The sequence below is a fragment of the Coffea eugenioides genome, chromosome 4 (assembly GCF_003713205.1).
Source record: "Coffea eugenioides isolate CCC68of chromosome 4, Ceug_1.0, whole genome shotgun sequence".
In the NCBI taxonomy this organism is placed as follows: Eukaryota; Viridiplantae; Streptophyta; class Magnoliopsida; order Gentianales; family Rubiaceae; genus Coffea; species Coffea eugenioides.
The window spans coordinates 5,086,805-5,137,944 of record NC_040038.1 but is presented as its reverse complement, the minus strand read 5'-3'; the positions used below and the strand labels follow the sequence as shown (position 1 = coordinate 5,137,944).

Genomic DNA, 51,140 nt, shown 5'->3' with positions numbered 1-51,140 from the left:
GGCCTCCTGTTAGGGTTTTATTGTCTTTAACTATGGTTTCATATGCAAGCTTTGCGACATCTTGCTCAGCTGCTCTTCGATCTGGAAAGGTAAACTTAGATGTGAACTTGGTTTCATCTATGAAGATAGATGATCTGAACTTAGGCGCATGTGGGAACCCTTCATTCTCAATTTTATAAACTGGAAATGGTAATCCAGATTTTTGGGCATACTGATGCAACAGCTTCTTGTACATACCATAATCTGCCAACAGTAAAAACTCTGTCAAACTATAAAGTCTTGCTATGACGTTGAAGCTCACAGTTCATGATGTTAGGTTGATTTACATCCTTCTACAAAGATCATACAGAAATGAATATGAGCTAAATGCGCAAGCAATACAAATGCCATTTTCCATGGCTAGCTGTATTTTTGCAAGCCCTGTATGCAACAATCATGGTTACAAAAATATGTTCGTGAAAACTTATCTAAAATCTTCAGAAGTCAATGGAAAGGAGAAGGAAATGGTAGTAGAGATTAAATAAATGAAGGAGTAATGAGGAAAGCACATGCATAGTGGAGGAGATTAATAGTGGGAACGTGAGAATGCGTACCATGTTCAGGTTTGGATGGTTCCAATGGCAACCCAAGATGATCCTCAGGTTTTGGCTCCTGCACCCAAGAAGTGCAGACAGAACAGCTGGGGAATTTGTTAGCCATTTTGCTCCAAGGAAAGAACATGGTTGCGGATGAGAGGCAGAAATGGCGCTTTATGCTAATGTGTGTCAAGTGCTTTGGTTCTTTTATTCCTTGCTTATCAGGCTAAGATGCTTTTTTGTTCTTTCATGCTTTTTATTTCTTTTATTTTTCTCCTTTTCTTTGCTTCTTTTCCTATTCTTTCAAAGTACATTGTTCAATATATCTTGGTTTCTTTCTAGGAGAATTTTGTGCGTTCTGTTATGTTTCTAGGACATTCACAAGGACGTATCACAAATTGATTTGGGTGGAATGGAATAGGAAGTTCTTGTAAAATTACGCCACCTGGTGATCATTTCCTGTAGCATTGGTAGGGTGAATTTTTGCACAAAGTTCAATTCCTTCATTAAAGCATCAAATTGGACGAAGCATCTTAATCGATTCTAAAAAATAAAAGTAAGACAGGACATCATATTTAGCAATGACCTTCCAATTTCAAAAGGTGTCGGCATCTCATATCCTCAAATAATGACTAAGAATTTTTCAATGGCATAAACCGATCGAGTATTCTAAGAAAGAGTACGTTTATTCTTATTCTTTGTAGTTAAAAGTTGTGTCAAATATTCTTGTTTTGCTCTTGCTTGCACTTCAAATTCGTGCTAAGTTCCTTTTGAAGTTTAATTTAAGGGAAGGAAAAAAGAAAAACCAATAGAAAAAACATGTAATTTTTTTTTTTTACTAATCAACTGCTAACTATCTTTTTCAAGAACAAATCTTTATTGGGGAAAAACATAAAAACAATACTTGTTGAATAGTTACAACAGAACTATTTTAATTAGACACAGTCATATTTGAGTTTAGAAAACTACTGGCTATTACTAGACAGGCTATTACACTCTACAAACTCTATCCAGTAAAAGCAATAGCATCAAGGGAAAAGGATCAAAGAAAAGCAGTAGCCTAATACGTAGACCTGCTCCAATTGACGGCAAGACTTATTCCCACCAGCATTGTTGCCAGTGTGAGTTAACTTTTTCTTCCCTCAATAAAACCGTGGAATCTTTGGTAGAGTAGAGTGTTGTGAAGATCTCATGACCATTAAAATTGGACTCGTGACTGAGATTTCAAGCCATTGGCTGCATTTGACTAAGTTGGGGCTGAAAAAGAAGAAGAAGGGGGAAAAATAACGAAAGTAGTAGAGAAGTCCATTTCCAGGAGATCGACTTCTGCTGCATTCAGTTTTAAAAACTGAGTATAATTAGCATCGTGCGAATTAAATTTTCTAAAAATCGACGTTGGTTTAAAACAGAGAAAAAAAACAGCAATATTCTTGTAATCATGCCAATTATCACCTCTCAATGGATTTATACTCCAATTTCATACTTGAAATCAGGTGATATATTTAGCAGCGTGTACATCTAACAGTCATTTGATCCTTGATATCCCAGAAGGCATCATTCATAGCTCCTTCGACAGCAGATCAAAATGTTTTGATCAAGTTGGACAAATTTAGAAATAGAAAATTGACGACAGATTAAAAGACAAGGGCTTGTTTCTGACACCCCCCCCCCCCCCCCCACACAGACACACAGGGGTCCACGGACTTGTAAAGATGAAGTGGGGTTAGGGGTGGACCTCAATTCAATCTGAAGGTCAATCAAGAAACTTTTAGACACCCATTTTGCCCATAGTTAATTGTTCAGACTTTGCCACAATGTGAATCATATATTCATACGAGGAATGTCTTCTAGCAGTCGAAGATCTATTAATTTCAGACAGGATAAAGCCCATGATTTCTTGCAAATAGTGAAATTTAAGAATTAAGACGTAATCAACAATCATCAAAACACATGCCAAAGAACTTTTGCTTTAAAACACTATCCATCGAAATTACGTCTTGTTAATGTTAGGCATTTTACAGTTGCAAACGCGGCAAATACCAACCAAAAAGAGCATGCAGGAGCAGTATTCTGCATAAACTATTTTCAATAGACCTCTCCTTCACATAAGCCAATGTCTCTGAAGGAGAAGCCTCACCACTACCAAGAGAAAATTATATTCTGTTTTAGGCACAATTGTTGGCTGAAGAGCAGTGTTCAAGGCCTGAAGTTATATCCAGGTCGTTTGACAGCTACTCCCACACGGCCTTTTTTCTTTTTCTGCTCCCAGTTGTTCTCAACCTTGCGCTTTGTCCAACCTTTCGCACAAGTAACTGTGCAACTATCAGGGTTATAACTGATAATCCCAGTCTGCAACAAAGAATAAAGTGAGCGGTCCACTCAAATAGGTGTAAGAAAGGACTGGAGAACATATGAAATATAATGGCTTAAAATATGAGCTGCCTTTTTTATACAACCTCTTCCCTGTGTTTATGTGAGCATATTAACTTGATATATGTTCACTTATTCCTTTATCGTTGAAGGGTATGATTTTTATTAGAGACACAAGGTGAATTGTTACCTGAATGCTAGCTTGCTGTTGTGACAAATTTCCTGACATTGAGAATATAATACAAACTTTAGTACCATAATTATTAGTTTCTAAATTAAGTTTTATGTCACATGTATGATTAATGGATAACAGACCTGCATTACTCGACTGATGAACAGAGAGAGTTTTAGTTCCTTGACTTCCAGAGTTCTTTTTAGCACTTAGAGTAGCGAAAAGTCTCTCCTTGCTCTTGATAATTTCAGTGAGCTTCCCTGAATCCGATCCTTGAGAGACAGTTTCTAAGTAGGATAAATTGAAGGAGCATTACTGGTAGAAACTTAATTCGACAAAGCAGAATAGAAGTTTATGACTGTACCAAGGAGCGATTGGATCGCCAGTCGTGCCACCAGCTGTTCCGCCTCTTTCTTGCTTCGACCTACTTGACCACTATAACTTTTGCCACCAAGAACAAAAGAAGAGATGAATACTGGGCGTGGTGGCCCTTCTGCTAAGGTGGTGTTGTATTCGGGAACTCCAAGGCCAGTCTTGGTTGCATATTCATACAGTATTAACTTGCAAAACCTCAGGTTCTTAAGAAAAAACAGGTGAGAGAAGGAAAGCACAAGGTATCATCTGAAAATGATATATTGCACAATTTCCATAGACATGACATAAACATAAATTGGTATTTCGAAAAGTGAACGTTCTACAAAAGGTGAATGAAATGCAGCCATGTGAATATTTGATGTACCTGATAAATATGAGGGCCTCCTGTTAGGGTTTTATTGTCTTTAACTATGGTTTCATATGCAAGCTTTGCAACATCTTGCTCAGCTGCTCTTCGATCTGGAAAGGTAAACTTAGATTGGAACGTCGTTTCATCTATGATGACAGATGACCTGAACTTAGGCGCATGTGGGAACCCTTCATTCTCAATGTTATATACCGGAAGTGGTAATCCAGATTTTTGGGCATACTCTTGCAACAGGTTCTTGTACACACCATAATCTGCCAGCAGTAAAAACTCTGTCAAACTATAAAGTCTTGCTATGACGTTGAAGCTCACAGTTCATGATGTTAGGTTGATTTACATCCTTCTACAAAGATCATACAGAAATGAATATGAGCTAAATGCGCAAGCAATAGAAATGTCATTTTCCATGGCTAGCTGTATTTTTGTAAGGCCTGTATGCAACAATCATGGTTGCAAAAATATGTTCGTGGAAACTTTTCTAAAATCTTGAGAAGACAACGGAAAGGAGAAGGAAATGACAGTAGAGATTAAATAAATGAAGGAGTAATGAGGCAAGCACATGCATGACGGAGGAGATTAATAGTGGGAACGTGAGAATGCGTACCATGTTCAGGTTTGGATTGTTCCAATGGCAATCCAAGATGATCCTCAGGTTTTGGCTCCTGCACCCTAGAAGTGAAGACAGAACAGCTGGGGAATTTGTTAGCCATTTTGCTCCAAGGAAAGGAGAGATGGTTGGGGATGAGAGGCAGAAATGGTGCTTATGCTAATGTGTGTGTCAAGTGCTTTGGTTCTTTTATTCCTTGCTTATCATACTAAGATGTTTTTTTGTTCTTTGATGTTTTTTGTTTCCTTTATTTTTCTCCTTTTCTTTGCTTCTTTTCTTATTCTTTCAAAGTACATTGTTCAATATATCTAGGTTTCTTTGTAGGAGAATTTTGTGAGTTCTGTTATGTTTCTAGGACATTCACAAGGAGGTATGACAGACTGATTTGGGTGGAATGGAATAGGAAGTTCTTGTAAAATTACGCCACTTGGTGATCATTTCCTGTAGCATTGATGGGGTGAGTTTTTGCACAAAGCTCAATTCCTTCATTAAAGTATCACATTGGATGAGGCATCTTAATTGTTTCTAAAAAATAAAAGCAAGACAGGACATCATATTTACCAATGACCTTCCAATTTCAAAAGGTGTCGGCATCTCATATCCTCAAATAATGACCAAGAATTTTTCAATGGCATAAACTAAGTACATCTAAGAAAGAGTACGTTTATTCTAATTCTTTATAGTTAAAAGTTGTGTCAGTTATTCTTGTTTTGCTCTTGCACTTCAAACTCATGCTAAGTTCCTTTTGAAGTTTAATTTAAGGGAAGGAAAAAAGAAAATGGAAAAACCAATAGAAAAGGAGCGTACTTTTTTTTTTTAACTAATCAACTGCTAACTATCTTTTTCAAGAACAAATCTTTATTGGTGTTTATTGGGGAAAAACATAAAAACAATACTTGTTGAATAGTTACAACATAACTATTTTAATTAGACACAGTCATATTTGAGTTTCTAACATGCAAAAAAAAAAAGATACTTTGTCGGACTATTAAAACGAGTGAAACCGTAAAATTATAGAAACTCCCTATTTTTTTTTGTACGAAGAAACTCCGAGTCTCATCCCTTGCCGTGCAAAGCTCTCCATTGATTTGCTATTTTCAGAGGAATCTACTTATTTTTTGCCAAACATTCTACTATATTTTTGAGACCAACAATACAATCCGAGTTATTTGCAAAAACAAACCTACAAGCTACAAGAAAATAAGCAAAGGTTTTTGTATTGCAATCTAAGATAGAGTCTTGCAAAACTTCTTGTATGGAATCTTTTCACAAGAATGAGCTGGCTTGACTGGACGTTGGTTACACATTAGGCAGAGAGACCATAAGAGAATTAATCAAAGGATTACTGTTGCACATCAAGACCACCAATTTGGCAGAATAAACTAGGGACATCAAGTAAAAGCAGAACGCTATATTTTCCTTTCCTTGAGAAAGTTTGCATTCAACAATATATGAACAAGACCGAGATGCATCTGCATCTCCAGTAAGTAGAAGTAGGAATGTTGACAAACATTTTCTCTTCCTAATACTGACAATAACATCTGTTAGCCTCTACCTCAATAAAACAGTAGATCTTCAACAACGGTTAATGTGAAACTCTGTTGATCCACGCAGTTTGTGGGGGAGGGGGGGTGTGTGTAAAATGGCAGAATATATCTAGAATCATCTAATTTCACATAATTGTGGGACTTGTACATCAGGCACGAAGAGCAGCAACTTTTTCAGATAATTCTTCAACCTCTTCATTTTGCTCAGCAATTGCCTCTCCCTGAATAAAATCATGTACACGATAAGATATGTTGACATCAGTAGGTGGTAAATACAGCAATTCAGCAGATGCATGTTTTATATTTGGGGTACTTTCATAAATCAAGAAGCATTAATGCATCAAATATAATACTTGAAAACAGCATAATTGCTCTAGAAAGCACCATCTATCCTCAAGATCTGCAGTATACAAGTGAGAAACTATTTGGTATGCTAAAGATTCTTACATTTTTGGCCACTTTTCTATCCCCAGTACTGTTAAAATTGCAATGACTTAAAATACATTTCAATTAACTTGAAACGTTTATGTTTTGGAAAGAGAAGCTTGTTATAAATCTCCCTTACCAATAAAATCCTCCGAAGATGATAAGAGAGTGAATTAGAAAACTACTGTTTATCAGAAAAGAGATTAGAAACAAGAATTCAAATTTACCTCTATATCTTTTTTCCCTTTAACTCCTATACATTTAGACGCACTGATGCTAGCACTCTTTAACAAGCTTCGACCAACAGTATTTGACCCATTTTGCACATTTCCGTTTGGATTTACCGAGCCTTCAGACTGCCTTGGAGGACTCTGAAGTGTCGTAGCAACAGAAGCTGCTGATCTCTTTTCCAAATCATCATTCTCCTTATTTGTGTCATCTTTGGCCACGGGGACCCGCTCTCTGACACGAAGAAATAGCATAATGTAAGACAAAATACAGGTATTCATAATTAAGAATTCAGGTATTCATGATTGAGACAAAATACTTTCAAATGCCCATCCAATACAGGTATTCATGATTAAGAATTCCTCCACCCCCTTAATCTTGTAGGACTTTCTATATTAGACATGTGCCTTAAACAATATCAGTCTTGAAAAACTCATTTGCTATTTTGCTTTTCAGTTTTACCTTCACCAAATATTTAAAAGAGCATGCACCCACTAACTGAAGATATCTTTAGATCATCAACTTTAATGAACTACTGCTGTTATACAAACTTTTGAATCCAACATGAGCAAGGTTCATATGTACACATTCAGACAAAAAACTTTTTGCAGTAGCAGTAATGCATTAGAACATTGTCGATTTAAATTTGATTGAAAAACTATTTCAGTTTAATAGCAATTATCAAGTATGTAGTCATCAAACAATTATTTATTTATTCCACCAGTCCAAGTGGTCTAAAGCAGAAGCATTTGAGAAAAAATGATAAGAAATGATACCTCTAGCATTTGACAAAGATATTTAAGAACCAAGGATGGTTACTATTTTCATCTAAAATTTCTGTTAAGCAGGAAGACACATGAAGCAGGAAATATATAAAATCAGCAAAGCGAACACATGTTGGTTTTAATCACCATATCAAGATTAATAATGGCGTTAACACTCAGACATTACAGCATGTGCAAACTTATTTGCCCAAGATATTCAACATATAGAAACAACAGCAAAAGTGACTAAAGGATAAATGGAAAAAATAATGTCTAGACTGCTCTAAACATAATTTATCAGCACAGCCTATTGTGCAGCTACTAGCCAACAAATCTATCTACCGCATACCTGGGTAAAGAAGCATGTTGCCTTTGCAGTGGAGTACTTCTTTCACCTTTACCATAATGTTCTTCTAGATGGGCAAACTGTCTCTTGAATCGATCAACACCGCTAAATTAACAGTGAATGAGAGGATATATGAGAACTCATGAATATCAAAAGAAAGTATATCGAGCTGAGTACATAGTAACAATTTATATTTCAACATAATTGAGAGAAAAAGGTCTTTGCAATAGTTTTGTAGAGTGCATTTGTACACTGTATATGCAGAGGGTCAGCACTAATAAGATCTCAACAAACTAAGCAACTATTCAAACAGACACGATAGTAACAAAACTTCGCATGAGGATTTAATTAACTGAAATTACATATCAAGAACTTCAATTTACTTCAAAAGTGCGTCAACAAATTACAGATTGATCAAAACTACATATATTCCTATGACAATTCACCATGTCACAGGCTTACCACATTAAGAAAGTTAAAAAAAAATGACACGTGTGCTAATTTATAGGCTAAATGTGACAGAAATTGTGACTATGCTTTGTTTTTTACTGCAGAAATAATACTTCAAAAGCAAGGGAAAAAGGTTCAATGACTTCAATGGGAGTGAAAGGATGTTTTTGGTTTTCCTGGTTCCATTTCCAGGGAAATTAGAAGGAAATAAGTCTCAAATGTAACCATGCATAGACAGCAAAAAGAGGGCAAAATACCGAATATAATTAGAAAAGGCTCTAACCTTGGATACATGAAGCCGCTAGTTTGCTCTCCACCTCGAAGATACTCTTGAAGCATTTGTGGGTGGTACTCTAATATCTGTTCGCTCAAGACAACAACGAGAAAGATGGTTATAGTTGGCATATGTTGTAAAATACATCACAAATGCAAATGGTATTGTGCTGAAAAGACCCACCTCTCTGTAGATTAGCTCCCTAACATCATCTTTTGCCAGCTTTCTCCTCTCAAACTCAAATTCAAGCTTAGATATGGGTTGAGTGGATGGTTCACGGTCCACATTTGCTAAACCATGGAAGTATGGATCAGCCAATGCCTGTACTAGTAAAGCATCGAAAGCTTAATAGTTTGTACTTAATGTTCTTCTCATGACACCTTAAAAATGATACTTTAATTACAAAGGATTTTTTGTTATAAGCATCACCTCTTCAGCTGTTGGTCTATCTTTAGGGTCAAATGCAAGCAACCGTTCTAATAGGTGAAGAGCCAACGGATCTGCATGGGGAAATTTGTGTGTAAACGGAACTGGCTGTTTTCTGCGCATGCTACTGAGATATCTTCTTGCCTTTTCATTTCTAATCTGTCATTCCATGAGAGCACAATATCAGATGGGGAAAAAAGTCCACACATTTATAAAACATGACATAAGTTTAGCAAGTAAAGAATGATTGCAAAATAAAAAAGAAAAGTGTGAAAATTACATCAGATCAAGGCAACAATACGGGCATTCACTGTGGGATGAAAAACAGTGTGACATCTTGCAAGATAAAAACTTACCCTGGCTATTGATTCAGGTGGGGGAGTGCCGAGCAGATCCGTCATTAGGTCTAATTGATGTACCACATTTTTCCCAGGAAATAGTGGCTTCCCACTAAGCATCTCAGCAAATATGCATCCGATGCTCCAAATATCAATTGCAGGAGTATACTGCAAACAGTAAACTGTTAGCCATAGAACATAGCAGGTTGGAAACTTATGTGATGAAAACTAAAGCCAACTTTTCCAAGCACCTAAGGCTAAGACACCTTAACATTCTTTACAGTTTCATGTTCAAACAAGCTTCCAGAATATCTCAACTCCTATGCATCTCATGGATCAATCTAACCCAACTTTAAATATCTTGCCTTAAAACCAACTGATTAAGGTCTTCAATTATCGTACCGAATGAGCAAAAGGTAAGTCAACTCACATCCTTGAATGTCTCAACTAAAACAATAAACATTCATCAAATTCTTCAGACATATTACAGGTTGACAAATAAATCAACCCATCATGAAAATTTATCATTGACTGCCCACCATATAAATAGGAAAGCTCGATTCAATGAGTATCTGAATGCCATTCTTATCATCTCATTGAACAATTATGTAACATGTGAAAGATCCAAAAGCAAGTACTTTCCTTTCCAAGTAGAAGAACATAATGTGCAGAATTGTGTGCAGAAGATGAACCAGCAAAGGGAGGGGAAAGATAGAGAGGAAGAAACCCTATGACCAGCGTGAATAAATGTATCAACATGAGCATGTCAAACTAGTTAGAATAACGATTATCGGCTAAGGAACGAGACATCAACTACTACAGGCTTACTTTTGAAAAGAAGGAACCACATAATTCAGGAGCTCGATACCATCGAGTTGCAACGTAATCCTTCACAAGATAAAATTAAGAAAAGATTATTAGAAATAATTGATATGTCAAAGAACAGCCTCGGACAGGAGCAGAAACAAATTCAAAGGTTGTATCAGACATACAGTCCAGAAAATAGCAGATGGAGCATCATTGAATGATACGCGGGCAAGACCAAAATCACAAATCTTCAACTTACAGTCAGCATTAGCAAGAATATTCTTTGGCTTTAAATCTCGGTGAAAGACATTAGCTGCAAGAAATATGAAACTGTTTGTATAAAGCTGAAGAACACTTGAACTAAATACAAAGGGGAAAAGTCATTGCATGCAACTAACCGGTGTGGATGTATTTTAGGCCACGAAGAAGCTGGTACAAGAAAAATTGATAATGCTCAGGAGTAAGATCATCATTTGCCTTGATTACTTGATGAAGGTCAGATTCCATCAATTCAAAAACAACATAAATATCTTGAAACTCTCTACGAGATGGAGGCAGCATAATGTGCTTTATTTCTACAATGTCTGGGTGGCGCAACAAGCGAAGGAGCTTTATTTCTCTTAGAATCCTAGTGGCATCAGAGACATGCTCAAAGACATCATTAATCTTCTTGATTGCAACTCTTTCACCAGTGTGGGTATCAATTGCAGAGCCCACAACACCATAACTACCTTTTCCTATTACTTCTTGAACTTCGTATCTGCTTGCTTCTCCATATTCTGTGAAGAATTCCGTTTCCAGATTATTCTGAAAGACAAAAGTCACGTCAGAAGCCAGTGAATATGTCGTCACAGAAGAGACTACTGTTGCAAGACATAATTCGACAAAGCAATCAAATATGGGACATAGCAATGGACATGGCACATGCAAATTCCTACTTGTTGTAGGTAGGTGTCACCATTTCAGAAATGAAAAGGAACAGACCCATAAAACTGATAGTTCCTGATTAATAATATAAGTTCCATGCTGAAAGCAAAAGATTTATCTTTTCCTGCAGATACTGCTTCCCAACTAAGGATTGCCACCCATTTCCACATCCTACCCTATTCAAAATTTTAAAAATTGTATTTTGGCTATGCAGCAATGATAACAGCAAGCCCCTGTTCGATTATCGCCAACTAAACACCAACCTAGCTCAAAGTTCTAAACTTCTTATTTGCAATACTGCAAGGCATGTAACAAATAGCAGAATGGATAACTTTAAACAAACTTTATTGCAGGAAAAACATGCATTTGAAAATGTAATCAAGCTTTGGCATGTTCCAACAATGCGTGGAGTCAAATAGTTCTGTCAAAGAACGGAAGGAATCTCCGGGCAGCATCAAGCTTGAAACTTGGAGTGCAGATATTCCACAAAAATCCAATCTTGAACCTTCAAAAGAGAGGTAAACTCTCGAAGGGTAAAAAAAAAAGGCATGCATACCCCAAATAGTGTAGAAACAAGCATTAATCTTGAAATAAAGCTTCCAGCGAATGCTGGTGCATTTAAGGCCTCTAACAAGCTAGATCATAAGAAAATGCTGCTACGCGTTCTAAAACCACAAACATGATTTCGGCTTATTAAAATCCAGCTTGATTGCTTTAAAAAACCAAACAATAACAAAGCATAAATGCAGACAGATAAAGCTCACTTCCAAAAAGAATATATTAACCATCCATATCCGATTATAGACAATATACCCAAAAAGCAACAAGTATTCAACTTTTAATCAGACCCCACGTATTCTTTAAATCCAGAATCAACAAACAGATCTACAAAAACCCAAAACGAATAAGAGATTAGGAAAAGATAAAAAAGGAGGGACCTTTTTTTGGTGATCCATTGAGGAAGAGGAAGAGGAGACAGCAAAATTAATCCGCTTAGGGACCTTAATAAGCTTAAGCCCAGATAAATCAAAATCTTCTTCAATCCTAAGCTTCTGTTCTCTTTCTTTTTTATTTTGTTCAAAAGGGGTCAAATGATTCTCATGGGTATTACTACTAGTGGAGGTTACTGATAGAGAAGGTCCTCTTCGTTGAAACAACCTTCTAACCCCATCCACAAACGTTCCTCCCCCCATATAACTCAACTTACACCCCTTTTTTTCGTTTCTCTGTCCCCCTAAACTCTCGATGCTATTCTTGATTCTTACCAATCGATCTCAGCATTTCATGCTCTCTCTCCTACAATACCACCAACAAAGCAGTAATTATATCCCCCTAATACACTTGATAAAAATAATGTGTTGTTTAAAATAATGTGTTGTTTCTGTCAATGGGATGTTTCTTCACGCTGTGAAATTGGTGTGGACTGCTCAGAGGGACGATTGGGCAGATGGGTTCTTATGTAGAGATTCTACGATGTAGGAAAATAAATAGGAAAATTGGAGCCGCGTCTATTAATGGCGCGTGTTCACTGCTTTTGTCAAGGATGTTTCGTTTTGAATTAAATGTTTTCTTTTGGGCGCTGCCAATTGCTAACCAGTAAAGTAAATGCCACAATTGCCATGTCCGGTCTGTACTCTAGCTGTTGACTTCTTTGTTTCGGGTTGTACATGGGCTGTTGTTGCACATATCAGAGCATCGCCTGAATTAGAGAATTAACAGAAAAAGAATCTTTGTTTGTTTTTACTACCATTTTCTGTTTGATTGATGGAGATTTGGTTAGGCATTTTGTTACATGAGCGGTGACGTATGCTGAATTTTGCTGGGCTACAGCTGATTGAGTTTGCGTTCAGATTTCTGCGGATAAATTTCTATAAAATAGCACTAGGTCGGAAAAAAATTATAAAAGTTGGGTGCTTTATGGAGTTTTTCTCCACTTAAGGTCGACGTATTTATCAAATGCCGCAGTCCAACAAAATTTTTTTATTTTTCTAATGTGTCAGATGCAATATTTTTTTTACCTATTTACCTATAACAAAAAAATTTTACGTAGTCAGTTGCCACATATGGGAAATTTTTTTTTTAAATGTCACGGACAGAAAACAAAAAAATTTTAAATAGTCAAACACCGGCTCACCGCATCTACCAAATGCAGTGATTAACACTTTTTTTTCGAATGTGCTATCCTAGCCATTGATCACTGGGTGATCAATGGTTAGGACCTCTTCGATGTTGCTGATCAACGATTTTCAATACTCACGAGGTGTCGGTGATCAACGGTTTTTTCTTATTTTTTTATTTTTTTCTACCATTCATCAACATCTTTCTCTCTCTTCTTCTTCCTCTTTTTTTCAAACAGCATCTCGTGATTATTGAAAAGTTCATAGCCGAGTGATCAACGGCTTGGATAGTAGATTTTAAAAAAAAAAGGCAAAAAAGTGTCGATCACTGCATGACACATTTAATACGATGATTGACTACTTTAAAAAAATTATGTATGTATATGTTTATATATATAAATATATATGTGTGTGTGTGTGTATGTACGTATGTATACATATGCATATTTAACAAATGTGGCGATCCAACAAATTTTTTATTTTTTTAATGTGTCAAATGTAATATTTTTTAAACTATAACCAAAAAAATTTAAGTAATCAATTGCCGCATGTGTGAAATTTTTTTAAAATGTCACTGGCACAAACCAAAAAAATATTTAAATTGTCTATCGCCAACTCACCGCATCTACCAAATGCCATAACTGATGCTTTTTTTTTTCTCCAATCTTCTACCGCAACCATTAATCACCCAGTGATCAATGGTTAGGACCTTTTCGATATTCACAAGGTATCATTAATCAACGGCTCTCTCTCTCTCTCTCTCTCTCTCAAATGGCACCTTGTGAGTATCAAAAGCACCTAGCTAAGTGATTGGCAGTTTGGATAACAGATTCTTTTGAAAAAAAAAGAGGTGTCAATCGCTGCATAACACATTTAATAAGATGACTGACAACTTAAAAAAAAAAAAATTTGTTGGTGTTGTGGCATGCAATAGTTAAAACATGTGTGAGTTTATTGCATCTAACATATTAGAAAAGAAATTAAAAAATTTTGTTGGATTGCCACATTTAAGTGGAGAAAAACTCCCAAAATGTTAAATCCATAAATTTAAATAATTTTTTCAAAGAAATCTTAATAAATAATGGATACCTTAGATGTTCCGGTTAAAAATAGCATTTTTTATTTTTAGGACAATTGAATCAAAAGATGAAAAATATGATAATATTAAATTATGGTGTTAAAAATAAAATATCACAAAAATATTTTATATATAAAAAATATTATATTTTATGATCCTATAAAGCACGTGACTTATTATTGGTCCTTAAAAAAAATTAATAGCCTTAACACTATTACATGACTTATTTTTAGTCCTTAAAAGAACTAACATCCTTAACACTGTTACACATTGGGTGATTAATGGTTGAGACCTTTTCCATACTGATGAGGTGTCACTGATCAAAGACTTTCTCTCTCTTTTATTTTTATTTTTTTTTACTGTTGATCAATGGCTCTCTCTCCTTTTTTTTTAAATGATTAGGGGGGAGTGCCCGCGCATCACGAGATGCCTGTGGGAAAGGAGGTTTGTTTGTTGAACAAACAATAGCACATTGTGAAAAGAGATAAAACTTAGTATTAAAAGATAAACGATATAATCAATCAATTCACATAGCGTTACAATAAAACTGTGTCAAATTGAAGGTCGTTGATAATGCAAAAAGGCAGAGCAACACAAAAAGCTAACCTTATTCCAGAATCTCCACCGAGAGCTCTTACTTGTTGTTGCTCCAAACCTATAAGATTATAACCAATTCAGACCAATTGGGACTAGGCAACGCAATAAGAGTCGTCAATTGTAGGTACTAAGAACACACTGACAAAATTAAGGGAGAAACTGAAAAATTAGGGGAGTGAAATCTAATCTCACACTGAACCACCAGGAGTAGCTGGGACTGAAGAGCATTCTAAGCTGATTAGTATGAAGTCATGTAGAATTATCCCAATTCTAGAATGCAAATAGGGAGAAACTGATAATCAACTGTTTAAGCATTAACATACCAACGGTTCGATAATTGAATTGAGTGTAATTAATGACGAAATAATAGGTAATTTCAGAGTTGAGTTCGAAATGGAAGAGAAAACGATGAGGCAAATCGTTGTAGACAAAGGCAAAAAGGAAAAACTTAACTCCTGAAGTTGAAAGGGGATAAACTGACCAACGTTTGTGGCTCATAAATGCAGATTATAAATGATAGAGAAATGGGTTCCTACCATTGATAGAGAAATCGTTGGCTCATTTCCTAAATTCGATTGTCATTCAAATGTTTCAGACAAAACAACATCTCAAACGGTTATCGGTGGCTGAAAAGGGGAATTATTAGTAGTTAAGAGATATTCCGGTAATTACACCAACACACAAGCATATATGGGTTGTACAAAATGTAAAAACGGTTGCACACTAATTACACATTCCATCAATACCCAGATGGCTTATCAATGACAACTTAAATGTATTAAAATGGGGTCATTTCAGTAAACATACCCAAATACATGTTTCCTTAACTTGTACCTAAAACTTTTAAACTAATACACAACATTTCACATTCCCAAAAAGCCCCCACCTATGCGGTTGAAATTCAACCTATTCTTTGACTAAAACTCAATCTTATATAGTATAAGGATACATTGTGAGTATCAAAAAACTCATAGTCAAGTGATCAATAGTTAGGATAATAGATTTGTTTTAAAAAAAATGTGTTAACTACAGCTCGACACATTTAATACAATGACTGACTACTTAAAAAAAAATTGTGTTATGGCATGCAATAGTTAAAATATAAATATAAATATATAAATACATACATACACACACACATATATATATATATAGTATTTACCAAATGCAAAGATCCAACAGATTTTTTTTAATGTGTCAGATGTAATTTTTAGACTATAACCAAAAAAATTTAAGTAATCAGTCGCCGCATATAGGAAATCTTTTTTTAAATGTCACTGGCACAAACCAAAAAAAGAGTTTAAATTATCAGTCGCCAACTCACTGTATCTACCAAATGCGATGATTGACACTTTATTTTTCCTAATCTTCTATCCCAATCATTAATCACTCGATGATCAATGTTTAGGACTTTTTCGATACTCACAAGATGTCGTTGATCAATGGCTCTCTCTCTGTTTTTCAAACAGCACACCTGTGAGTATCGAAAAGTTCCTAGAAGAGTGATTATTGACGGCTAAGATAGCAGATTCATTTTTTTTTTAAAAAAAAGGTGTCAATCGCTGCATGACGCATTTAATACGATGACTGACTACTTCAAAAAAGGAAATTTTTATTTGTGTTGTGGCATGCAATAGTTAAAACATATGTGTGTGTATTGCATCTAACACATTAGAAAAGAAATAAAATTTTTTTGTTGGGTCACCACATTTAAGTGGAGAAAAACTCCCAAAATGTTAAATTCATAAATTCAAATAAATTTTTCAAAGAAATCTTAATAAATAAAGGATACCTTAGGTGTTCCATTTAAAAATAACGTTTTTTAGGACAATTGATTCAAAAGATGAAAAATATGATAACATTAAATTATGATGTTACCAATAGAGTATCATAAAAATATTTTTATACATAAAAGATATTATATTTTATGATCCTATAATCACGTGCAAAGCACGTGACTTATTACTAGCCCTTAAAAAAACTAATAATTAACATTGTTACATGACTTATTTTTAGTCATTAAAAGAACTAACATCCTTAACACTATTACATACTGAGTGATCAATGGTTGGGACCTTTTCGATACTCACGAGGTGTCGCTGATCAAAGGTTTTCTCTCTCTTTTTTTTTTTTTTTTTTACTGTTGATCAATGGCTCTCTCTCTCCCCTTTTTTTTCAAGCGATACCTTATGAGTATCGAAAAGCTCATCTCCGAGTCATCAACAATTAGGATAGTAGATTTGTTTGAAAAAAAAAGTGTCAATTGCTGCGGGACACATTTAATATAATGACTAACTACTTAATTTTTTTTTGTGTTGTGGCATGCAATAGTTAAAATATAAATATAAATACGTACATACATACATATATATACACTAATATACCAAATGCGGAGATCCAACAAAAAATTTTTTAATGTGTTAGATGTAATTGTTTTTAACTATAACCAAAAAGATGTAAGTAATGAGTTGCCGCATATAGGAAATCTTTTCTTAAATGTCATTGGCACCTCTAACTAACCTTTCCAAATGCACCAATGATTCGTTAACACTTCTAACTAACCTTTCCAAATGCACCAATGATTCACTAACACCTATAATCTTACATGTAAGGTCTCTACTACTAATATAAAGACACTTGGTAAAATGCAAGTGGTGCATTAATAAAAATCAACTCAAGAAAAATGTTTTACTTCAAGTAAAAAGAAATAAAGTGTAATGCATGAAAATTATTGTAACACCTAGAAAAGCTAATGTAAGGACATATAAGATATGATTTAAACCCTAGAATAAGGCAATTAACCTGGGGTAATTGTGCTTTAAAAAATTGAGGGTTCTCACAGTTAGTCACCAACTCATTGCATCTACCAAATGTGATGAATGACACTTTATTTTTTCGAATCATCTATCCCAACCATTAATTACCCGATGATCAATGTTTAGGACCTTTTCGATACTCATAAGGTGTCGTTGATCAACAGCTCTCGCTCTCTCTCAAATGGCATACTTGTGAGATCAAAAAGCTCCTAGTCGAGTGATTAACGGTTAGGATAGCAGATTCATTTTTTTTTTTAAAAAAAAGATGTCAACCACTGCATGACGCATTTTTTTGTGTGTTGTGGCATGCAATAGTTGGAACATGTATGTATGTGTGTGTATGTATATATATATTGCATTTGACACATTAGAAAAGAAATAAAAAATTTTGTTGGGTCGTTGCACTTAAGTGAAGAAAAACTCCCAAAATGTTAAATCCATAAATTCAAATAAATTTTTCAAAGAAATGTTAATAAATAAAGGATAATTTCGGTGTTCCAGTTAAAAATAACATTTTTTAGGACAATTGATTCGGAAGATGAAAAATATGATAATATCAAATTATGATGTTACCAATAGAGTTTCACAAAAATATTCATACATATAAATGATATTATATTTTATGATTCTATAATCACGTGCAAAACACGTAACAAGCTTATTACTAGTCTTTAAAAAAAAAAAAAAATCTAATTACATGACTTATTTCTAGTCCTTAAAAGAACTAACATCCTTAACACTGTTAACACATGTTCATTAGTAATTATCGGCTTGAATTTCGTTTGCTCATAAAAAACTTTGACTGTTGAACCATACGAGAAATATGAACAAAATTGCAAGAGGCACAATATGGACGGGGAACCTTCTCTTTATATTGTAGGCTAGGAATGGAGATTGACGTAACATTGGAAAAAGAACTGGACATGGACACCTTGGGGAACCTGCTTCTTTCTTTACAGTTCACATCACACGATCAAATCACCAAATTGTCCGCCACATCCTGCAGTGACGATAGTGATACTTTTCTTTTTCTTCTTCTAGTTTATCCACAAGAAAAACAAATTCACCTCGCTCATCTGGGCAGGACTTCTTGCCAAAAAATGTGAACACTAACCAATGTTACAATGCCATGTTAAAGCTTCCTACTTCTAAAATCAAATTTCGGCTAGATTGTTATCATATGTTATTACGTTATTCACCAGCAACTTGGATTATTAGGGCCCATAAGATTAAAAAAAAAAGGGGTCCTTTTCCATCTTTTTGTAGTTTAATTGCTTCTGTTGTGTGGCGGTGATTAACTGGTTTGACCAAGAAAATCTACGTCGGATTAATTACAATTCTTCCCCTAATATGTATGAAATATCATAATTAAACCCCAAGACTCGTGTGTGTGTGTACGCGCATCGCTTGTGCGCGTACATAATTCTAGAATACGACTGACAATTGGTTGTGTCAGCCGTGAATAGTGGTTGAGCCACACAAGTGTGTTGATTTTTTTTATGTGGACTGGAGGCAATCTAGTACTGGACTAGCCCAAGCAGAAAGTCAATTTGGTTCTGTTGCCAGTATGGGCTCGCAGTTAATTGTCCCGTTGAGTAGTGATTGTTTATTAGGACTTTATCGTTTATTGCGTCTTCAGTAGTATGTTGCGGAGTCTACTTATAATAGCATTCACAAGGCACCTTGGTCAAAGTCTACGACGGATTAAGTAGTTGTTTGTTTTGCATTGACGTTGAGATCTCTGCAATTTCTTATTGAGAGCAATGGCCCATAAGCACACCATTTGTACGCAAAAAATAATAGAATTTTTTTTTTTTAAAAAAAACCAAAGAAAGAAAAGAAAAATGAAAACCAAATGCCTAATACAAGTAACAATTAATCAGTCTTCTAATCTAGAGTTCTATTCCTTTCAATTATTTTCATAAGAAAATGTTATTTGCACTTTATTTTTTTTATTATTTGTACTGCTACTATCATTCTAATCATATAGTTCTTGTTTATTAAATTATATGATAAAACAAATGATAGGAGTGCAAATACTGAAAAATCCTATGCAAATAACATTTCCCTTTTTCATATATTCTAGTGTTATGTTTTTTTTTTTTTTTTTAAACATGATTCCAATTAGCATCTTAGCCCTACATATTTAGTTTAAAATTTCTGTGATTGGTTTGTAGCAGGCTGCGGGAAGGTTTGTAACTCCATGGGGAAGCATTTAGAAAATGCTATCCAATCGAGGTTATTTTGTTTTCTTAACACTCCACCATTTTGTTGAGTTAAAATTTCTGTGATTGGTTTTTTTTTTTTTTTTTTTTTTTGCATATTGTAGCTTACAACTTTACATCTGCGCTTTGGTAGGCACGAAATAGATAGGAAAAATAATTGAGTAGTGGTCTTCTCTCAAATATGATATACTGTCCTTTTACCGTCTTCTTGTCATCTCGAGTGTAAGTATTAGAATAGCTTGCAAAATGCAAAACCATTTATTTAACGGGCGGCATGGACAGACTAATGGCTGTCATTTGTCTTTCTAATATTATGATCACCTTGAATACCCATATACTTTTATTCATGGATTCATTTAAAAACACATATCTTAAGGGTTCGTTTGGTCCAGTGTGAATGGTTTTCTATAGGAAAATCTTTTCTAGGAAATTATTTTCTGGGAAATTATTTGCTCTGGTCCTATTTTTCTGGTGTTTTCATGACATCTTTCTAAATGGAACCAAAATCATAATGATCTAAAACAACGATATCACACCAGTTTGGTCAATAACATGAGTTCAGAATGAGATGGAACGGAATCTTGCCACTTGAAGCCCGACTCTCATTTGATATAAAATTCAGTTCATGCAAGAAAAAACTTGAAAAAGGAACCGAATTCCAACTCATTACTCTGTAATTGAAAGTGAAAATGAGTTGGAGTGTGTATCTGAAAAGATTGCCGAAGACCAGCAAGACGGTCGGCATCATGTTGCAGCGATTTCTCCTATAGTATTTTGTTTTCTAATGATCATCAGCATTGACAAGTAGTTTATGCTCTCTTCCTTTGCCATGAAGATAGTGAAGAATTAGTCAGAATTCTTGAGCCATGTTAAAGGAAGAGCGATAGACGCGTGTTGAAAGGAAATTAACTTCTATAACTCCTCCGGTAAGTTGTTTTCAACCCGCTACCCTAAAACATTTTGGGTGGAAAAACCTCTTCCATCATCTTAAGGCAACCAAACAACCGAAATTAGGGAAAATATTTTCCATTGAAACAAACAGACCCTCATTGTATCAAATAGTATCTAACGCATAGGCTGTTGCTTTTTGTTCATTTATAGGTGAAGCTTAAGGTGTTATATATCATACTGCCTGTATAATTTGCATGGCATAGTTACTAGTGGATCTCTTGACACCTGTGTTATTATATACGAAAAATAAAGAAGCTAGCAACGGGCAGAGTAAACCATAAAGGGCTTATTTTGATAATGTACACGGATTGGCTTTCACTGATGCATACAGTATTCAGCTCTGGAAAGATTCATGTGTTCGGTTTTGGAGGATAATTCCACCATAATTGATGCTTGCAACTCTGATGTAAAAGAAAGTTGAAACTGGGAAAAACCAACTGCAGGTTAATGGTTTTTATAGCACACTATTTCCAGTTATATATTTCATGCTCTGCTAATTAACTACCTGAATAGTGATACAATTTGCTGGAGGTCCTCCTACCAAGTTTGCTGCTGAAGATGGTGGTGTTCCTTTCAGAGTACGTGGGAAGAGTTTGGACACAAATTAAGAATATTGCAGAGATGGTGGAGGCTCTTTTTTTTTTTTTTTTTTTTTAAGATGGTAGAGCTTGTGGAATGGAACGAAGCCAGTTGCATGATGCCTTGGAGGACATGGCTTCAAATGTAGAATAGTTTGATGATGGAATTTGTATTTCCACATTTGCTTTTGGGTTTCTCTCTCCAAATTTCTAGGTTTTCTAAGTTGACATGGAGATTCACCAAGTAGATACAAAATGTTATGTTCAGAACACAGAACTTTTAGATGTAAAGCTAATTTAATTCACGTTCATGCATGCTAAATCCACACCTCATGTACTCATTGGACAACAATACCCTCATCTATTAAGTTTATTTGATTCTTCTTATACTTCCAAGTTACATATGTTAACAAAGCAAATAAAAGGGTAAAAAATGTTATCATTTAGAAGAGAATATTGTCAAACATTTTTACAAGTGCTTAAGAACATTAATTTTTAATCTTAAAGTTTAATTTAATAGTCAAGATTTTTCAATTACAAATAAGCATTCAAATAACAATGTCTACATATTTCAAGTTTTTAAAATTAAAATCTCAAAAGTTTTCAAGATGGAACATGCAATCTTAATAACTTTTTCATGCATATATCTCTCATTTGATTATGTGTAAATTACTATAAAAAATGGTTGAACAAAATAAAGGTGGTGGGCTCATAAAAGGAAAGAAAAAATAATTTTAAAGCAATTTCAAAGAAACATAAATATTTAACATAAAAACTAGGATATATAATTTTTTTCTTTAAAAAAGATATTATTGTTCCTATCTTCATTATGTAGAAAGATAATTTACATTCTAGAAAAATTTTTGGTTTAATTTATAAAAACTAAGGGCACTAATGTCTAATAAATGTATAAGATATGGATTTAGTATGGAGGAGTGTGGATTTAACCCATCCTTATAAATTATTTTATCAAAATTTTGCATTTCCATGTAGTTTTCTTGCATTTCACCAAAATTTTGCACAGTTATTGCACTAATATTGCACCAACCTAAAAAATTGTCATTTAAGTGAGCACAGAAAATAATGTGGAGTAAGTAATGGATTTTTCATTTTCATAGCATGTGTAGAACGATAGTGTCATAAGAAAAGTGTTTTGTTGCATATGATATTAACCATCATAACAGTGTTAATATTTTATATAAGATTATAACCAATCCGCAATAATAGGCTCAGCATAAACAACTTATAATTCAACAATTCCTACCATCGTAACTAATTCATCAAGATAATTAGTTGCAAATACGAACTGAATACTTCGTTGTATTTTCTTTTAATGCTTTAGCAAAAATGGCTATAATTTTGAGCATTCCTTTACTAACACTTAAAACAATTACTTTTATTTGACAAGTCTAATGCAAATTTATCGCTACTTCACATGGCTCAACATATAAAATTAAACCCTATTTTTTATATTTCTTTTTCTTAGAGAAAAATTACTACTCAAATGTAAAAGTGTAGTTTCATATTATTAAAATCATGCCATTCTAATATATCAAATTAGCCATTATAACCAAAGCATAAATAGCTACTCAACTAATAATTGATGTTAATCATTAACTTGGTTGGTACGATGTTTGTGGGTGGTTATAGGTGAAAAAGGGTAGTTATGGGTGAAAATTAGTTATAGTTACATTGGTTAGCGATATGTGCAACATGTAATTAGATGCTAAAGGTATAATTAAGTGATTGCGAGGATACAGTTGAAAATCTAAAACGTGATAAGAAAAATTTACGCCAAACCAAATGCTCTCCCTTTGTATATAGTATATAATATAGATAATTACGTGATTGTGAGAATAGAGTTGGAAATCTAAGAAGTGACAAAGAAAAAAAAAAGTTTACACCAAACTCTATGTTCTTCCTTTATATATAGTATAAATAGATATGTTATAGATAACGCAACACATTTTTGTATGTATATATTTGTGTAAATATATCCACGTGGGATTACATATTTTTAAGACAATTTTAAACTCATAAACAATATTTTAATTATATCATAATAAAGCATTTTCTCAAGGATTGCACGAGTACATATTATTACTAGTAGTAGAAAATATATGAGGTATACAATACAATTGACAAAAACATTAAACATGTATGCATATGATTACATAGTCTTTGGAAAAAAAATTAACTTATTAACAAGAGTTTAGTAGTAAAGTATTTGTTCATAGATTGCATGGGTATATAATATCACGTGTCAATTCTGTGGAACCACTCAAAGTACTTTTAGAATACATGTGTCGATTTGTATTGATCTTAAGAAATTCTGAAGTGAAATAAATATGGTTGATGCATTTTATAATTAACATAATGAAAACCACCGCCATAAATTAAGAAAAAAAAAACAAGATATAACTTATTTCCCATACAAGCAGCGTAATATTTCATCATCAACGAAATTTGTTTCCATTATAAAAATATTATCAATTTCCTTTTGTTTTCGCTAGAAATAGCATATGAAATCCACTAAAGAGATTGAAATTTCATATACTAACAAACAAAAGTTTAGTCAAATTTATTTGATGAAAATTTCATGCACATTAACCAAGCCTTATATTGATAAAGTTTTTCTAACAAGTGCTAGAAAGCACTTTAATTGTTTCCAAAAGTGAAGTTGAATATGATAAATTTTAAAATGTAATCGGAATGACTACTTTCAACATGTGCATGGACATGATAATTAGATATCAATTGGATGCATTATCAACTGTCAAGTTGACATTGGATGTAGATTATAAAAAACTATCTTAATAATTGCTGGTATGGATGTGATTATAACGGTTTTTGTGAATGTGTGCAGGGATATAATTACAATTAATCCCCTTAAGGTGTACCTCATTTCTCACTTTACCCCTTAACCTTTAATTTTGCTCAGTTAACTCTTTATAGGACAAAATTACCCTTCCATTATTTTGACTTTTCATTTACCTTTTTCCTCTCTTTTATTTTTTTTGTTCTTTTTCTTCTCTCTTTTATCCTGCCCAATAGAAAACTCCATCTCAACGGAAATTTGTATTTTGAGTTTGTAATTGTATTTTTGGGTGAAAGTCTAAAAGGTATCAAAAACTAATTTTGATTTTTTGTATGATGTCACGTGTCACAAATTTCAATTGATAATTATTAATCAGATCATAGTTTCATCTTATGATATTTTCTTGATAATAAAATGAGAAACTAGAAAGGAAAGATGAAAAACCAAAATTAAAAGAATTGAAAGGCTAAAAAATTGTATTTTAGGAAAGTGATTTGAATATTTTTTAATCATTTAAGGAGAAGATAGATCTCTGCAATTCCTCTTTTTTAATTTCAATCATTAAGATGAAGATTTTTATGAGAAAGAGGAAGAATTAAAAAAAGAAGAAAGAGGCAAAGAAAATAAAAGAGCACAAAAGGGGAAGGGAAAAAAATAAAAGAGAAAAATAAGAGTTTAGAATAATAGAGGGATAATTTTGTCCAATGGGGGATAAAGTGAGACAAAAAAATGATTAGGGGGTAAAGTGAGAAATGAGGTATACTTTAAGGAAATTAATTGTGATTAACCCTAATTTTTTTGTGAATTGGATTTATTGTTGATTCGTTTTTTTGGAAGTTGAATTTAAATTAGTTGATTCGTTTTATATCTTAATTCATATACTGTATTCTAAAAAAAAAAATCACTTGGCTAATAATATTACTTTTTGTCGCATTGCACACGCATCAAGTATGCCGGATAGCCAATTACAATAATTAACAGTTAGTCCAACATGCAAGGAAAAAACAAAATAGAGAACAAATAATTGAATAAATTAGTTGATGTGATTTTATATCTTAATTGATATACTGTATTATCAAAATTCACATGATTAATATTATTTTTTGTCGTGTTACATGCGCATCGCGCTTCAAGCATGCTTCGATAGCTAGTTAAAATAGTTGAAATTTAGGCCAACGTATAAGGAAACAACAAAATAGAGAACAAAGAATTGAATAAAATCCTATTCTCGTCCAATATATATGAGAATATAATATAAATTTAAGCCAAAAAAAATTGAGATAATGAAGTGAAATACCTGTCCGAGATATATTAAAATACTACTTTTGCTTAACTCAATAAAAGAAGAGAAAAGCATAAACAAATAAAGCCGCAAGCCGCAAAAGCTTGCGTGGCACCCAAAATACGCACATCTGATCCCCAACGGTCCAAAACCCCCCTCTCGCCTTCCTCTCACTTCTGCTGCCCTTTCCCCAAATCCCAAATTCCCCCAACCCCTAAATTCCCTGATTCCCCAAATCCAAACACACCCCAATTTCTTTTCTTCCCCTCATAAATTCCAATTCTAATTCTCTCCCGATTACCAAAATCCTATCAACCCTCAACCTTTTCTGTTTTCTCCTTAACCCCTCCTTAATTCTTCAGCCTTTTTTCGTCACCTACTTGTACAAGTAACTCCCCACTGCTACGATCTAAATCCACATCTACTACTAGTATACTTTTCACACATATCCATCTATACATCTCCATACCTGTATTTGTATTTTGTACAGAAGTACATGCAAAGTTATGGACCCACAACAACCTCAACAACAGCAACTTCCACCACCACCACCACCACAGCCACAGCCACAGCCACAACCTCAACCTCAGCCTCAGCCACAGCCACAATTACAATCTGCCATGACAGCTCCGCCACCGCAACAGCCAAAGCCACAGCCACTGCAGCAGCTGCAGGCTTCCACTCCTGCTGAAGGGGCAGCGTTACCTCCGATTCACTTCACTCAGGTGGCCAACCCCACTCCTAATGTGGTCCCTGTCCCTGTGCCCAACCACCCGCCTTATGCTCAGGTTTGTCTTAAGCTTTCTTGTTCAAACCCTTATGTCAAAATCTAAACTTTGTTCGAAATATGTTCTGGGATTTTGAAATTATGGATCTTGTGGCAATTTTGTTTTGCTGAGTTTGGTTCCTGGGTTTCTGTTAATTTTGTGTTTTATAGATGATAACGGAGGCAATAACAGCGTTGAAGGACAGGAACGGGTCGAGCAAGAGAGCTATTGCTAAGTATATTGAGCGAGTTTATTCAAACTCGAATCTTCCGTCAACTCACTCAGCCTTGTTGACTCATCATTTGAAGCGGTTGAAGGAGCAAGGTAGTATAGCCATGGTCAAGCACTCTTACAAGCTTGCTAGATCTCCTGTGGCCCCTCCACCGGTGAATGCTAATGGACCCAAAAGACGCCCTGGCCGTCCTCCCAAGGCCAAAACTGGGCTTACTCCACCGCCTGCACAGCCTGGAACGGCCGCCCCGGTTGTCGCCTCTGATGGGTCTTTCACCGTCCCTGTATCTGTCCCCGTTACCGGGCCTGTTCCTGTTACAGAGTCGATTTTTGCTTCACTTGGGCTGGTGGATGCGCCAGTGCCGGTTCCTGTGTCCGAAGGGCCAGTGTCGGTGCCCGTGATTAAGAAAAAGCCTGGGCGTCCAAGAAAGGTTGATTCCGGTGGGGCTGGGGTTGGACTTCAGCCCACCCCTACATTGGCGAAAAAGAGCACTGGCCGCCCGAGAAAGGTTGCAGCCAAGAATGCTGCTCCACCTGGGACTGGGGTCTTTCCAGTAAGCCAAGCAACCCAGCCAGTAGGCCAGCCGGCAAAGCAGCCTAAGTTGAAGAAGGATGGAACTCCAATGAAGCCACGTGGTAGGCCTCCGAGGAAGAACGTGCAAGTTCCGGTGCAAAATCCTACACCACTGAGTGTGGCTCCTTCAGCTAGCGCCACATTGGTGCCTAATGTTTATGTTGGTGAAGGAGTTTTGGCTGCAGGCCCTGCTCCAGCTGTGAAGAGGCGTGGGCGGCCCCCAAGAGCTCAGAATGGACCAAAGACTCCGAGGAAGCTCAGCGGCAAGCCTTTGGGCCGGCCCAAGAAGGTATCCTTTATTGTGTTGACATGACAATTTCAGTTGGATATTTGTTGCATGTTGTCGCATGTGGCCTTTGGATTATTGATATTGTCTTTAAATTGATTTAATAGTATAGAATGCTAGTATGGCATGGATTTGTGGAATGAGAATATAATCCTGGTCTAAGTAGGTAAAATTTTGATGAATATCATAACAAGCAGAAATGGTGGTTAATTTAGTGTAATAAGACCTCTGATTGCAATGAATTTGCATTACAAAAGCAATTTTTAGTAGTTTTAGTACAGGGGATTACTCAAAAATAAATCAACTGATGATGTTTGTTCTATTTGGGAATTTATTTGGTCCTTTTCAGCTTCTTGTTAAAAATGCGTCATATAGGTGCAAATTGAGAAAATAAAACAACACATAGCAAAAGATTCATTTATTTCCACTATTAATGCCTCGTCGAGTTTGTTAGGTGAGCAGTACTAGGAAATGTCTGGAATCCGTTTACCTGCCCCCTATCTACTCAATAACAAGATGTTAGTTCGTGATCTTTGGTGGCTTATTCGTGCAAAATCTGGGTGAGAATAATTCTTGCCTAAATAAAATGACATATAGCAAAGGATTCATTTATTTCCACCATTAGATGCCTCGATGAGTTGGTTAGGGTGTTTAATGCTGTATTAGAAAATGTCTAGAATCTGTTTACCTGCCCCCAATTTCTCCACTTAAAAACAAACTTGGAGTTCCATGCTCTTTAGGTGGTTTATTTGTGCAAAATGTGGGTGACAATAAAAAAATCCTGCCCAAGTAGGCCAAAAGGATCAAGTAAATCACCAAAACTATCCTGGTTTCAGTTGTTCCGTTAAGTATAACATGACAATTGCTTTATGTACTTATAGGTTCAATTTCTCTCTTAATCTGGTTTCCCGTAGAATACTTGTAGGCATGGTTTAGTGGTATGAGGATGCAATCCTAGCCTTAGTAGGTAAAAGACTGAAAAATATAAGGAGCACAAATGGAGTTAAGCTTTATGTAGTGAGACGTTTAAAATGCATTGGCTTTGCATTAGGCTTGGCAAATAAAAGCAATTATTGAAAGTGTTAGTGCAGGAGTTTTCTCAAAATTAATCAACTATTAATGTTGGTTTTATATCTAATTTGGTCCTTTTCGGTGTCTTGTTAAAAATGTTGCATATAGGTGCAAATAGAGAAAATAAGTGTCTTGTTAAAAATGTTGCATATCGGTGCAAATAGAGAAAATAAAAGGGTAAATAGCAAAGGATTCACTTATTTCCACCATTAAATGCCTCGATGAGTTTGTTAGGGTGTTTAATGCAGTATGAGTAATATGCCTAGAGTTTGCTTATGTACACCACACCCTCCATCCAAAAATAAAATAAAATCCTTGCCTGGGCAGTAGCATGCTTAGAGTTTGTTTAACTGAGGATGCTTAGTGGCAAGCCTTTGGGCTGGCCCTAGATTGTATATCTTATTATGTGTTGACATATAAATTTGAGCTGTGTATTTGTTGCATATCATTGTAAGTGGATTTTAAGTTATTAATATTGACATCAAATTGACTTTTTTAGTCTACAACGGGAGTTTGCATCGTTTAGTGGAATGAGAATGTAATCCTAGTCTTAGTAGGTATAATTTTGATAAATATCATAATGAGAAGAAATAGTGGTTAATTTCATGTAATGAGACCTCTGAAATGCAATGAATTTGCATTACAAAAGCGATTTTTAGAAGTGTTAGCATAGGGGATATGTCAAACATAGATCAGCTGGTGATGTTCGATTTAATTTGGTATTTATTTGGTCCTTTTGAGCTTCTTGTGAGAAACGTGTCATATAGGTGCAAATTGAAAGGGGGGGGGGGAATAAACAACATATGGCAAAGGATTCATTTATTTCCACCATTAAATGCCTCAATGAGTTTGTTAGGGTGTTTAATGTGGTATTAAAAAATGTCTAGAATCTGTTTACTTGCCCCAAATTCTCCACTCAAAATAAAATATATGTTTCATGCTCTTTAGGTGGTCTATTCATGCAAAATGCGGGTGACATTGTCGTGCCTAAATGGGCCAAAAGGATTAATTAAATCACCTAAATTTATTCCGGTTTCATATGTGCCATCGTACATGACAATTGCTTTATGTACTTATAGGTTCAATTTCTATCTTAGAAAACCATAAAATAGTTGTAAGGCATGGTTTAGCGGCATGAGGACGCAATCCTAGCCTTAGTAGGTAAAATATTGAAAAAAATAAGGAGCACAAATGGTGGTAAGCTTTTTATGTAGTTTGGCCTTTAAAATGCAATGGATATGCATTAGGCTTGGCAAGCATTTCTTGAAAGTGTTAAGCATAGGGGTGTTAAGCATTACTTCAAAACAACTTGTAATGTTGGTTTTATTACTAGATTCGTACTTTTCAGTGTCTCATTAAAAATGTTGCATACAGGTGCAAATAGAGAAAATAAAATGGTAAATAGCAAAGTATTTATTTATTTCCATCACTAAATGCCTTGATGCATTTGTTAGGGTGTTCAATGTAGTATCAGGAATATGCCTAGAGTGTGTTTACCTACACCCATGCCCTCTACCTAAAAACAAAAATAGTAGTATCATGCTTTTAGGTGGTCTGTCTGCAAAATGTGGGGAATGATGTCCTGCCTAAATATGCCAACAGGATCAAGTAAATCACCTGAATGCTTTTAGTTTCATATGTGCCATTTTTTTTAATGTGATAATTGCTTCCCATACTTGTAAGTTCAGTTTCTCTTAAGTAGTTTAAAATTGATTTGTTCACGTGTTAACATGCACAATGAGTTAATTTTGGGAAAGTATTCGTAGTTCCCACTTACTCTATCTTGTCCTACATAAACTCAAGAAAGAAAAACGAGAAACAATGGCATTTTCCCTTCCTTACATACTTATGAAAGTTTCTTGCCCCAGAAAAAGGAAAATGTTCTATATTCAAAATTTATTTCTTCCTCTAAAGGTGGTCTGTGATTAAAAGATGTGGGTCAAAAACTGTCATTTTGCAATGAATATGACCTGATTGATTCTATTTCTTCAAGTAGCTTTTTATTTTTGACTCAATATGATAGTTTTAGTAAGATGAGTATACATACTTGTATCCTTCCTTTCGGGTAAAATTAAAAAAAAAAAATTCAAGGCTGAAAAAATGGGTTAATGTAATGGGATGAGGCCTGTGAAAAGCAAATGAATTCAATTTGACTTGTCTGTTGCATTTATTCCTGTTGTTTGTGGCAAATTTGGTGGTTTTGATACAGTTTTCTAGCATGAAATGGTGTTTGAAAAGAATGAGGATTGCATTCATATTATTCTTGTTTAGAATTTTGACAAATGCAGACACTCAAAATATTGGCTATTTGTATGTGATGAGGTCCTTGACGACAGTGGAATAACGATAAGTTTGCATTGCCTTGTCAAATAAATTTACTTTTTTGTGGCGTTAGTGGTTATACAAAATTAAATCCACTGCTAATATTGAATCTGTCTTGGAATAGATAGTTACTTTTATTTGTCTTGTTAAAATGTTGCATAACACTTTTTTTTTGTGAGCAAATGAGAAAATAAAATGACAAATAATAAAGAATTCCTTTATTATATATAATTAAATGCCTAAAAGATTTTGTTGATGGCATTTAATTTCCTATTACCAATATGCTTAGAATTTGTTTAGCTACCCCTGCCCCCTCCACCCGAAAAAATAATTAGTTGCGTGCTTTGGTTGTGCAATATGCAGGTTACAATATCCTGCCTAAATATTCCAAAAGGGTCAAGTAAATATATGCAATTGGGAATTTGCTTATCTTACTTGCAGTTTCTCATTCTTATTTTTGTGTGTTTTTTTTTTTTTTTTCGATTTGTAAACTAGTTTGAAATTGATTTCTTCTTGTTTCACTGTCTATTGCATGCATGGTATGGCGAAGTATTTGTAGTTTCTAATTGTTCCTACTTTTTCTACATATAATCACATTTTCCTAGTTCATTAGAATAAATACCATCTCGAGATTGTTAGGATTTTTAATGTAAATGAACTGGACTTTTGGAATAATTTTCTGGGCTTTTTCCATTTTTAAAAAGGTGATTCATCAACATATGTTGACTTATCCTTTCTAGTTGGGTTTTTTAATCACTGGAGTCAATAAGTATGAATACCTCAAAAAAAGTAGTTTATCAAGGTATTGCATGATGAACAAGAATCTCAAGAATCGATGCCTCAATAAAAGTAGTTTATCAAGGTATTAATGCAATACCATGACAAATAACTTTTCTTACTCTAAAGATGATCTATGTGGGTGGCGTTAACAGCGTGCGTGGTTTGTGCCTAGAATATCTTGATTCTTATAAGTAAAATATATGTACCTTAAGCATTATCCTTAGCCTTTACTTGTTCCAGCTAATTAGTTCAGGTATTAGATAGCTTTTTTTTACTTTGTGATACTTCTGACAATATCTCTTACTGTAATGGATAGTCGTCATAAATGAAAGTTCGTGATGCTTAGAATCATTTAACTGAGAGATCAAGTTTACCCCAAGTCTTATTTGTAACTGGAAGTAGAAGATAAGGCAAGAAAGACAAAATGCTAAGTCGTCCCTTGGCTGAGGGTTTTCTGCAATGTCTGTGCAAATTGTTTATATGTTGTATGGGGCATATAATACAAAGGAATTTGCCAAAATATCATTTAGTTTGATCTGTTGAATGATCTAAAGATTATTAATTGACTATTTTTTACTGCTTTCCGCTTTATAATAAGTATCTAATTGGCTCTCTGTTCTGTTATTGCTTGATAATCTGGGATGCTAGATATCTTCACCGCCTGGAGTTCAAGGTTCAAGTATGCAGCAGCTCTTGGCATATAACGAGATGAAGAGCAAACTTGACTTTTTTGTAAGTCTAATAATTGTGGCTTTATGTCAACCTTTTAAGTTTTCTTTTTATTTATAATTAAGTTTCAAAATCTTCTGGCAGCAATTAAGAATCAAGCAGACGGTCAGCGTGCTCAAGCCGTGCTTAGACAGTTCAACGGCAGCAACTGCACTGGGTGCACTGAGAGAGCTAGAGGAGCTAGCAAATTTAGAGTTAGGCCCACCAGCAACTGTTCAAGCGCAGCAGCCTCCGCCACAGAATCAAGCATAGCTGATTGGCAAGGTAGTCGGAGGATTAGGATTTACAGTTATAGGCGGTAGGAAGCTGTATTAGTGAGTCATTGCACTAGAGGATTTGTGGTGGGAATGATAAGTCCTTACCATGTAATTGTGGATTATGTGCAGGATGAGCTTTATGTTTATTTTTTTTTTTTTTCTAATCCGTGGATGAAACTTGATAATTGGTGTTTCTCGTTAGTGCCTTTTAAGTAAGTGGATGCTCCTTTGTGTCTTTACACTTGCTTTATTTCTACTTGTAAGTCAGTAAAAATGTTTAGCTTTCTTTGAATAGCTTAGGAAGTATGACCATAATTGTTTACTGGAAACGTGCAAACTGAATTGTGTAGCAGGTCCGTCCGTCCCTCCTCCTCTTAGTGTAGGATGGATTAGGTTATACAACAGTTAGTTATCGCCTCTGGAAAGAAAAAAAAAAAAAAGATTGTGTAGCAGGTTGATTTGTGTGGGATTGACTGGCTTATGGTTTTGAGTTGTTAATGTGAAAAATACAGCCCTACCTATTTGTATTGAGGGCAAAAAGAAGTCTAGGCCTTGTTTGGATTGCGATTTTCCGTCGGAAAATTATGTCGTTTTCCGTGATCACATTTCTCTATTACCTTTTTTCCTCACATACATCAAATCGCTACAGTAATTTTTTCATGAAAAAATGCAATACAAACACAACCTAAATTTTCAGAGCTTATGCAATTTTGGGCGATTTTTTTTTTTTTTTTGTGGTAAGACCTAAAATGTTTATTACGGGGACAATCATTTTTATTTTTGGGTAGAAAGATGTCACGCTGGTAATATTGCCGTGATAAAAATGCAACTTCTTTATATGGACAAAATGATAGTAAGCAGTAGTAACCTTAAGGAAAACACGTTTTTGGCAATAAAGAGGTTGGGAGAAATTAGACCGCCCATATTTACGTTACGTGATGTCAGACACCAACCAATGGCCACCCTTTCTTTATTATATGACCATAGCCATTTCTTTATTAGTCTTCAATTCATCTACCTCCCCTTCACCTTTTTATATGTTATATTTTCTATCTCAATATTCATCGTCTCCATGAAATTGATGGCTTCTCTAAGTGGCAACTTCATTGCTTTCGTCATTTTGAATTGTGAAAATTTGGCTGTAACACTGCATCAAAACAGCTTCTTTTATGCTGGATCAGAAATAATGGGGGTGGGAGAAAATGGCAAAGAATCAAGAAACTACTCTCTAATTAATTTTTACACTCGAGGATAAAAAATCTTAGTTCAACCAAGAAAGAAAGCTTAGATTTAAACAAAAACAAGGCTTCTAATAGAGAGTTAAATAGATTTGCTTCCAATAACATATACTTGTTGTCCTTAGTCCTTAAAAAAAAAAAAATTTTGGTGCCGCCGTGCTGAGACACTACGATAATCCCTTATAATTTTTTTAAAAAAAATCATTTTGCCTGCCGTGCTTAATCTGTGCTTTTTTAGCACGGCGAACATATATTTCATACATGCAATTGTTAGATCCACAATTACCTAAATTTTTTCGCGAATATATAGAGAAATTAGCCATAGCGAAGGTAACGAGGGTCCCACCCCCAAGTTTTGAAAATCTCTCTTAACCCTTATAAAATTTTATAATTTTTGTATGAAATTCTTCTCTCATCCTTCCTAAAACCTCAATTCAATACTATATATTTATTCCTTCATTTTTACCTTAAAGAAAAATTTAATGTCTACTCATTTAAGACTTACAAAATATTTATATTCAATATGCACAGGTCTCCTTCCCTTTCACATATTCCTGCCTCTGCCATTGTGCAAAAACTCATTTAAAACCATATATATATATATATGTCTAAATAATATCCTTTGCTTTTCCATCCACATGTTTTTTAGTTCCTTCATCATTCTTCTTCAATATGACATGTTTCCCAACTAACCACTGGGCCAATGGCTCAGTGGCCACCAGGGAGGGACTTAAGTCACTTCTTGGGCTGTAGGTTGAGGGTTCAAACCTCACCTGCAGCGAAAAAAATCTAAGGGTTGTGCCATAGCACTCCCTTGGTCTAGTTGGGTCTGTATACCCACTAACCCCCACCACAGCCTTCCTTAGGCTCCCCCTCCCCTAGATTAGGATAAAGTAGGTTATACAAATGTATCGTTGCTGACAAAAAAAAAAAAAAAAACACATGTTTCCCAACTTGTACAAGACAACAACCATATTGCCCACGGCAGACATTTCCTTCTGAAATCCTCACCCACCCCCGCCGACTAATTATACCATATAGGCCCATAGCCCATAGGGAATCGACTAAAATTCAAAACCTCACTACTGGATTGTCTTCTTCGTTGAAAGTTGAAACAGATTTTTGTTTTTTATTTTTTTTAGCAAGAGAATATTAATGGAATTTAAAAAGTGGAGAATGAGAAGGTAAAAGTTAAAACAAATACACTGCTATCAAGTAAAATTGGCATTTGTGGAACTCAAAAGATGATTGTGAGAGACTGAAGATGTTAGCTCATTTTGTAATCGAGAGTTGTGCATTTTACTTTGTCAAAAATAAATAAAATTCATTTATAGTTTTGAGTAGTGAATATTTCAATTTTATCTCAAATCAATAATCAAGTTAATTCAGTCAAGTTGATTGAGTTTTTTTTTTTTTTTTTTATTTGCACTAAGTGTTCATTGAATAAATTAAACTAACAAACTAGGAGAATAGTTTAGTAAATTTGAATTGTCAACAAGCAATAAAGAAAAAAGGCAGCAATGAACAACTATTATATGTAGGCGCAAATGACGCACAAAGGGTTTCAAGAAGATTAGCTCAAACCACTTTTTGCAGATAATGCAACGAAAATTCTAGCAAAGAGGATGTGCCGTAAAGTCAGTGGTGGAGAAATCTGACCCACTAAAAACACAGTTCCACTTATATAAGTATAATTAATTCAATTAATTCATGTCCATGCAAATATAATTGATTGTTGTGAAAGAGTTATTCAATACAGTTGACCTACTTTATCATGATATTCAAAGTAGTATTTAAATTCTTATTTCATGCATCTAATGCTTTATATATGTGGTGAGTTTTTTTTTAAAAAAAAAAAAAAATCTAAATTACATTATTTGGTTTAAATACATATCGCCAGATTTAATTTTGTATTGGTCATGAATATAGTTTAACTAAGGAAGTGAATAAAACATCTTTACAATTTTCTTGCTCGTGAAATATTCAATTTAAAATAAGTGAAAATCATTTAAAATGTCCCTAACATTTCGCTAGATGAATTTTTTCATACTTTATTTTTATAATAGCAACTTTAGGTTCCTTGCAAAATTAAATAGGTCATATTTGGTCCAACTTAGGTCTTTGACCACCTTTTACTCTGTATACATCACGTAATCTACACATGATCATTTTTCTAGGGACAAAAAAGTTAAATCTCTTTTATAATTAAATAACTGACCGCTCTATATTTATTTTTGTCCCAAAAAAAATAGGATCTAACTCGAATCATATTTATTTTTTTAAATAAAAAAACGTGGGAACTGATTCAATTCATATTCATTTTTGCACAAAAAAATGTGGGATCTGACTTTTTTTGTACGCAAAAATAATTGCATGTTGGCGATGTGGTGATTTTCAAGTAAAAAAGTGGTTGGAAACTTAAATTGGAATCAAGTTTTACTAACTTAAATTTGTAAGACACGCAAAATTAACATTTTAAAAATGAAGAACGAAAAAATTTATTAGGCAAAGTGTGAGTGATGTTTTGAAGATTTTCCCTTAAAACAATTTCAACTTATGCAGTGTTAGTCTTTTTTCAAACCATGATCGAGCTTGAGTTGCTCGACAAATATTTTAAATCAATTTAGAGAGTTGACATTAGGTTCAGAAACTTGCCAAGTAATAACAAATTTTAATCTGCTAGAATTTTTGTAATAACTCTCTGGCTCTGAAGTTACCAGTACTAGATGTAATCGTTGATGAACAGCTCCTAACTTTGCTCAGGATAAACATTAACTTCATTCTTCGAAAGCAAAGCATATCCTTAAAGTAAAGCTGGCAAGTTTGGAGAGAAGAGTAAAGATTCAAGGGAAGAACGTAAGTGTTAAAAACTTGAAATTGACCATCATATATCAGTTGGTGTATTCTGTAGGATATAAGCTACAAAAGTTTCACGACCAATTTCTTATTTTCGAAAAACTTGGTGCCAAAAACAGGTATCGAACATTGCAGTAGAAGTTGTTTCGCCATAAAAGTTAAGTCTTTTCCATGTGCAAGAAAGGGAACAGGTTTATGCATGCATCTATTTTCATGTGGCATCACCACCATAAAATATCTCATATTTTCAGCATAAACGTTGCTTTCTTCATGGTTGTTCGTTCTGTCCTCCTCCAATTTCTGGAATATTAGGCACTGCTCTTGTCTCCATTTTATATCATGCTTTCACGTTCTATGGCACGAATTCCCACAACCCAGACCTAAACCTACCTCTTCCTTTTTTTTTTTTTTTTTTTTTTTTTTTTTTTTAAGTTTAGCAAAAATTGAAGGTTAAGCATGGCCCTAACAAGATAAAGCATCTCTATTTAACCATTTAGGATTTTTTAGAATTTAAAAACAAAATCACACGAGAAGCTATGCAGAAAACTGTGTGTTGTGTATTCTTCCTCTTGCCAAGCCAACTAAGGTCCTTACAGGACAAAACTGAAGCGATTATAAGGTAGGTGATACAATTTTTAAAATAAGAAGAAAAAGAAGGGTAGAGGGACTTCAAATCTTCATGATTTTGTCATCAATAAGAGCCACCTTTTTGTTCCAATACTAATTTGGATGATAAAAAAAAAAAAGGTTTTTGGACGAAGCTTAAATAGCCATTAATAGGGTTTCAATGGATTAATACGAAAGCATATATACTGAAAGTAAACCGTGGGAAAAGTTTGCAAGACATGCCCATCATCATCCAATTGGTGACTGTGGGTACGTCCACAAACAGTCAGTCTTATCATGATCAAGTATGGCTTCTATAATGATTGAAGTCATTATCATGCCTACCTTGACAAGTTATGCTAAAGCTGCAAAACAAAAAAAAAAACGGAGGGATTTTGCTGATTTTTGCAAAGCCTTGTGTTTTATTTGGAATATTTTTACTGTAGCACTTTTTGTGATGTGATGTGTGTGAGATAAAAAGATAATTGGGAAAATAAAAAGGTGTATTGAAAATTGTAATAATGATGTAAGCAGATAAAATTGGGGAAATAAAACACAATCCAAACAAACAATATCTTGTGTGGCTACGTATAATTACAACATTGTGCTGCACAAGATTGGAACTAAACAAATGAACTGTTAATTGAAACATATAAAATTTCTTTACAGTGTGAGACAAAATGAAATAATGACATTTTGGGCTTCATTTCTTTTGCCAGGCGAAAAACAAAAAGAAAGAGATGAAGCAAACCATAGTAGATCTTAAAAAATGTCTTACTTTTTGGTTTTTGATTAATGTCAAGTCAATTGAAGTCAGGGATTCAACCATTTGAAAATCTCTTCGTTAGAATCTTGATATATTCATATGGTAGATTCTTATTTTCTTTTTTTCATCTTTTAACTTTAATAGTTTTCAAATAAAACAATCAGGGAAAACTTACAATCAATGGTACTTTTGTCAAATTTTGCCCGAAATACGTAATTTGGAATTGAAATTGACTGCTGTTTGCTTGTTCTTTTTGTTTTTTTGGTTCTTTCTACTTAGGCAACCCTGAAAACTACAGATAAACCTTATGAGACACGTTTTTAATATAACATTTCTTTTGTAATTTTATCTGATTAAATTTTAATTGATCCATGGGCTACAGTTATCATTTTCTTCCATGTTATTTTTTGGGGATTCTTTTACATACCAATTGCATATAATAAATGATTCGCACAACAAGTGTTTGCACCTTAACCAATAAATCAAGAGGGTCAAATTGTAGAGAATCAAGAAACTGTAAGGACATGATACAATTAAATCACAGTTAATGTCTTGTTTGGATTGCATTTTCTTGGATTCTTTTTTTTAGAAAAATTACTGTAGGAATTTAATGTACGTCAGAACAAAAAAGTAATAAAAAAATGTGATCACGAAAATGATGTAATTTTTTAATAGAAAAATGACTGTCCAAACGGTCTAAGAGGTTGTTTGTTGTTGTAATAAGACCTTACCATTTCCTGTCATATAGCCGCCTTTTACTTTTTCATCCATGCCTGGTGGGACACAGGAGTGTCCACGTTAAATTCTCCTATAAAAGTATGATAGGCTGAAAAATCGTACATTTCCTAGCTGTTGTTCCGTTAAATATTCCACTTTGTACTCTGCATTAATTTCCAACTCAGCTGACTTTTTGAAGTTTGCAATTCTCCTAATTCAGAGATTGGATCAACCAATCACATTTCACCAGTCTCTCCCTCTGTGCTCAAGTACTTCAACCACAACTATGTGGTGTGCCAGTGCGTGTGAGAGAAAAAGGAAAAGCCACCGGAAAGCCACAAGTTGGTTTTGTTTTTCCCAGCAAAATTGTCGTCTTCGTTAGCTCAATTTGGTGGTAGTACTACTTTTCCTCCATAATTTTTCTGGGCTTTTGTAAAAAATCTTTTCTGCCTCAAAAATTGCAAGTGGGTCATCTTTGCTTCTTGATGTCTCAGTCCCACTTGTTAGTCTTTACTGTCTCTGCTTTCAAACTGACCACTGATCCCTTTCCTCTCTCTTCTTAGTCTAAAATATTGTTCATTCTTCCCTTTTCTCCTTCAACGTTTATTTGATTATTTCTCTCTGTTGAATGCGTTAATCGTTCATTTGGATGTATGGAAGATCTTTTCTTGCTGCTAATAAGGTCATTGAAGAGCAATCTTTAATGGCTTTTCTGTTTTTTGAAGTTGTTGGTCTTGTACTGGCTTTCAAGATTGGATTTTGTGTTTGGGTAAAGGACACAAAAAGGGTTGATTTGCTTTAGTTGGGGCATCTGGGAATTGGTATAAAGAAGCAAACTTTATTGTGTATTGGATTGAAATGGTGGTAAAAGTTTATGGATTTGATGGTGGGTTTTTGGAGTTTTGTAAGATGTTGACCTGAAGGGCCTTATTGGGAGAGGTTGATCATGTGCACTTATTGTTCGTGAACTGTAACTTTTGTGGCCAAGAATCCATGTTTGGAGTGAGACAATGGAGAGATTTACGGCCATATATTTTTTTCTATAGCATTGGCTGCTGTAGCTTAGTGAAAAGAATATGAAAAATTTCCTAAAGAAGCTCCATATAGGGTCTAATCAGCCTGAGGATTCAGAAGGGTCTACTTCATCATCGAAATGGAATAGGTTAAGTGATGTATCTTCACCTGAAAGGTTTTCTCACTCTAGGTCCCAGCATACTTCTGAGCATAATAAACCCTTTTCAGCTATATCAGGATGGTTGAATTCAGTCACACATAGAAAGAGTCCAAGTCCTCCTTCCTCTTCCAATGTTCCGGGGGTAGACAATATGGAACCTTCTGATTCGTTGGGTAGTAGTGGAATAGATGCTTCTTTGGAAGCCATGAGGCGAGATTCGGGGTCCAGTAATTCAAGGGATCCTGATATCGAGGAGGAGTATCAAATACAATTAGCTTTAGAGTTAAGTGCCAGGGAAGATCCTGAGGCAGTTCAGATTGAAGCTGTTAAACAGATTAGTTTGGGCTCTCTTCCACCGGATAATACCCGAGCAGAGGTTGTTGCTTATCAATATTGGGTAAGTTTGCTTGCTTGTGACAATCTTTATTTAATAATTCCTGTCGTGGTCATCTTGTTGCACATTTTCTTTGTTTGCCCTAATCCTTGAGTGGCATATAGAAAGAATCATATTACGGACAGCACTCAGTTATTTCCATCAGTGCTGTGCAAATAGGTAGTGTAGGCAATCTTTGTTCTTGTTTTGCTACTTGGCACGAGCTTCTTAGTTAGAACTTTGACATAGTTAGTATTCCTTGTAGCTTTCTAACATATCTCATATTATAGATTTACCCATGCTTCACAGAATTATAATGCCCTGAGTTATGATGACAACATCCTGGATGGTTTTTATGACCTATATGGCGTCTTCACGGAGTTCACTTCATCAAAAATGCCTTCCCTCATTGATCTGCAAGGAACACCAGTTTCAGATAGTATCACTTGGGAAGCAATTCTTGTGAGTAAAGCTAACGACACTAAGTTGCTGAAACTTGAACAGGAAGCCTTAGAGATGGCTGTCAAGTCAAGGTTAGGATCTGTTATTTTTGTAGGCCATAATTTGTTACGGAAGCTTGCCATCATTGTTTCTGATTATATGGGGGGCCCTGTTGGCGATCCTGAGAAAATGTCGATGGCATGGAGAAGTCTCAGTTATGAATTGAAGGCAACTCTTGGGAGCATGGTTTTGCCTCTTGGTTCCTTGACTATTGGATTGGCTCGTCACCGTGCATTGTTGTTCAAGGTAACTTGAAGTTTGCTAGCTAGTTAACATAGATAGCCCAGAGTTTATTGTATTATTGTCCATATAGTTACCTCATTTGAACTGCTAGGATGCTATATCAACAAAATCTAATAATCTTAGGGGAGTCTAAAGGAAGATAAAGATTAGTTTTTATGGGCAACTATGTAATTTAGAGGATACAAGGGGATGCTACTTATGTAGTAAATTGACTGGAGTGAAAAATGATGAACCTTGTACATTAAGTTGGAGGGGATTCAATTATTGAGCTTTAAGATTTTATGATGGACAAGGCCTTATTAGTCACACACATGCCAGAGGTTCATATGAGTCGCTATTTTTTCTGGGTGGGAAACTTAATTATCTAATAGATCAGAACATCTGTCTTTTCTAATGAATAATTAACCAGATGGTCTATGGAGATATAGCTTTCATCTCTTGCGAAATTCTACAAAGCAAAGTCAAGTGAGCTTGTGTTTGTAGAAGCACCATAATAGAAGGATTAATAATTAGCTGTCGAAGTTAAGTCATGGTACTGCCCTTCTTATCTTTGCAGAAATTGTTGGTTTTACCATTATATGCCTAATGCTTATGGTAATTGGGCTTTTTGAAAATGCATTTCTTTCTAGTTTCATTCCACTAAAATTTTTCCTACGGTATAATTCTGTTTTTCCCCTTTCTCATGATTATATTGGTCTTCTTTAGGGCTTCTATTAGGTTTGAACTTGCTGGTTCTCTTATTTGTGTTTGTGTAGGTTTTGGCTGATTGTTTGGGCATTCCCTGTCGGTTAGTCAAAGGGCAGCAGTACACAGGCTCCCATGATGCGGCTATAAACTTTGTAAAGATTGATGATGGCAGGTGATTTTCATGCATTTTCTAGGAATCTTATCATATTCTCATTTCAAATGGATCTCAGTTAATTTTTTTATGAGTCTGATTATGTTGTCTCTGCAAGTTGCATTTCCTATTGTGGTATCATGCAGCAAGTTTATGAAGTATGAAAGAGTTAAATGTTTGGGAAAATATCGGCAAAGGGCATGCTGGAAATGTAGATTAGGTAGGCTATTGAGTACAAAGGACATTTTACACATTTTTGTATTAAATACACTGCAAAATATATACAAAAATAGCATTCATTTTGTAAAACGTGAGTAGAAATGCCCTTTATGATACATAGCCAGAAATTGTTCTTGTTTAAGGAATTATGGGTCCAAGAACATCCTTTTTCACAATTTTCAACAGAAAAAATTTTCTGAATGATGGATTGTTTTGCTCTACTAGCAAAAAGTTGTAATCATTGATCAAAAGTGCCTCTAATATTCCACTTTCTGAACTTTCTTTGTATTAATTCTCAGCCAAAACCATGTTAGAATTCTTAAGGTCTTGAGTCTGCAAACTGATCTGTTGTTTTGTGGAAATTCTCCTTCACTGCATTGAGAAAAATGTCCCTTTTCAGAGTTTAATCTCTAATACTGGATATGCCAGTTCAGTAATGGAAGCATGATGTGGTTGCAGGGAATACATTGTTGATTTAATGGGAGACCCTGGCACCCTTATTCCAGCTGACATAACAGCAGCAAATACTGAATATGAAGAAGCATTTCCATCAGCTAATGATTTCTTGAAAGATGATAATTCTCATTTTGCTTCCTCCAGTGCTCTGGTTCCTAATTTACTTCAAGACCATTCAGAGGTTGGATCTCGATTTGCTGATAGCAGTGCTGCCACAGTTGAATCAAATAGTGAAGGTGAATGTCTGGCTTTCCAGAATTTGCCTCAAATTCAAGTTGAGGAAGGATCCAACAAGTCTGCTGAAGACTTACCAAAGCCTTATGGTGTAAGGAAGCTCATACCAGATGTTCGTAGCAGGCCTAATCCTCCTTATTCTCATGCAAGGTCTCCTTCTTGGACTGAGGGTGTAAGCTCACCAGCAGTACATAAAATGAAAGTAAAGGATGTATCACAATACATGATTGATGCTGCTCAAGAAAATCCACATCTAGCTCAGAAACTTCATGATGTGTTGCTCGAGAGTGGTGTTGTTGCCCCTCCGAGCTTGTTTACTGAAGTATATCCAAAGCAGTTCAATAATGTGCCAGTAGATTCCAAGTCTCCAAAGGGAGATGGGGAAAATGAAGAAAAGGGCAACACCAAAAGGATATTGGGTCTGGATAATGTTAGTCAGGCTCGCTTCTTGCCCCCTCTACCTTATCATGGTCTACGCTCTAAAGGCATTCCCAGTGATCAGGTAGAGCATCAAATTGATTTTAGGGAAGGAACAGGTCAGCATGTACCATCACAGCCTGAAGTAACTCCTGCGATATATACAAAAAATGTTCCTGTTGCTGCAGCTGCCGCAGCTGCTGCAGCTGTTGTTGCATCTTCAATGGTAGTAGCTGTAGGAAAGACTGGCACTGATGCCAACCTTGAGCTCCCTGTAACTGCTGCTGCTACAGCCACAGCTGCAGCTGTAGTGGCAACAACTGCAGCTGTCAGTAAGCAGTATGAGAACTTGGAGATTGGTGCCTCTTCACCTGATAGTCCAGCTGCTTTCTTTAACCCATTCGGCTGTGCAAAAAGTGATGAAGATGCAGATGCTGCTGCATACGACCAACGGGGAAGTGGCAGCCGAGAGCAAGAGGCTTTAGGTGATGGTGAAAGAACATCAGATACGTCTACAGGCAATGACAGTGCAAAATCGGATGCTATGCTTGATGATGTAGCTGATTGCGAGATTCCTTGGGAGGATATGGCCTTGGGTGAGCGTATCGGACTTGGTACTGACCTACTCCTATCCTACCAAATGAAAGTTCATCTGTCATTCCAGAATGTTCCATATTGTTATAAATGCTCATGCCCTTGTTATCACTCTCATGTAGGATCTTATGGTGAGGTCTATCATGGAGACTGGCATGGCACTGTAAGTTCATTAGTGTTAAATCTGTAGTTTTTTAATTCTCAATTTCTATTTGCCTCTTTGGATTATTATTTGGTCTCCTCTTTTGCATGTAAGTGGAACTCTAGTCTTTACTGTTAAGTTTAGCAAGTTGGACTAGTAGTAAGTGGTTCACCTGTACAAGCCTAAGTTTATTGTTGTGTTAAGTACTTGTTGGGATATTGATGACATTAAATGTATAAATGCTCATAAAAAGGCTCTAGAAAGTGTATTATTCCTTTCTGTAAGAGTCTCTTAGTGGTTTAGGTTGCTTCTTGGAGAAAAGCCCTGCCAATCTATGAAAGTGAGTTCGTTCACATAACTCAATGAGTTCAAGTCTAAGCATGTTTTCCTTGGAATAATGTTCTTTTGTCATTGTCTTTATCCAGATTCCGCACCAATTGTGGAAATATTGGGCAAGATCTTTTCAAGATTTAGATCAACGACCTTGGTCTTACATGTCAATGAAAGATCTAAAGATTCTCTTTACATCAGCTTGTGCAAGCATCTTGCTTTCTTTTGAATTGCTTAAAATAATCATCACTGAAATTAATTAAGATTGGCTAATAGGCATGGATTATCGGACATTGTGTTTGCGATTTCATCCTTTCTTGCCAATCTTTTCAAGCAGTTACTCATCTCTGCAAGTCTTTGGCATAAAATCAAATTATATTAGTACTATTGCTACTGCTGTTTAGGTTTAGTCTTGTATTGGTTTGAGTGTACCATTACTCCTTTTCATCCTGTTATTATTTTAAATGCTTGGAAGTCCTTCTTTGCTGTATTTGTTATTTTTATTGCCTTCTGTTCTTGTGGATACATGAGGCTTGCTTCTATTTAACAGGAAGTTGCTGTTAAGAGATTCCTTGACCAAGATGTAGCTGGTGAATCCCTTGAAGAATTTAAAAGTGAGGTAAATTTGCTGTATTTTCATGGGACATTTCTTCTTGCAAATTGGATTATTTGCAAAGCCTTAAAGGGTTAGGTTGCTTTCTAGCATCTGTGGCTTGTCATAGATATCTTGGCCTGTGAGCAACAGGCAGAAACATCCTACTAATGGGTAGAAGGATGTTCTCCTAATCCAGAGAGAGGATTATCATAGAAGAGCGTGTAGCTAGTATTTCCGTTACATAACTGACCCCAGACATTAAGTGCTTAGAGTATGCATAACTGTAGATGATATGTAATTGTTTTTTAAAGTTTGGTCATTTATTTTTCGAAGTTGTAGATTCGCATGTGACAGGCAAAATTGCTCAGTTACTAGGGAAAGATTACATGTTTCTGTCATTTAGTCATGGTAAAAGAGGACAGTATGCTGATCATCATTGGTCTTCATGTCAATGGTACCCCATAAGCTGGACAGTGCAAATAATATCACCACAGACCTATCAAATTATTTTTCATGTTCTGCTTGTTGAGTATCAAAATCTTTGCTATGGGTATGAAGCCCTGGTTCAAAGTATTTTGGCTGATTGTGCAATTACTTTTCAAGAGTAATCAAGCATTTTCTTGGGGCTATTGAAGAAGTGCATTCACGTGTTATTGAGCTTTCTTTATTGCCTTCTTATAGTTGCCATTTTGTTTTAGTAGTAACTAATTTGTTCGTCAAAAATCTAATTTACATGCCTTTGTAGCTTTTGCATCTGGCTACCATGCTATATGGAGATGTGGTTTATATTGATATATATTAGTTATACTTCCTCATTCATAAGAAAAATTTGGTCATAAGTAAGATTTGGTCTCCTTTACTATTTAGCATGATCACATGTTTGTTTCTGGTGCTAGTTTTCTGGGCAACACAGTGATGGTTATGTTTTTTCTTCACCATGAAAACCTTTGAGTGAATGTTTTTAATCTTTTTAAGAAATGACTGGTGTTTTTCAATGATCACTTAGCATTTGAGGCTTGATTGCTTTATCAAATTCCGCTCATTCTGTATCATTTACCTTGCGGTGTTTCCTAGGTATCTTGAATATGATCTGATGCCAATTCTATCTCTTGTTTGCTTTTCAAGGTTTGGATCATGAAAAGACTAAGGCATCCTAATGTTGTTCTTTTTATGGGAGCTGTTACGCGTCCCCCAAATCTTTCAATTGTTACGGAATTTCTTCCTAGGTATGCCAAATTTTATTTTACTCTCAAAGTGTTTAGGTATAATATTACCAGCTTATCTCCTTGACTTATGCTAGTAGCTTAATTTTAATGCATCTAAGTTGAGTTGAAAATACTATTGTGGAATTCTGTTCTATATCCTAGTATGGTAATACAGTAATACCATTGTTTCACATCCTGCATCTTGCTTTCCTGAACATATCCTAACATATGCATATGGACGCAAAGCCAGGATGTTCTGTTGACAGTAACCTACCATTCTAGGCCCCTTCACCTCCTAATTACTGCCATCATTATTACTTTTTGACTTATAGTTCTGTTAGGCTGTTTTAATTTCATCACTTTTTGAGTTTCTGGCTACTATGCTGAAAGTACTAACTGCCTGTTTATATATAGGACATAGTAATCAAAATTCTTCTCCTTGCTAGTCCTGATCACTTAAAGCATTATGCTTTTGGAAGTCTCAGATTTGCTATTGCGTAGTCAAAAACCATGATTACTGTAGTAAAATATTATTTACAGATTCCCATGTTTTTGAACACAATGAATTTACCTCAGAAAACTCTGTGATGTTAGCTTGGAAATGAGAGGCTTTTTTGTTGCACGCAGAGGTAGTTTGTATAGGTTATTACATCGCCCCAACAATCAGTTAGATGAGCGAAGAAGATTAAGGATGGCTCTTGATGCTGTATGTTCTGGTTTTCTTACTTTCGCTACTCATTTGGTTTTTACCATGTTGTTTACATGGTAGCTTTGCCTATTAAACTCTTGTTTTGGTCTTTTGAATTGGCAGGCTAGGGGGATGAATTACCTTCACAACTGCACTCCAGTAATAGTTCATCGTGATTTGAAATCTCCAAATCTTCTTGTTGATAAGAATTGGGTTGTAAAGGTGATTTTTTGTTTCTTTTTGCCTGCATGCATGTGTAAAAAAGGTGACATTTCTTATACCTGAGCAACCTTGATGATTTTATTATCTATTATATGCTTGAGATTTGCACACATTGCCATATGCATATGGACAAAATAAACATCATGAACCAATTCTCATGTGAATTTCTTCTACTAGGTATGTGATTTTGGGCTATCAAGAATGAAGCATAGCACATTTCTTTCTTCAAGGTCAACTGCTGGGACGGTAAGCCGGTGTATTGGCTTTTATTTACTTTGGGAAAAATAAATATAGCATGAAAAATTGTTTAGTCTAACTGATTACCATTTTTGGTGTTGCCTTTATTGTTTAGTTGTTGGACATTTCTTTGTGCATGACTCTTTCTTTATCCTTTATCCTGAGTACATTCCAGCAAGCGAGAATAGTAATGTTGCTAATGTTTCTATTTTACGTAAAAGTTTATCTGTGACAACGTTGCTGCATGTTTTCCTTTTGAGTTTGTTCACAGTTTTCGTTTCTCCCTCTTCCCTAGCTTGGCTCTGTATTTTCTGGATGTCTTTCATGATGGAAGATTATAGTTCTCCATTCACACAAACTGGCTAATTCTTTTTACATCATTTTATCATCAGCCCTTTTCTAGAAGATAGCTCAATGCTGTTGGCCCTAATACTCTCAGCCTTGGAGATGTTTTGCTTGCCACGTTTCTCTCTCAAAAAGGTGGTTACTGTGATCCATGGTTCAAAATATAATGGAAATTTTGATGTACTCAACATGTATTAGGAAAACGATTGTTGGGCTTATGTCGGTAGTAATCCAGTGCTTGTACCTTCAAACTGTACTTTGAATAGAATCAACTTCTCTTTCGAACTGCTTCTTTTTCTGGTTCTAGATCTAATTGCTAATTTCCTAGTTTCTCATTTGAAAAGCTGGTTAAAAACATGTTTAAATGTGTAAAGAGAAATAAGGTGACGAAAACTTGCATGTGCGCATGCAGTTTCAAGATACTTGAAAGCTGATGAAACCTAACTTGAAAAGAGCCCGTAATCATTTATGTAGGACTCACAACTGTGCATTATTGCTTAGGTTACATTGATGAAATTCAGATGTTTGACTTCCATCTCATCTATTCAAATCATATGTTGGGATGATTTATCGAGGCTCCATTGTGTGAAATAAATATGTCCTCTTCATGTTTGTTCGTTTGTTTCCTTTTTTTTTTAACTGTCACTTTCATTTGAACCCTTGTGGACTCAAAGGTTGGTTGTCATCAGATGTCAAAATTTCCATGTTCGGTGTTTGTGGATTGGTTTGCCAGGGAATTGTCTTTTCTGCTGGATTGTGCTATTAAGAGCAAAGTAGGTTGATTACATGGTATTGACTGTTTCTGAACAAGCTGTAATAAGTTGCAGAATATGGTGGAGTGGCTCTGCTTTTGCAGTTTGCTTACTCATGTCCTGGGAAATAATTTATGGATTAACTCTATAGCTTAGGTATCCAGAGCCAATAAGACGACATTGCATTTGGTGTTATTTACTGAGCTTTGCTGTGTGAAGTCTGCCCTCTCTTGGGATGGATATTTTATCTGTATACAATGCTATTGTGGATTGCTTATTGATCTGTACAAAATGCAATTGTTCAAATATGACTTGACAAAATTGTGTAACAGATATTCTGATTCTTGATTGTCACCCTTCTCAGGCAGAGTGGATGGCTCCAGAAGTGCTAAGAAATGAGCCATCAGATGAAAAGTATGCCTTCCACTTCTAGTCGCATTATATAGCAACCAGAATTGAAGGAAACTGTCAAAATGAGATGGCACACAAAAGATATAAATATACATCATAAGTTAAATGATTGACTTCATATTTGCTGATATTTCTGCTATTTGAGTATGTAGGCTCTTCTTTCTCCTTTTGCGCTGTTCATTTATAATGTTGATGATAAATTGTTGCACTGCAGGTGTGATGTATATAGCTTTGGTGTTATACTGTGGGAGCTTTGTACTATGCAGCAACCATGGGGAGGAATGAATCCAATGCAAGTTGTTGGTGCGGTTGGGTTTCAGCACCGTCGTCTCGACATACCAGAGGATATTGATCCAGCTATTGCAGCCATCATTCACAGATGCTGGCAAACGTGAGTACCATTTTTCATTTTACATTTGGTCGCTCCTATGGCCTTTTCTCTACTTTTTTCTTGTTATATAAGAGGTTATGATTTTGTTTCTTTTCCACCAAGTGTTAGAACCATCGGCTGACATGATTTTTTTTGCAAATGGGTGTTTTTATGGTTTTCTTTGTGCTTTTAACAAGTCTTCTTCTCATTGCCATACCTGGAAATGGAAGATGCAGATTTTGTCCTAAAATTTCATGCATCCATTGCAGTTAAAAGTTTAGTTGTTAGCTATTAAATTCATAAAAAGGAGAAATGGAATTCACCGCGATTTACATGATATGTATGTATATGACCTTGTAGTGACCCAAAATTGAGGCCTTCGTTTGCTGAGATTATGGCTGCTCTAAAACCTCTACAAAAGCCTGTCACTGGTTCACAAGTACCCAGACCAAGTGTTCCTCCGGTAAGCAGAGTTCAGGAGAAGGGTCAGCCGTCAGGAATTCCGGAATACTCACCAGGTGAAAAGAGCTAACCAGGTGTAAATTGGATTTTGCCAAACTTGTAAAGCCTCACTATGCATGCAAGTCCGGAATCAACCAAGATAAAATACCATCTTGTAATCTGACAGGCAAACATTTCATATTTGAGAGAAATTGTGATTATTTCCTGCCCTTTTTCTACTAGTTTTGGGTTTGTCCTGGCACCATGGCAAATTGTTGTATTTGTCCGTAAATTGTAATCATTGTAATGAAGGTTTACAATTTTGGTCTCTTGTGCTCCTTGCTGTAGAATTATATATTATGTAGATTGGTTGGTGTAAATTAACTACGCGGCAATCAATGATACTGCTACTTCGAATGTTTGACTCTCTTCAATTTTTAGTAGCAGTTGATTATGCCACACAAGACTTGCAATTGCTGCAAGTTTGTGGAGCTTGAGATCATTAGAGAAGATCAGCCATGGCCCAGGTGATCTGTTTTGTAGATTGTTACATGTTGGGTGGAAAACTTGAGCAATGCTATAAACTCCTACTTTCCTTCATAATCTTGTATGTGTCGTCAAGTCCTCAACAGTGGCCTTGACTGCAAAGCGAAGAACGATATATTATGAAAGTTCCCCGAGATAATTGACAATCTACTACATGACTTGTTAACAGTAAAAAAGTGAATTCACAGTTTATTGATCCACGTCTCAGGATTTCGTGAAAGAATTTAGTATTGAAACATAACTAAATAAAGTATCCATAGGGATAAAATAAAAGCAAAAAGGTTGCCTTTTGGTCAATGGAATTATTTAGGAATGATTAAATAAATATTTCTACACAGGCACATCCGCAAAATAAATATCACGAAACAATTCCTATTTCATGTGTATTTCTTTCCTCTTCTAGGTATGTGATTTCAGATTGTCAAGAATGAATGAAGCACAGCACATTCCTTTCTTCCAGGTGAATTGCTGGGACGGTAAGCCTGAGTAAATAAGCACAGCATTAAAATTGTTTAGTTTAATTGATTTGGTGTAGCCTTTATGGTTTAATTGTTGGACCTTTGTCTGTGCATGACTCTGTCTTTATCGTTTCTCACAAGTACATTCCACCTATAGAGAATTGTAATGTTGCTAATATTTCTGTCTTGTGCTATAATCTATCTAGTGCTTGCACCTTCAAACTGTACTTCGAATAGAACCAACTTCTCTTTCTGGTTGCTTCTCTGTCTGCTTCTACATCTAGTTGCTGATTTCCTAGTTTATCATTTGAAAAACCCATTAAAACATGCTCAAATGTGTGGAGAGAAATAAGGTGACCAAGACTTGCATATGCGCATGCATGTTCAAGATACTTAAACAACCGATGAAACCTAAACTTGAAAAGAGCCTGTGATGATTATACCGTGCAGTACTGCCCAATAGTTTACTTTGATGAAATTCAGAAGTTTGACTTCCATATCATCTGTTCAAATGATATGTTGGTATCAATTATTGAGGCTCCATAGCGTCGAATACTATATGTCCTTAAATAAATTCCCAAATTTTCCATGTTTGATGTTTGTGGATTGGTTTGCCAGGGAATTGTCATTTCTGCTGCATTATGCTATTAGCATCACAGTTTTGAGAGTGAAGTAGTTTAATTACATG

General features: G+C 35.1%; 4 protein-coding genes and 1 long non-coding RNA gene across 8 annotated transcripts in view; 2 read left to right on the top strand and 3 right to left on the bottom strand.

The window, feature by feature from the left end:
* Nucleotides 1-740, bottom strand: part of LOC113768045 (double-stranded RNA-binding protein 4-like) — a 2,339-nt gene extending 1,599 nt beyond the window's left edge. Inside the window, exons 1-2 of the mRNA XM_027312272.1 lie at nucleotides 594-740; nucleotides 1-243 (exon numbers count right to left, since the gene is read on the bottom strand). The exon at nucleotides 1-243 is cut by the window's left edge and continues 14 nt beyond it. Of these exons, the coding sequence (XP_027168073.1) occupies nucleotides 1-243; nucleotides 594-720 (370 nt within the window). The 5' untranslated portion in view covers nucleotides 721-740. The remainder of the gene's footprint in view (nucleotides 244-593) is intronic.
* A 1,817-nt stretch (nucleotides 741-2,557) lies between these two features.
* On the bottom strand, nucleotides 2,558-3,168 carry LOC113768046. Its single transcript, XR_003468051.1, has 2 exons — nucleotides 3,136-3,168; nucleotides 2,558-2,924 (listed from the first exon to the last, which is right to left on the bottom strand). It is a non-coding gene; the product is annotated as an uncharacterized LOC113768046 (long non-coding RNA).
* Nucleotides 3,169-5,862: 2,694 nt separating this feature from the next.
* Nucleotides 5,863-12,471, bottom strand: LOC113768044 (mitogen-activated protein kinase 9-like). The gene is made up of 11 exons (XM_027312271.1): nucleotides 11,938-12,471; nucleotides 10,471-10,879; nucleotides 10,258-10,385; nucleotides 10,094-10,153; nucleotides 9,284-9,433; nucleotides 8,931-9,086; nucleotides 8,685-8,822; nucleotides 8,511-8,587; nucleotides 7,781-7,882; nucleotides 6,667-6,901; nucleotides 5,863-6,234 (listed from the first exon to the last, which is right to left on the bottom strand). The coding sequence occupies exons 1-11, from the start codon at nucleotides 12,190-12,192 to the stop codon at nucleotides 6,163-6,165; spliced, it is 1,782 nt and encodes a 593-aa protein (XP_027168072.1). The 5' UTR covers nucleotides 12,193-12,471; the 3' UTR covers nucleotides 5,863-6,162.
* Nucleotides 12,472-25,586: 13,115 nt separating this feature from the next.
* On the top strand, nucleotides 25,587-32,717 carry LOC113767950 (bromodomain-containing protein 4). The gene is made up of 4 exons (XM_027312156.1): nucleotides 25,587-26,249; nucleotides 26,399-27,322; nucleotides 32,141-32,224; nucleotides 32,306-32,717. The coding sequence occupies exons 1-4, from the start codon at nucleotides 25,968-25,970 to the stop codon at nucleotides 32,471-32,473; spliced, it is 1,458 nt and encodes a 485-aa protein (XP_027167957.1). The 5' UTR covers nucleotides 25,587-25,967; the 3' UTR covers nucleotides 32,474-32,717.
* Nucleotides 32,718-38,878: 6,161 nt separating this feature from the next.
* Nucleotides 38,879-49,876, top strand: LOC113769481 (probable serine/threonine-protein kinase SIS8). Of its 4 annotated transcripts, none has more exons than XR_003468154.1 (13): nucleotides 38,879-40,232; nucleotides 40,518-40,955; nucleotides 41,708-41,811; nucleotides 42,469-43,730; nucleotides 43,833-43,873; nucleotides 44,733-44,801; nucleotides 45,903-46,003; nucleotides 46,610-46,688; nucleotides 46,794-46,892; nucleotides 47,070-47,138; nucleotides 47,522-47,609; nucleotides 48,591-48,640; nucleotides 48,852-48,886. XR_003468154.1 is itself a non-coding variant. In XM_027313936.1 (13 exons), exons 1-13 carry the CDS (start codon nucleotides 39,738-39,740, stop codon nucleotides 49,537-49,539), a joined length of 3,156 nt encoding a protein of 1,051 aa, XP_027169737.1. In that variant the 5' UTR covers nucleotides 38,893-39,737; the 3' UTR covers nucleotides 49,540-49,876. The 4 variants fall into 4 exon arrangements, 2 of the variants coding, with proteins under 2 accessions (XP_027169738.1, XP_027169737.1); XM_027313936.1 differs by lacking the exon at nucleotides 47,522-47,609 and adding an exon at nucleotides 49,368-49,876 and having other exon boundaries at nucleotides 38,893-40,232; nucleotides 48,852-49,028; XR_003468155.1 differs by lacking the exon at nucleotides 48,852-48,886 and having other exon boundaries at nucleotides 48,559-48,625.
* Nucleotides 49,877-51,140: the final 1,264 nt, after the last annotated feature.

Excerpts from the sequence above, each read along its gene's own strand:
- LOC113768044 (XM_027312271.1), bottom strand. The coding sequence starts at position 12,192 with ATGGGGGGAGGAACGTTTGTGGATGGGGTTAGAAGGTTGTTTCAACGA. Across the intron at positions 8,588-8,684 it reads GGGAGCTAATCTACAGAGAG|ATATTAGAGTACCACCCACA; the intron begins GTGGGTCTTTTC and ends TTGAGCGAACAG. Across the intron at positions 6,902-7,780 it reads CAACATGCTTCTTTACCCAG|AGAGCGGGTCCCCGTGGCCA; the intron begins GTATGCGGTAGA and ends TCTTCGTGTCAG.
- LOC113767950 (XM_027312156.1), top strand. The coding sequence starts at position 25,968 with ATGGACCCACAACAACCTCAACAACAGCAACTTCCACCACCACCACCA. Across the intron at positions 26,250-26,398 it reads ACCACCCGCCTTATGCTCAG|ATGATAACGGAGGCAATAAC; the intron begins GTTTGTCTTAAG and ends TGTGTTTTATAG. Across the intron at positions 27,323-32,140 it reads CTTTGGGCCGGCCCAAGAAG|ATATCTTCACCGCCTGGAGT; the intron begins GTATCCTTTATT and ends CTGGGATGCTAG.
- LOC113769481 (XM_027313936.1), top strand. The coding sequence starts at position 39,738 with ATGAAAAATTTCCTAAAGAAGCTCCATATAGGGTCTAATCAGCCTGAG. Across the intron at positions 43,874-44,732 it reads ATGGAGACTGGCATGGCACT|GAAGTTGCTGTTAAGAGATT; the intron begins GTAAGTTCATTA and ends TCTATTTAACAG. Across the intron at positions 44,802-45,902 it reads TTGAAGAATTTAAAAGTGAG|GTTTGGATCATGAAAAGACT; the intron begins GTAAATTTGCTG and ends TTGCTTTTCAAG.